General features: G+C 53.6%; 3 protein-coding genes across 5 annotated transcripts in view; 1 reads left to right on the forward strand and 2 right to left on the reverse strand.

Annotated features, from left to right (window-relative positions):
• Nucleotides 1-9,039, reverse strand: part of CAPN11 (calpain 11) — a 13,748-nt gene extending 4,709 nt beyond the window's left edge. Inside the window, exons 1-10 of the mRNA XM_066359314.1 lie at nt 8,812-9,039; nt 8,393-8,462; nt 6,533-6,651; nt 5,445-5,578; nt 5,079-5,247; nt 2,284-2,367; nt 2,101-2,186; nt 1,795-1,869; nt 1,483-1,643; nt 1,101-1,267 (exon numbers count right to left, since the gene is read on the reverse strand). Of these exons, the coding sequence (XP_066215411.1) occupies nt 1,101-1,267; nt 1,483-1,643; nt 1,795-1,869; nt 2,101-2,186; nt 2,284-2,367; nt 5,079-5,247; nt 5,445-5,578; nt 6,533-6,651; nt 8,393-8,462; nt 8,812-9,039 (1,293 nt within the window). The remainder of the gene's footprint in view (nt 1-1,100; nt 1,268-1,482; nt 1,644-1,794; nt 1,870-2,100; nt 2,187-2,283; nt 2,368-5,078; nt 5,248-5,444; nt 5,579-6,532; nt 6,652-8,392; nt 8,463-8,811) is intronic.
• An 11,894-nt stretch (nt 9,040-20,933) lies between these two features.
• On the reverse strand, nt 20,934-45,693 carry TMEM63B (transmembrane protein 63B). 3 transcript variants are annotated; one of them, XM_066359318.1, is made up of 24 exons: nt 45,430-45,693; nt 39,008-39,190; nt 38,679-38,758; nt 38,401-38,439; nt 37,353-37,443; nt 35,729-35,766; nt 34,500-34,642; nt 34,347-34,398; nt 33,741-33,849; nt 32,928-32,998; nt 29,108-29,188; nt 28,539-28,662; nt 27,840-27,973; nt 27,561-27,698; nt 27,267-27,420; nt 26,227-26,333; nt 25,955-26,041; nt 25,692-25,757; nt 24,388-24,550; nt 23,725-23,830; nt 22,484-22,651; nt 22,132-22,247; nt 21,873-21,953; nt 20,935-21,626 (listed from the first exon to the last, which is right to left on the reverse strand). In XM_066359318.1, exons 2-24 carry the CDS (start codon nt 39,164-39,166, stop codon nt 21,435-21,437), a joined length of 2,499 nt encoding a protein of 832 aa, XP_066215415.1. In that variant the 5' UTR covers nt 39,167-39,190; nt 45,430-45,693; the 3' UTR covers nt 20,935-21,434. The 3 variants fall into 3 exon arrangements, with proteins under 3 accessions (XP_066215416.1, XP_066215415.1, XP_066215413.1); XM_066359316.1 differs by lacking the exon at nt 45,430-45,693 and adding an exon at nt 44,826-44,941; XM_066359319.1 differs by lacking the exons at nt 38,401-38,439; nt 45,430-45,693 and adding an exon at nt 44,826-44,941 and having other exon boundaries at nt 20,934-21,626.
• On the forward strand, nt 45,036-58,738 carry MRPL14 (mitochondrial ribosomal protein L14). The gene is made up of 3 exons (XM_066359320.1): nt 45,036-45,168; nt 55,945-56,035; nt 58,245-58,738. Exons 2-3 carry the CDS (start codon nt 55,965-55,967, stop codon nt 58,609-58,611), a joined length of 438 nt encoding a protein of 145 aa, XP_066215417.1. The 5' UTR covers nt 45,036-45,168; nt 55,945-55,964; the 3' UTR covers nt 58,612-58,738.
• The last annotated feature ends 9,900 nt before the right edge of the window (nt 58,739-68,638 follow it).

Raw genomic sequence — 68,638 nt, forward strand, 5'->3', positions numbered from 1 at the left:
CAGACTCCCGCATGTGCCCGACCGGTATCCACCCGGCACGCCCACCAGGGGGCGATGCTCTGCCCATCCTGGGCGTCGCCATGTTGCGACCAGAGCCACTCTAGCGCCTGAGGCAGAGGCGACAGAGCCATCCCCAGTGCCCGGGCCATCTTTGCTCCAATGGAGCCTTGGCTGCGGGAGGGGAAGAGAGAGACAGAGAGGAAAGCGCGGCGGAGGGGTGGAGAAGCAAATGGGCGCTTCTCCTGTGTGCCCTGGCCGGGAATCGAACCCGGGTCCTCCGCACGCTAGGCCGACGCTCTACCGCTGAGCCAACCGGCCAGGGCGAACACCAATAAATTTGTAGGAAGGTGAGTTAAACCAAGACAAGTAGGTTGCTGTCCTGCAGGGATGACCAGAGTCTTTAATGTGCTGATTGCATTGTAGACTGGGGGTGGGGTGGGCGATAGATAGCTTTTCCTGGAAGGAATACGTCTAACCTTGGAAATGACTTGACTTGAGCTGGTTCTGTTAACCTGGTAGACTCACAGCCTAGGAGCAGGACCTGGCTGATGTCTGTTTTTTTTCACTATGGAACCACTAGAGACTGGACTGGCGCCTGGCATACAGTAGGTGTTTCATAAATACTTGGTGACTATGCAAGAGAATGAACAAATGGCCATTTCTAGGCTTTTGCAAAGCGTGGTTTGGGAAACACTTGTCAGGGACTTCTCTTGGTCACTGGAGTCAGTGTTCCTGGTGGGACATCTCGGGGAGGCTTGTGGGGGCCTGTGCAGAAGTCACAAAGTGTCTGGGAATCAGGAGACAGGTTCTGTTGCTGACCCTTGGATGTGTGAGCTTGGGAGAGAGACCTCACCTCTCTGGTCCTCAATCTCCTACCTCTTTCTACAAGGCGTTACTAGTCAGAAGGCCTTTGGAAGGATGCCTGGCACAAGGGAGCACTACCCTTACTGTTTCAGAGTTTAAAAATCTGTTCATAGGAAACTGCTGGCCCCGCCCCAAAAGGACAATGCACCGCTCAAGAAAGAGCCGGGCTGTGGAGCCTGGTGCGGGGGGTGGGAGGTGGGGGGCGAGAATGGCTGGGCGGCCAGGGGGTCACCCACCGTGTAGATGATGAAGCCGATGGTCTGCAGCTGGGCTCCCTGCGGCCGCGCCTGCCGCCAGTTCTTCTGCATCAGAGCCACCATGCAGGTGCAGACCTCGTTGTCCTCTGTGTCATCGTCCACCTCGGGGAGACAGATCTTAAACTGGGGGTTGGTCCAGAATGTGTCTGTGGAGGAAGCAGGTCGATGGCTCTGCCCTTCCCAAGGCGCCTGGACTTCCCAGCCACGTGCCCGCCCCTCCTCAGCAGAGCCCGTGGGATCTGAGGGACCCCTGACCTCGCTGTGGGCCCTGGCCCCTGTCACCCTGGGCCCCCCGGGCTGGGCAGCGTGGTGAGTGGGCGGCCCCTCCCTGGCTCCCTGCACCCTGAGGCCCCTCGCCCACCTAGGTGGTTCCTGCAGCCGCCCGCAGTGCTGCCCCTTCGCCAGCTGCCCTCATAGAAGGCGGTGTGCCAGTAGCTCCCATGGTCCCCGGAGAGCGCGTCCGGAGTGAGGCTGCAGATCTCCAGCATTGTGAAGTTCTTCAGGAAATCTTGGTAGGACATCCTGAGGCGGAGGCAGCGGGTGCTGGAGCCCATCAGCTAGGACCCCCTTTCCCGGGAGCCGCCACCTCCGCCACACCGCTGGGAAGGTGGGGAGGGAGGGAAGTAGACGGGTGGGGCTTGGGAGGGGAGGAAGCCCACCAAGCCCCTCTGACCAGAACTCCCCGTCCTCCATCCTGTGCAGCAGCTGCTTCCGGGTGTCTGGTGACACCTCGTCCCACTCCCTGGCGCTGGAACAGAGGCAAGCAGCGAAGGAGGTAGGGGGCAGGAGGAAACTCCTTGTCCCTCAGGACATGCCCTCACCCCTGAATGCCCACTGGGGGGCCCTGAGTTATATGGAGAAGAGAACCTAGAGGGGAGGGATGTGCCTTGAGGTAGATGCCCGTGGGTCCCTCTGTGACACGGCTTTGCTATGGGCCTGTGTGCTCTGCACCTGAGTGAGCACGGTCAAGGGCGCCTACTTGTCACTCCAGGCTCCGTTCCACTCAATTCGGCCCCAGGGATTCCGGACCCGGATCAGGGATTCCACCTTGCCTTGGTACAGGATCTAGGTGGGGAGTGGGAAGAGGTCAGAGTCACAAGGGAATGCAAAGGTTCTCTTTCTTCACATGCCCCCCGGGGTTGGGTGCAGCTGTCACACTCACGTCCTGAAGGCCGGTCACTGAGTAAGCATGTCCTCTCACCAGCATCATTGAAGTCACAGATTCTAAGTCACTCTCACTGGTGATCTATAGAACGGAGAGGAAGGAAACGGATTCAGGATCTGATCAAATGGATTGGGGCACTGAAGACAAGGATTATTTCTTTAAGATTAAACTTTGTATTTTTAACCTGACCTGTGGTGGCGCAGCGGGTAAAGCATCGACCTGGAATGCTGAGGTTGCCAGTTTGAAACCCTGGGCTTGCCCAGTCAAGGCACATACAAGAAGCAACTAATAGGGGTTCCTAACAGATAAAACGACTACTCAGCTGCCATCCTGAAGCTGCCATCAGGGCAGGCCCTGAGGAGGAGGAAGGGCTCTAAAACAGAATCTTCTCACCCCCACTACAAGGTTGTAGTTAATTGTTTGCTATTCTCTCTCTTAACGGCTTACTGGCCTTCATTTTGAAATGTAGCAAAAAGTTGACCTTTGCAGGAAGGTCAGAAAAAGTTTATGTTGGGGCAGGACCTGACACTTCGGGGAGTTTAAATCACAATGGTTGTTTGTAAAAACCTAGCCACAGGCCCAGGGGCGCCAGGACCCCACTGTTCCTGGGAGATTCCTGACCACAGCTGTCCTGAAAATTTAGCAAGGATACCAGATAGGACCACTCTGGCTAGGCCTGTGCTACATCAGGAAACAAACTTGCAAAGGAGGTGTTTCTGCAGCTGAACCCTCCTCCTCCTGCTCATTGTCAAGTCAGTGACCAAGGCCACAAACCAAGATATGGTAATCTGAGCATGTCCAGGTGCGCCCAACCCATCCCAGCAAATGCCTGCAGCAACCACTATATCTAACTCTCCCTCCCACTTGCACCCAGATGCTTTTAAAATATTTTTTTTTTCCCGGAACACACTAGCCTCGTGTTTTCGGTTCGGCTCGTGGTTTCTGCCTTTCAGTTCCCTTCTCCCTTTCTGTCTATCCTCTCTCCAAAATCAATAAATAAAATCTTAAAATGCAGTTGTAAGACATAATACAGAGAGATCCATTACTCATAGCCAGTCTGCCCTGGTTGTAGCATCTTGCAAAGCTATATAGCATAATATCAAAGCCAGGATGGTGGTCTGGGTGCAATTTATCAATTTATAGAGATTCCCCTACCTTCACTAGCACTCACGCATGTGTTCTAAATCGTTTTGTCACATGCACAGTTTTGGGTATCCACCACCTGTCATGATTCAGATTTCCATCACCACAAACACCCTTTTGTCCTTTTATGACCTCTCTTTACTACTCTCCTCCCTAACCTCTGACATCCACTAATCTGTTCGCCATTTCTTTCACTTTGTCATTTCATGATTGTCGTATAGATAGAATCATACAGCATGGACCCTTTTGGGATCGGCTTTTTTTATTCAGCATATACTTCCCTTGAGCTTAACCTAAGTTGTTGCACATGCCAGTAGTTCATTACTTTTCATTACTGGGCAGTGCTCTGTGCTGTGTGCACCACAGTTTAACTAGCTACCCTTTGAAGGATATCTAGGTTGCTTGCAGTTTTTAAAAAAAATTTAATGTTTGTTTTATTGATTTTAGAGAGAGAGGAAGGGAGAGAGAGAGAGAGAGAAAAGAGACAGGAACATCAATCTGTTCCTGTGTGTGCCTTGACTGGGGATCACATTCAGCAACTTCTGTGTTTTGGGACGATGCTCAAACCAACTGAGCTATCTGACCAGGGCTTAAATTTTTTGTTTTGTTTTGTTTTGTATTTTTCTGAAGCTGGAAACGGGGAGAGACAGTCAGACAGACTCCTGCATGCGCCCGACCGGGATCCACCCGGCACGCCCACCAGGGGCGATGCTCTGCCCATCCTGGGCGTCGCTATGTTGCGACCAAAGCCACTCTAGCGCCTGAGGCAGAGGCCACAGAGCCATCCCCAGCGCCCGGGCCATCTTTGCTCCAATGGAGCCTTAGCTGCGGGAGGGGAAGAGAGAGACAGAGAGGAAGGAGAGGGGGAGGGGTGGAGAAGCAGATGGGCGCCTCTCCTGTGTGCCCTGGCCGGGAATCGAACCCGGAACTTCTGCACGCCAGGCCGACGCTCTACCACTGAGCCAACCAGCCAGGGCCCAGGGCTTAAATTTTTATTTATTGATTTTAGAGGGAAAAGAAGGGACGGAGGGAGGGAGAGAGAGAGAAACACGGGATTTTCCCCCCACCTATTTATGCATTCATTGGTTGAGTCTTGTATGTGCCCTGACTGGGGATCAGACCTGCAACCTTGGTGTATCGCTCTAGCCAACTAAGCTACCTGGCCAGGGCTGCAGTTTCTGCCTATTATGAAAATAGCAGCTATAAACATTTGTGTGTATAGCTTTTGTGTGGGCATGTCTTTATTTCTCTGGGGTAAATGCTCAAGAATGCAATTGCTGGGTCATACAGTAGTTCTCTAGGTTTATTTATTTATATTTGTCGGGTAGCTATTACATACCAAGTGTCATCCTAAGTCTCAGGATCAGGCAGTGACTGAGACAAATAAGGTCACTGCCTTCATGGAATGTAAAGACTGTCTGGACAAGATAAGCTCTTCATAAATACATAGATAAGGAAACATTTCATATTATAATTTCAAAGCAGAGAGTGAATGGGGGTTGGAGTGGCTAATTTAAACTGAGAAAGGGGTATCTGAACTGAAATGTGAATAAGAAAGAGCTAGCTATGCAGGTATCTGGGGAAAGGAACTTCTAGGTGAAAGTAACAGCAGGAGTAAAGGTCCTGAGGCAGGACCATGCATGGCTTACTTCGATGGAGCAGCCCATGAGAGAAGATCGATCTAGAGCCTTCCTAAGCATTCTCAGCAGGTTCTTGGGGGGCCTGCCGAGCTGGAAGCTCTGGGTCACACCCCCCGTGAAGTCCTCAAAGCCTTCCACCGTGTTGCCGCCTGACAGTGCTTCATAGGACCCGCTCAGTCTGCGGGCACAGAGAGGGCACTGTGTGGGCTCTGGGACAGAGACGTGAGCTGGACATCAGAGGGCATGGCGAGGGAAGGCAAGGACGCCCTGCCACGCCCTGCCTTTTCCCTTGATTCCAGGTACCGCTATAGCAGCCAAGTGGTGGGCCAGCTTTGGAGGCAAGCCCAATTCCTTGGCTCAGGGCACTGCACTCACTTGGCATACGCCTTCTCCAGAAGGGCACTCCAGAACTCAGTGTGCTTTCTTGAGTGCACAAACACCAGCTTGCCCTTCTTTGTAGGTAGCCGGTCATCCACCACCACGTTCACCCACTGTCCAAACTGCCAAATCTGTGGGCAGCAAGGTGGGCTTCAGCAGGCCACGGGCATCTGGTATCTGTCTGCCCCTCCCACCTTCCACCAGAAGCACACTAACACACACACACACACACACACACACACACACACACACACACACACACACACACAGTCTCGTGTGAGACCTCTGGTGCACGAGCGCCCCCTGGTGGCCAGGTCCAGTGACATACCAGTGTCAAAGAGCCAGCTCCCTCAGAATGGCTCAATGGTTAAGAGCAAGACCAGGAAAAGCATGCACTTCACCACCAGCCTCATTTCCAGGTCCTGTCTTGGCCTCCAAGGGGACCCAACATTTTGACCTTGGTTGGACTTTAGGATTCCTGAAGCTTAAAAACTCTTGTGATTCTCAGAACTATTTTATGTCATGGGAAATTTATCCACATGTTGCTAAAACATCAAGAGCAGGTTCCAAAAGTTATGTGACAAAGACTTCCCAATATTATACATACACACATATATGTGTGTGCGTGTATCTATGGAGAGAGAGAGAAAAGAAGAAGAAGAAGAAGAAGAAGAAGAAGAAGAAGAAGAAGAAGAAGAAGAGGAGGAGGAGGAGGAGGAGGAGGAGGAGGAAGAGGAGGAGGAGGAGGAGGAGAAGAAGAAGAAGAAGAAGAAGAAGAGGAGGAGGAGGAGGAGGAAGGGGAAGGGGAAGGGGAAGGGGAAGGGGAAGGGAAAGAGGAAGAAGAAGAAGAACCACAAACTGGTAATTATTTTTTGGAGGGGAGTTAAAAAATTAGCTTACATGATTTCTCTAGTGAGCAGATACTTCTATGATAATTAAGCAAAACCCCACCCGAACAATGGCATTTTTCAAAAAGAAAAAAGGTGACCTTTAAAGCACATAGTGACTCTCTTCCGCCCTCATACTCCCCCGACCCACCACGCACACATGCACAAAGCAGCTGTAGCGCTCCAATCAGCCTTCACCTCAAAATGGAAGATGCCAGCATAGTTCTTCCTGAAGCTCTGCCCCTTGGGTACCACACGGTACAGCAGTTCGGGGCACGTGGTAAGTGAGCCGATAGCAGCCAGCAGCCAGCAGTCCCCTGGAAAGACAGGCAGGGGCTTCCATCCTGAGCACTCCCCCATGTGTGAGGGTCCCAAACTCCAAGCCATGGAGGAGCAGCAACGGCTTCTGTGGCTCCTGCGGCTCCTGCTGGGCGGGCCTCCGGCTAAGGAAGCTAGCGGGAGCCGCAGGACAGAGGGAACAGGCTCTGGGGGAAGTAAACTACTCTACCTTCTCCTTTACCTGAGGGACTTACAAATCAGAGCCAGGTGCTTATGTTTTGGGATTCGGTGAGGAGGAATTTTTGGCCTTGGTGTTGCTCCTCCCTCCGGGACCCGCTTCCTTTGGGAGAGAACCAATCATCTCCCCTCCGTTGAACAAATCCAATCACCTTCCCCTCCTATCCCCACCTCTAACCCACGAGTACCCTGCTGTAGTGACCCAGACGTCTCTCCCTGATGTCACCCACATAATATTGGGAATTCAAGTGGCTCAGTGTGTACCCAGGGTCTCTGGCTAGGCACTGGGCACAGGGGCAGTATGCCAGCCTGAGGTCACCTGTTGCCATCTCTATTCTGGGATCTCGGACCCCGAGGACTGGAGTTGTGAGACAAGTGGTGCTCCCTATGGGTACCCTGGGCCAGGTTGAGGCTGAGGTCACAGGGAAAGCTTCTGTGATTACCAATGGCCTCCTGGCTCCCAGAGGAACCCAGGAGGGAGGCGGAGGGGGGAAAGGGAAGGTTAAGGACACTTCAATACACCATTGCCGATTTTTCTTCTCTGATAGCCCTGGCCTGGTCCAGCCCAGTGAGCAGCAGCAGCAGTTGGGGGGCTGAGCTCTCCTTGGCCTCTGTCCTGCACACCCCCTGCTCTTTTCTGTACCACAGATCAGAATTCAGTCACAGAGAAAACCCCAGCCTGGACTCATCCCTGAAGATGCAGTGAGAGGTTTGGAGGAAGTTGCGGAATAGGACCAGGTTTATGGAGGAAGATGTCTCTCAGGACTGTCCCTGGGAGCCTGTGGGAGGGACATTGAGGGGACCCAGTGCCCCTTTACGGGACACCCCAGACTGAGCAAGTTCTTTGACTCTCCTGCCCTCAGGACGTGGCGCCTTCTTCCTCTGCCCCTGAGTGTGGGCCAGATTTCATGCTTGCTTCTCACAGGTAGAATGTGGCCGGAGATGGTAGAGCATCATGGCTTCCTCCTTGGTCTCTCTCTTGGACCACTCACTCTGGAGGAAGCTAGCTACCCCATGGTATGGGCACTCAGACCTCCGCCATATGAGGACACCGTCTCGGAAGTGGACCCTCCAGCTCCCATCACACCTTCAGGTGACCGGTGACCATAGCCCTGACCGGCACGGTGACTGCAGCCTCGTGCGAGACCCGAGCCAGGCCCACCGGGCTCTGCTGCTTTGGAAGTCCTGCCCCACGGAAACTATCAGACGACAGCACACTTGTTGCTGCTTTAAGTCACGGAGCCGTGGGGTAATATGTTGTGTAGCGGTCGGTAACTAATACAGCACCCCAGCTTACTACCAGCACCCAGACGGCTGCGGGTCGGGGACAATCTGGGTTCAGGGAGGAGCAGGAAGACCTGCCTGACACCCTTGCTACCATCTCCTCAGAAGAGGGGTGACAGGGAAACAGAAGAGGTCCCCTGGACCGAAGGAGTCCCGTGCCCCAGCCTCAGAAGGCACTTTGGCACACCCCACCTGAGCCCCCTCCCTAATTCACCCCACCTCGCCTCCAGGGAGACCGGCCTTCCTGGCCCCACTCACCGAGCACCCCCTGGCAGATGTCCGTGGGGCTGACCCCATTCTTAATGAAGTGAGGATTGCTTGTGATCTCCTGCAGTGAAGGAATCAAGTTTTCAGGGAGACCAGGACACCCTCCTCCCATCTCCCCTCCCCCTTTTCCTCAGGGTTCTAGGGGAGATCACGATGGGGGAGAGGGAGGGTGATGGACCAGCTTGGTACAGCTGTAGGTTATCATAGCAAAGGTTGGTGCGTGACTCTCCCAGGGGTTATGGGAGGTCTTGCATAAGCATGTCTAGAACTGTCCCCGACCCTGCTGGAGGCGGAGCGCGGGGCCGGGGCCAGGGCGGGGCTGTGGGGGACTGGAGGTTATCAAAGTGACTGGAGCATTGCTACACTTCGCGCCACCCCCGGGGGTCCATGCCTCCCCTCCCGGTGCCCACAGTAGGCCGCTGCCAGCAGATGTTCTGAACACTCTTGGAGTTGGGACCCAGTTCCTTGAAGCCCAGTGAGGTGGGTTCGGCAGGGAATATGGGGTCCTCGAAGAGTATCCCCTTCCTCAGACAGAGCTCTTGCAGCTCCTCGAAGCTCTGGTTCCTGTAGTTCTGGGCGTTGTGGTGTTGACCCATGCCCTGGGCCTTGAGGCGGCTGTGGCTTATGTGAGCTGCCATTCCCTTGTGGATGAACGTGGACTCCGCTTAATAATAAAAAGACAAATAACTGCATTAAAAATGGAAAAAGGATCTGGAAAGATAATTTTCTGAAGAAGATATACAAATGACCAATAATCTCGTGAAAAAATGCTCAACATCTTTAGTTACCAGACAAATGTAAACCAATGATATACCACTTCACACCCACTAGGATGGCTGTAATCAAAGTCTGAGAATAACAAGTGTTGACGAGGATGTGGAGAAACTGGAATACTCATACACTGTTAGTGGGGATGTAAATGGGTGCGGCCACTTTGGAGAACAGTCTGCTGGTTCTTCAAACAGATAAACGTAGAATTACTATATGATCCAGAAATTCCACCCATATATACCCAAGAGAAATGAAAATGCTCATTTGAGGCCCTGGCTGGTTGATTCAGTGGAGAGAGTGTCTTGCTGAAGAAAGACTTGGGGTCTTGTCCTTTGCTTCTTCCATAGAGCCTTTGGCTTGTGATGACAAGATATTAGGAATCCTCCTCCAGTTAGAAAAATAACTAGCGGCCCTGGCTGGTTGGCTCAGTGGTAGAGCATCAGCCTGGCATGTGGAAGTCCTGGATTCGATTCCCGGTCAGGGCACACAGGAGAAGCGTCCGTCTGCTTCTTCACCCTTTTCTCTCTCTTTCCTCTCTATCTCTCTCTTCCTTTCCTGCAGCCAAGGCTCCATTGGAGCAAAGTTGGCCCGGGTGCTGAGGATGGCTCTATGGCCTCTGCCTCAGGTGATAGGATGGCTCCAGTTGCAATGGAGCAACTCCTCAGATGGGCAGAGCATCACCCTCTGGTGGGCATGCTGGGTGGATCCCAGTCGGGCACATGCAGGAGTCTGTCTGTCCTTCCCTCCCCCCACTGCCTGGTTCTAACTTCAGAAAAATACAAAATAAAGGAAAATAACTAGCATTTCCATGGCATTTATAAAAACAGTGAGCCCCCTTCAGATGAAGAGGGTCCGGAGAGGAGGGTGAGAGCATCCCTGGGGGGTATGAGAACTGAGAACTTGTTTGTTTCATTGTCTGGTCCTTACCAGCGCAGCTGGCAGGGCAGAAATGACTGTTCTGTCCTACCCAGGAGCGACCCAGGGCCCGCCCAGAGAAGTGAGGTCCGTGGCTATCGACTGGGGATGGCCATGTCCCTAGGGAATGCTTGGGAGTGTCTAATGATATTCTTGGTTGTCATAACTGGGGAGTGGAGTGGGGTGGCTCGGGCATCCCATGGGCAGACATCCTCCAGTGCGTGGGACAACCCCCACCAGGAACAATTATCCTGCCACGAACGTCGAGCTTGAGAATGCTGGAGCCAAGGGCACTCACCTAGTGAGGAGAGCTGCTCTGCGCTGTCCCCCGGAGTGACTGTGCAGAGCTGTCCTGGGGGACCGAGAGGACGTCAGAGGGCAGGCGAGGTGGTGCAGGTTCAATGTCACTTCCCTCACCACCCTGGAGTCCTCGACCTCCTGTCATCACCCAGATCAGGAAGCCGTTGCTTACCCTCTGGGCTGCAAACCTGGCTTCAGATCCTGTATACCCAGTCCCCGGGTCATTCAGCCGGCTGGCAGGGAGGGCACACACACACACACACACACACACACACACACTCACACACACACACACACACGCACACACTCACACACACACACACGCACTCACACGCACACACTCACACACACACACGCACTCACACACACACATGCACACACACACACGCACACACTCACACACACACACACGCACTCACACACACACACACGCGCACACACACACACACGCACTCACACACACACGCACACGCACACACACGCACACACTCACACACACACACGCACACGCACACACACACACACACACACGCACACACTTCACTGTAGTCATCTGAGGAGCCCTGAGGAGCCACTGCGCCACCTCACCCGCAGGTGTTGTCAAGTACCAAAAGCTACAGAATCAATATTAATATTTTAAGAGGCTTAAAGAACATTTTATTAATTTAGGTTAAGGTGTGCAGAGAAATTTTGTGAATAATCTCTGTACTGTGTGATTGGCATAAAACCAGGATGGCATTGTATTGTAAATACAAAGGGAAGGAAAACATGGATTCCCTGACATTCCACCACACCTGTGGGGAAAGGGTGAATGGCTAGCCAGGTGCAGGAAGAGAAAAGCCAAAATAAACCTTTTCTTATAGTAGTGAGCCATTTGCGGGCATTTGTCCCCACGGAAACTACCTCTCCCATGTGAATGCATGTGGTTAATGTGTGTGACTCTGGACAGAGAGATGGTGGATAAACACTAGAAAATATAGGAATGCCTTTTAATATGTAAAGAGACATCTTTCTACCATTGTGTTGACTTGTAAATTTTGTTTTCTCCAAAATGATGTATGGCTTGCAAATTGAATGTGGTCCTATCATGTTAAAGGGCATATGACTATAACCAATAGTGGTAAAGGGCACTTAATTGCAATTTTTGCTTCTATACTTCCTGCTTGCAAAACTATAAAACTAGGTAGAACAAAGGGCCAGCGCGCTCTCCCTCAGATTTCTGTCGGAGTTGCCCCCGCTTGGCCAAGCTAAACAATAAAGCTTTGGTGTGGATTCGACGGATTTTGTTTGTGTCTTCAATGTTTCGAGTCCCTCCGGATTAGGCGTAACATCATCAATAAAATGTCTCTAGAAAGGGTGACAGGCCCGAGCCTGTCATGTCTTGAGGGCTAGGTAAGGGCATGGACAACTGAGAAGGACAGACAGACCGGACAGGCGGTGGGCAGGACAGGCCGATGGCCAGAGCATGAATGCCTGGGAAGTTTTCTGTCCTAGTGCATGTCCTGCCTCCCCGTCAGACTGGGAGTCGTCTCTGAGAGTGGGGGTGGCCGCTGTGCCCCGCCCCCACCGGGAGTCATCTCTGAGAGTGGGGGTGGCCACTGTACCCCGCCCCCACCGGCCAGGGCCTGTAGATTTGTGGACAGCTGAATATCCACAGCTGGAAGGAAGTGAACATGTTATCTGGACTTCACAGTTAGGAGCTTCTGAAGAGCCAGGACTGAGTGAGGGTCTTCTCCTAGTGCTAGGCCTGTACTTCCAGGGCGCAGGCAGAGCCGAGGACCCGGGAGGCCAGGAGGCTGGGGCTAGGGTGCCCTCCTAGGCTGGCTGAAGCGTCCTCCTTCACCGGCTGAGGTCGGTTGCCCTCTGACCACTTAACTCCTACCCCACTGAATGACTCAGCTCTGCCCGCCCCTTCCTTCCGCCCAGCGCTGTGCCCGCCCCCCTGCCCCATGCCTCCAGTCCTGAGGTCTGGTCCCCTCTGCCTTCCTGAGCCTGCTCCTGCGGCCCTCTCAGGATCTAGACTTTCTGCCCCGAGGGACCTGCTTTTCTAGGCCGGGGAGAAGTTCTCTCTGTTCCCCCGAGCTTTATTTCTCTCACTGGGGCTTCCCTCACCCAAGCCTGTCCCCCAGGCAGCTGTGACAGTGGGTGACGGTCCCTCTTCTCTCTCCAGCGTCAACCTCTCAGTGGAGATGAGGAGGACCCTTGCCATCTGAACACCAGCAGCCTGTTTTTTTCCAGACCGTCTGCTGGGAGCATCCAGTCTGCGCGGAAGAGTCACCCTCAAGGGGCCATAGGCACTTTCTGGGGGTGGGGGAGGCCCTAGTCTGCAGAGGTACAGGGGTGGGACAAGTCCGATTCAGCGCCTACCTGAGGAGTACTGCATTTTGGTGGCTGGTATGGCGCTTGACAGTTGAAGGTTCTGGGAGGGGGAAGGGAGGAAGGCCCCCCACCCCCGCCCCCACCCAGAGCTCTCCAATTGCAGCAGGGTTCCTAGGTCAGTGTCATGTTTTAACAGCTCGTTCTCTTCTCTGTTCCTTCCCACTGTCTCCCACAGGCTGGTGCTGCCATTAATGTAGCCCTTTCAGTCGTCCAGTCCCCACCCACCAGCCCGAGAGCCGTCCACCTGCAGAGATGGAGGGCTCAGCACCCCGACTGCAGGCGGCCTCCGCCAGGTAGGTTGTCCTCGCCATACAGGGTGGGGCAGAAGTTGTTCATCTAGAAAATAATGGCATAAATAATAAAGTAATAATACAAGAATCAACTCTGGCCCTGGCTGGATAGCTAGAACATCGTCCCGAAGTTGTGGGTGCGATTCCCGGTCAGGGCACATACAAGAATCTTAAATGCATAAATAAGTGGAACAACAAATCTATGTTTCTTTCTCTTTCTCTAACATCATTTAATAAAAATTAAAAATAAAAAGAATAGGCAACTTCCCTAGCCTCCATGTTTCTTTCCTCGGGGACAGGGAACCTTGCCGGGCGGGGTGTGCGCTCTGTACTCAATAAAGCTGTTTACTTATTCCAAAAAAAAAAAAGAATAAACGGTATTTTGTGTACTCACAACTGTAAACCTACTTCTGCCTTGCCCTGTATATCCAATCAGGACAAGTCCTAGGCCCTCTCCTTCAGCCCCAGGCTTCCGAGAAGGGTGGTCCCTGACATCCCAGCCTGACTTCTTATCCTGAAAGCCTCCTCATTTGCAGAAGCCACTTTTCTGCTCACACAGCGTTCTGTGTCTGTGTCTTCACATGGCATTCTCTGTGTCTCTCTCCTCTTCTCACAAAGGCACTGGTTGTATTGGATTAGGGACCTACCCTATTCCTCCATGACCTCATCTTAACTCATTACTTCTCCAATGACTCATTTCCAATCAAAATCACTTCTTTTTCTTTTTCTTTTTTTTTTCGAGAGAAGCATTAACACATTATTACGCTTTAGTTGTGCACCCATTGATTGCTTCTCATATGTGTCTTGATTGGGGCTCAAAGCTTGAACCAGCAACTTTGGGGCTGAGCAGATGCCCTTGGGATAGATAGAACCAGTGACCCTGGGATCGAGCCAGAGACCCCAGCACTCTGGGATGATGCTCTGTCCACTGCACCGCTGGCCAGGGCTCAACATATCCTTTTATTGGAGGAAAAAACCGCCACCTATAACACTCTCCTTGGCACGGTTAGGCCACTGGCCTGACTGTCATGTCTCTTCATGGGAAAGAGTGAACTCTGAGCTGGGAATTCTGCCCTGTAGTACAGTTTTTAAAAAATTTATTGATTGATATTTTTTTTAAAGAGAAAGGATGAGAAAGAGAAATATCAATTTGTTGTTCCACTTATTTATGCATCCATTGCATATATGCACTTATTCATGCGCGTAGTACAGTTTTATAGTACAGAACGCAGGACCACAAGGATGGGGACTGTTGAGGGTGCCCGGTTCCGCTCAGTCCTGCCGGGGACTGTTGAGGGTGCCCGGTTCTGCTCAGTCCTGCCGGGCGTGCATCAGGTGCAGGGCAGATGCTCAGGTGACTGAATGGAATCACTTGTTCCAAGTGGACCTTGGGCCAGTCCTTCCTGTCCCCCCATACTGGGTCTCAATTTCCTCATCTATGAGCATATTAATTACAGTTTATTAAATTCTTAATATATGCCAAACAGTAGACCAAGAATGTTTCATTTTTTTAATCCTTAAAACAGCTTAAGAGCATGGTATCATTATTCCCATTTTATAGATGAAGAAAGTGAGGTCCAGTCTGACAAAGTGGTGGTGCAGTAGATAGAACGTCGGCCTGGGATGCTGAGAACTCAGTTTCCAAACCCCAAGGTTGCTGGCTTGAGCGCAGTTTTATTCAGCTTGAGTACAGGCTCACAATCTTTTTTTTTTTGGTATTTTTCTGAAGTTGGAAATGAGGAGGCAGTCAGACAGACTCCCGCATGCGCCCGACCGGGATCCACCCGGCATGCCCGCCAGGGGGCGATGCTCTGCCCATCTGGGGCGTCGCTCTGTTGCAACCAGAGCCATTCTAGCACCTGAGGCAGAGGCCACAGAGCCATCCTCAGCGCCAGGCCAACTTTGCTCCAATGGAGCCTTGGCTGCAGGAGGGGAAGAGAAAGACAGAGAGGAAGGAGAGGGGGAGGGGTGGAGAAGCAGATGGGCGCTTCTCCTGTGTGCCCTGGTCAGGAATTGAACCCGGGACTCCTGCCTGCCAGGCCGACGCTCTACCACTGAGACAACCAGCCAGGGCCCGGGCTCACAGTCTTGAGCATGAGTTTGCTGGCTTGAGCATGGAATCATAGACATGATCCCATGGTCGCTGGCTTGAAGCCCAAGGTCTCTGGATTGAGCAAAGTGTCACTGGCTCAGCTGGAGCCCCCCAGTCAAGGCACCTATGAGAAAGCAATCAATGAACAACTAAAGTGCTGCAACTATGAGTTGATGCTTCTCATCTCATCTCTCTCCCTTCCTGTCTGTCTGTCTGTCTCTCTCTCTCTGTCTCAAAAAAAAAAAAAGTGAGGTCCAGAGGTGACATAATAAAAAATATATATTTGGTGTTGCCCTGGCTCCTGACACAGAGCTCCTAAATCCCTTAGAATTTCTTGAGTGAAAGGAACATCTTTTGTTCTAATGAGGTGACACTTGGAGGCCTTCTGGATGGCCTCAAGCTGGGGACTGTCACCAGAAAGACCAAGCCATAGTTAAAAACTTATAACGTGGCACTAGCAGGTTGGCTCAGTGGTAGAGCGTTGGCCCAGAGGGTGGATGTCCCAGGTTTGATTCTTAATCAGGCCACTCAGGAGAAGTACCCATCTGCTTCTCCATCCCTTCCCTTCTCATTTATCTTTCTCTCTCTCTCTCACTTGCAGCCATGGCTCGATTGGAGTGAGTTGGCCCTGGACACTGAGATGGCTCCATGGCCTCTGCCTCAGGTGCTAAGAAGAGGTCGGTTGCTGAGCAATGGAGCAGATGGGCAGAGCATCACCCCCTAGTGGGCTTTCTGGGTGGACCCCGGTTGGGGTGCATGCGGGAGTCTGTCTTTCTGCCTTCCTTCCTCTCACTGAATAATAGTAATAATAATAATAATAATAATAATAATAATAATAATAATAATAAAAGCTTATAACGTTCAGCCTAACCTCCATCTTCCAGACAAAGGGAGAGGGGCTGGGGATTGAATGAATAACTTATCAAGCCTAAACAAGGTGGAAGGAAGAATAAGCATCCAGTGAAGAGTAGTTACATACAGGAAGAAGAAGAAAAAGGAGTGGAGGCAACAGAGATAGAAGCTAAACCCAGGACCTGAGTCATCCGTGTCCAGCGTTTCTATGGTGTAGATGCTACCGGCCCGTTCGTCACGTCGTAGCCATCACAGTCTTCAGATCAGCCATGGGAGAAAGGGACTACAGTTACGTAACTTTTATTACAGTATGTTGTTATCATTGTTCTATTTTATTTTCAGTTATTGTTGTTCATCTCTGACGGCGCCTGATTTATAAGTTAAACTTTATAATGTATAGGAAAAAACATAGCATAGACAGGGTTCAGTAGTGTCTTCAGTTTCAGACATCCGCTGAGGTCTTGGAATGAATTCCCCATGGATGAGGGGCCACTGTCGTAGAATACAGTAAATAAGTGACAATGCCATTGTCACCAGAAACTAGTATTTTCTTTGTAAGGGAAAAATACACATAAAATCAAGTAAATAAAAAAACAAATAAACCCAAAACCCAAACTATTGTACCTGTGTGGTGAAACCTCCATAAAACCCCCTAAAATCCCAGGTTCAGAGAGCTTCTGGGTTGGGGAACACGTTCACCTGCTGGAAGGCGGAGCATCACAACTCCACAGGGACAGAAGCTCGGCGGTCCCCTCTGGACCTCACCGCTTACCGTGTGTACTTCCTCATCTGGCTCTTCGTCTGTGCCCTTTCTTGTATCCTTATACGATAAACTGCTAAATGTAATTGTGTCCCTGAGTTCGGTGAGCCGTTATAGCATGTGACTGAACCTGAGAGAGGGATTGTGAGGACCCCTGCTTATGGCAGGTCAGTCAGAAGTACCGGTGAAAAGCCACGACTTGCGATTGGTTCTGAAGGGGGGGCCGACTTGTGGGGCTGAGCCCTTAGCCCGTGGGATCTGATGCTGTCTCCAGGCAGACAGTGTCAGGACTGACTTGTGGGGCTGAGCCCTTGGCCCGCGGGATCTGATGCTGTCTCCAGGCAGTCAGTGTCAGGACTGACTTGTGGGGCTGAGCCCTTGGCCCGTGGGATCTGATGCTGTCTCCAGGCAGTCAGTGTCAGGACTGACTTGTGGGGCTGAGCCCTTGGCCCGTGGGATCTGATGCTGTCTCCAGGCAGACAGTGTCAGGACTGACTTGTGGGGCTGAGCCCTTAGCCCGTGGGATCTGATGCTGTCTCCAGGCAGACAGTGTCAGGACTGACTTGTGGGGCTGAGCCCTTGGCCCGCGGGATCTGATGCTGTCTCCAGGCAGTCAGTGTCAGGACTGAGCTGAGTGGTAGGACACCCAGCCGGTGCAAGGAGAGTTGGAGAATGGGTTGGTGTCAGAAGCATTTTGTGTGTAAAGGGCAAGAGCTCTCCTTTTTGAGAGGTAGGTGACAACTTGCCCAGGGTCACACAGCTGGTAAGTGGCCGAGGCTGGATTTGAACCTAGAGCCTCAGCTCTCTCTGGCCGCAGCTGTAAAAGAGAGGGAGTGAGGTGCCCTGTGGGTCTGCCTGTGGCCTCCCTCTTCCTTCAGCGACTCCACCATTGCGCCTCGTGGCCCCTTTGCAGCACCCAGGCTGGAGCTGGGCACGCAATCCCTGCTTGGGAAATGTGCGTCGTGTCACCGTGCTGTAATTCTCCCCGTGACTGGGTTCTGCCCACGAGGAGGAGCCGGGGCAGGGGTTGGGGAAAGCAGGCGTTCCCCTCTATTACAGCCTCCCACACCCACCGGGACAAGGCTCTCCCAGAACCATCACCTGCCGTGTGGAGATTACCTGGCGTTTCACAACTGGAAACACTCGAAATTGGTTCAGCTCAGGCCCTTCTAGAAGACTGTACGGTGGAGTTGGGGGACACCCTCCCATGAGGGAAAGGGAGACATGCCAGGCAGTGAGGGGTCTAGGCTGACTAGCAGCCCAGGCTGAGGTCTGTCCAGGCCATGCTGTGCAATGGGGCTTGCCAGGCAAGTGACAGTGACGTACGTGTCAGCCCATCTGTATAGAAGCAGGCTTCCGGAGCCCCAAGCGGCCTTCATGAGCCAAGGTGCTAGGTTCAGAAGCATTCCTGATTGCTTCTTAAAGCCTGTCCTCTGGCTGGGTCTCTGCCCCCCCCCCCCCACTTGGCCTGGCGGCTTCTGCAGCCCTGGGACTTTGGGACTCATTTCAGAAATCTGCAGATCCGAGCTGCTCCAAGGCTGAGCCCAGGACCGCGGGCCCTCACCTGCACTGTTTGGCCCGCCCACAGCAGGCCAGCCAGCAGGAAACGCTGGCCCTCTAAGCCGTGCTTGCTGTGCAGGTGGCATCGCACACAGGCACTGTTCACTTCCTGCCCCTTGCTGGCACCTGGGCAATGTCATCAGGCTGTTTACTGTGTGTGCTGTACCCACTGTTTGTTGTTTCTGGTTGCCAGTCTGCCGGCCTTTGCAATACCTGTCTCTCCTCCTCTGAGCTCTGTCCTCCCTTCTGGGGGTTCCTTGACTCACTTGCTCCTTTTTTGGGTCCTGCTGGTAGGTGGTGATTGGGGAAGAGGGTCATCTAGGGCCTTAGGGGTCACCTGGTCACTCCCTGATTTTGCTTAAGGAACAGGTCCAGAGAGGGCAGGGGTCTTTCCCAAGGTTGCACAGCGAGTTAGTGACAGAACCAAGCTGGGGTCCGTCTCCTGGACCTGCTGCACACACAGCATGTACTCGTGTGTGTGGTGGGGACAGGGAGTGGCCACATGGCTCTGAGGGCTCCTGCCGGGTGGGCGGCAGCAGTCACAGGAAATTTCTTAGAGAAGGCGGATTTGAGTTGGGTCTCCGAGGATGAATAAGATTTGCTGGAAGGTGAGGAGGGGGCTTTTCAGGGAGGGCCTTGGGTACTCCTGCGGGGTAAGGAACAGCTCGCTGAGCTATTCACCTGTCAGGATCCCTCCCAGGCCAGAAACCTTGAGCAAACCCCAAACGCTCCCTGGGCCTGTGTCCTCATCCACAAAGAGAGGAAAAGCACACCCACCCTGTAGGCCAGGGGTCCCCAAACTACGGCCAGGGGTCCCCAAACTATGGCCCGTGGGCCACATGCGGCCCCCTGAGGCCATTTATCCAGTCCCCGCTGCACTTCCGGAAGGGGCACCTCTTTCATTGGTGGTCAGTGAGAGGAGCATAGTTCCCATTGAAATACTGGTCAGTTTGTTGATTTAAATTTACTTGTTCTTTATTTTAAATATTGTATTTGTTCCCATTTTGTTTTACCTTTTTTTTTTTTTTGCAGAGACAGAGAGAGTCAGACAGAGAGAGATGAGAAACATCAATTCTTTGTTGGGGCTCCTTAGTTGTTCATTGATTGATTTCTCATATGTGCCTTGACTGGGGGGCTACAGCAGACTGAGTGACCCCTTGCTCGAGCCAGCAAACTTGGGCTCAAGCTGGTGAGCCTTGCTCAAACCAGATGAGCCCATGCTCAAGCTGGTGACCTCGGGGTCTCGAACCTGGGTCTTCTATATCCCAGCCTGACACTCTATCCACTGCGCCACCGCCTGGTCAGGCCCATTTTGTTTTACTTTAAAATAAGGTATGTGCAGTGTGCATACGGATTTCTTCAGTTTTTTTTTTTTTTTTTTTGTATTTTTCTGAAGCTAGAAACGGGGGGAGACAGTCAGACAGACTCCCGCATGCGCCCGACCGGGATCCACCCGACACGCCCACCAGGGGCGACACTCTGCCCACCAGGGGGCGATGCTCTGCCCCTCTGGGGCGTCGCTCTGTCGCGACCAGAGCCACTCTAGCGCCTGGGGCAGAGGCCAAGGAGCCATCCCCAGCGCCCGGGCCATCTCTGCTCCAACGGAGCCTCGGCTGCGGGAGGGGAAGAGAGAGACAGAGAGGAAGGAGAGGGGGAGGGGTGGAGAAGCAGATGGGCGCTTCTCCTATGTGCCCTGGCCGGGAATCGAACCCGGGACTTCTGCATGCCAGGCCGACGCTCTACCACTGAGCCAACCGGCCAGGGCCTCATACTTTTTTTTTATAGTCCGGCCCTCCAACGGTCTGAGGGACAGTGAACTGGCCCCCTGTGTAAAAAGTTTGGGGACCCCTGCTGTAGGCACTACTGATGCTCATGGTATTAATTATAGCGCCAGGTGCCGGGCCAAGTGAACGCTCGACATCACACCTTTCGTAATCCTCACAGCAAACCCACTCCTGACTTGAACTAGCTCTCTGAGTAAAAGCATGTAATGGCCATTTAGCACAATCCCAGGCCACAATAACCACGCAATAAGTTGTAGTAACAATGACAGCACAATTTGGTTGACTACTGTGGCCCTATTTTCTTGCCTCTCTCCCTCCAGAGCAGCTTGCTGAGCCCCTTTCTGGAAGCTGCTGTCCTGGGATCTTCTTCCTCCAGGAAGCCTTCCTGGACCGGTGTGGAACTTGTGGCTTTTCATGACCTTTCTCCCCTGAATATCTGTCCTAGTTGTGTAGTTCTCGAAGATTCAGAATGTTGGCTTGTGGTCCAGTCCCTGAGCCTAAGGGATCCCACCATTTCCTTAGGGTAGGGGGTGGAGGCAGAGCTGGCAGATGCAGGGAGAGGGGGACAACATTTAGTACAGCAGGTCTCTCCTTTGAGATCCCCCTGAAGACTCCGAACAGGAAGTCTCCTGCCCAGGGTTACATGGGGACCCCAAACTGGTCCTCCAGACCCACAGAAGAGTAGCTGGACCCCAGCCGGTGTCCAGGGCAGCAGCACAAACCAGACACTTGCCTCGGAGCTTTTCTTTCCATTTTTATTTTAAAGGAAAAAAAAAAAAAAAAACAGTGCAAAACCCATTTTCCAGTGTCAGTCATGCCCACCCCCCGCCCCCAGGTCACCCCCCTGGCTCAGGTCTGACTCTTCCTCCCACTCGACACCCCCTCCTCTCTCATGCACCCGTAGGGGCTGGAGGCTCCGCTTTCCTGGAGTGCCAGATCTTAGGGGGTCTTGGGGGAGGAAAGAACTGGGGGCTGCCCTGATCCTCTTGCACCCCCCCAGGTCTCCAGCCACGGCACCAGCTCTCCATTTTGGCCCTCATTAACCCTTTCCTGACCACCCTACTAGCCTGGGGGGGGCACTGATCTGGGGGAACTGTGTCCACACCCCTCTGCCCCGGGGCCGGCTCGGGGCTCTCCTCACTGAGGTTGGGGGCTCCCTCCCCATCTCTGGTGAGGGAGAGCAGCAAAACCCCCAGGTTTAAATACCTTAATGAAAGCAGGGGATGGGGGAGGAAGGGGTTTTAGATCTAATAAATTATTAGCATTATTTTTAGTGTCCATGATGGGGAGGGGCGGGGCAGGGCGTGGCCTCCAGGGCCCCTCCCTCCCCTTACTGGTGAATCTCATTCTCTATGAGGCTGTCCTCGCAAGACTGGAAGTCTGTGTCCGTGAGGCCGTCAGGTGGCATCAGCAGCTCCTCGTCTTGGGACGAGGATGATGGGGGCTCGTCTCCTGAGCTTCCAGGACCCCCCTCCCCATCCCCGTCCCCCTCCGAGTCCTGCAGCACCTGAGCGATGTATTTCTGAAGGGAGGAAGGAGGGAGGAGGGAGGGAGAAAGTGAGGGAGGACCGCCGCCCCTTGCGGGGAGGGGTGATGGGCAGTGCCTTCTGCCCGGGGAGGTGGCCAGCACCCATGAAGTCGGGTCTCACCCTGCCCGTCCCCAGCAGTGGGTATGGGACAGGCTTCCCTTTCTGGAGGATAATGGGACGCCCAGCGTTAGGGCTGAATCTCAGAGGCACCTCCCTTGGCCAGGGAGTGGAGCACTTACTGCAGATTTGGGGACAGCGGCAACAGTGGGGGGCCGTCCATTGCTTCTGGAGTCCACGGTATCTGTCTCTGTGTGCTCAATCTTGAGGGGCCCAGAATGAGTCAGGGGTTGGGGGGTGCGCCCTTCACTCGGCTGCAGTCAGGACCCCACACCCTTTCGGCACCCAGCGGCCCTGCCCTCAGCTCCCAGCCATGCCCCTCACCCCTGCACACCCTTGAGCTTCTGCCCTCAGCCATGCCCCTGCCCCCTCGCCCCACACCTTGTAGTTGTGGGCACTGAGGTATTTGAAGTGTCCGAAGCAGACGTGGCAGAGACAGATGACAATGGTGATGACCAGGACCACAAATGTGAACATGGACGTTGGGGCTAGGAACCCTGTTATGAGGGGGGGTGTTAAGGAACGGGGCTGCTCTCTCTCTTCTGGGACCCCTTCCAGGAGCCCACCGCCCCATTCTGCTTCCTTCTGAATGCAGCCCCACTCCCAGGTACTGCAGTGCTCGCAGGCCATGTCTGCGGCCCCCACGATCCCGGATCTGCCTGGGGCCCACTCGGCCTCGCCTCTGGAGTCCCTGCCGCCCCCAGCCCAGCTCCCTAGGGGGAGGGGCCCTCACCTGTGCGCATGGTGGAGAAAAAGAGCAGCCAGAAGAGGCAGAGGATGGGTGCGGCCACCACCTGGTTCACGGCCCCCGAGTGGATCTTCTTGTCCAGCTTGGCCGGCAGGTAGGCGTAGTAGAGATTGTACCTGTCTACCAGGTGCTTCAGCAGCATGTACATGAGCCCTGGGGGAAGCCACAGGGGCCCTGCCCTTGGAACCAGAGCCATCGGAGCTCGGCGTGTCCGTCACAGGTTGTCCTGGTCCTTCCAAGATCACTGAAGGGCTGGCCTCCCTTCTCCTGCCTCAACCCCACAGGCTCGTGTCTCCACAGGAACCCCTTTCAGCAGCCCCTCACTAGCATACTACTAGAAATCCATTCATTCGGGCCAGCAAGCATCCTGTTAAAATCTATAGCCCCTCACTAGCATACTACTAGAAATCCATTCATTTGGGCCAGCAAGCATCCTGTTAAAATCTATAGCCCCTCACTAGCATACTATTAGAAAGCCATTCATTTGGGCCAACAAGCATTCTGTTAAAATCTATACAATTTCTTTTTTTTACACTTGCTCCCAAGCCGACGAATATAAATTAGGTGGTAAGTTCTATTTTCCTGGAAACTGAGGGGATGGAAGCTTTTGAATGAGGACAAGGAGGTTAGTTTGGGAGTTGGGAGCCTTCAATAATGAGGGAGAGTAGGTAAAGAGTTAGGATGTTAGCAGGGGCAAAGTAGAGGCCACTAGTGGAGGCAGTAGTTGAAGAGAAATTTTGCTCAAGTTCAGAAGAGGGACTTGCTTAAGTCACACAGCTCAGCTCTATAGCAGGGCACTTTCTTGACCGGCAAGGACCCAACCCCACCCTGGAACTGAAGGTCTTTCCTGAGATTATAGGCTGTGTACAAGTGTGCCCATGGATCCTGTGTAGATGTGTTTGTGTGAACACCTCAGTGCGTATGTGACGTGTCTCCCAGTGTATCTAGTTGTGTGAAGGCCTTGGTATGGGCAAGCATGGTCATGCTGGGTGACTCTGCCCAGGTGTCCAGCACCCCAGGTGGGCCAGCCTGAGCTGGGATGGCTTTTCCCCTCCTCCCCCCCAGGCCGGGTCCCAGACTGAGCCAGGAACCGGGCGGGAGGCCCGAGGGGCCGGTCTCCCAGCCAGGGCCCTGTCCACTCAGGGTGGCCTGCCTTACTAGAGTGGAGCGGGTGAGGTCCCGGGTCCCCCCGAGCAGGGCCCAGGTCCCGGCGCGGCGGCGCCTACCGAAGGGCACGATGATGGGGCAGGTGATACTGTAGGTCATGACCACCGTGAAGACGCACATCATCCAGGCGTAGGCTGCGCCAAACTGGAACTCGTAGGCCTGATGCTGGGGGGGAGATGGGCAGGGTGGTGGCTCAGGGAGGGGAGGGGCAGGCCGGAGGGGCACAGGGCAGGCAGGAGGGGAGAGGGGGCCGGGAAAGCAGCGGCGGGGAAAAGGAATCCCATGTCCAGGGTACAGCAAGGCAAAGCAGACGGAGGGAAGAGCTGTGGCTGAGAAGGAGGTGAGGGTGTGGAGTGACAGGGCATGGGGAAGGGCCTTCACGGATCAGGGGCTGAAGGGGGGTGCTTGGGGATGGGATGCCCAGAGCCCTTGTGTGGGGTTAGGACCCAGGGACCCTCTGTGTAGGGACCTGGATCTCCCCCAACTCCCAGCACAGAAGACTAAGCTGTCAGAACTTGCCAGGGCCTTCAGGGTTATCTCTGTCAACTCATTATAGTACATACTGGAAAACTGAGGCCCAGGCGGGAAGGGGATATAGCCCAGGGCCACGGAACTGGGCTGCCCCAGCATTTATAAGCCCCGCGCCCTAGCACGCTGCCGCCGTTTCCGGTTGGGCCCACCAGGGGGCGCTGTGCAGGCCGCTGCAGCCCCAGCGGCCGTACCCGCTTCACGTTGCGCCTCTCGGCGGCGGAGCGCGCCAGGCAGAGCCGGATCATGTACATAAGCAGGCCCGGGATGCGCAGCAGGTCCATGGCGTTGCCGATAAAGGCCGAGGCAATGACGTAGTTCACGAAGAAGGCGCCGTTGTCGGGCAGGAACACGCACCTACGGGCACCAGGTGCTCCAGCACTGCACCCCTGGGAGACCTGGTGGCCGCCTGCTCACTGCCAGCGCAGCAGGCACCACACCTTCTCCCCCAACGTGCCTTGTGAACACCCACGTGTCCCCAGCTCAGCCCTCAAGCACCTGGGTGCCCCAGCGTCCCGAGTGTTAGCCCCAAAAGCAGACGCCAGTGTCAACAGACACCTCCAACACCCTCAATGTGCATGGTCATAACCTCCGAGTGAGCCCAGAGGCACCCTGAGTGCTTGTGCCCCAAAGACCCACGGAGAGTGTTTGCGACCCCTAAGGCCACCGGTAGTCAGGGTAGGACTGCCTGAGATCTCCACAGACCCCCCATGAGACCTCCAAAGATCCCCGGGAGTGTGAGCCACTGACTCGACCCCGTTACCCCAGAGTATGAGCCTGTCACCTCCAGATATCCTCCCCTAGAGATCTTCAGGGGGAAGAGCTCAGGATGCTCGTGACACCCCAACTGGGAACCCAAGATTACTACAGATGGCCCAGAGCAAGACCTCGAGAGCTTGCACCCACATTGCAGCCACGGTACGCGTTCCTAAGACCCCCTCATGAGGATTCCTGGAGAAGGTGTCTCAGAAAGAACACCACAGCCAGTCCTCTGAATAGGAGCATGAAATTTCAGAGGTGTTCCCTGCACTTGTGCCCCATGAGTACCCCAAAGTGTGAGCCCCAGAGTCCCCTGTAGATCCTCAAAAGTGTGGGCTCCAGCAACCCTCAGGGATACTTCTAGGAACCCCCAAGTCACTACACAGTATGACCAAAACCCCACTACATATATCTCTTCAAACCTCCCACGTGACGCTCGACTCTCAGAGTTCATCCCAGAATACAAGCCCGGAGCCTTCTAAGAAATCCTGAGTGGGGGCCTCAAAGACACCTTGAAGGGGACCTTGGCGTGAGCCCCAACACGACTGGAGGGACATCTCTCAATACACCTGAGACACCTGCGAGTCCTCTGGGTGATCCTGCCGGCCTGCGGCTGCCCCTGCTCCTCCCCTCCACAGGGGTAGGGAGCTTTCCTGTTCCCTCCCGCGGGGAAGGAAGCGCCTCTCAGGCACACCCACCCTCCATCCAGTCTCCTTCCCTGGGGACCCCTGTCACTCACTCAAACCGAATGGCTGCCTCAGCCAAGAATTTCTTGTCAAAGAGCCAGCGGAAGAAGAGGTCCAGGCTGGAGAGGGGGAGAGGTGTGGTGGGGGCTGGAGTACGGATGGGGAGTCCCAGACAAGAGCCTCTGAGGATGCCCCCTACACGTGGGGTCCCTGGCTCGGTGGGGGGGGGGGGGAGGGAGGAGCCTGAGCTGCTTCCTCTCCCCATTCTGCGATTCCCCTGCCCCACCCCAGCTCCCACCCCTTCCTCTGGACCCACCTGCTCAGTCCCAGCGAGGGCAGGAGCAGCACCATGAAAATGAGGAAGGTGTAGCACTTGTGCATGGTGGTCCTGTTCTCCCCGGAGCTGGGCAGGCGACACAGGGGCAGAGGTCAGGCAGCCAGCCCTCACGCTGCTCCCCCAGGCTTCCCAGGGTGAGGAGGCTGGCACCACCGCTTTCCTGCCAGCTCTGGGACCCGCAAAGCAAGGACCCACCCGGCCCAGGGCTGCCCAGTGGCAGGGGTATACCTCTGGGGGCCGGGGTGTCTCACCGTGTCCAGTGGGCTTCAAAGAAGGCCGAGTAGTAGACGATGGTGGGGAGCAGGGCGGAGAAGCACCACAGCAGCAGGGTGGGGAAGAACTGGGTGATGATGGGGTTCTGCAGTGGGGCGCGGGGGTGGGGAGGAGTCAGAGGAGCACAGGCTAGTGGCCCTGCTTGCTGTGCTTCCCGCCCCTCCCCCACGGAGCCCTGGGCCCCACGGCTCTCAGGGCCCCACGTCAGGAGCTCAGAACATCTAGAGGCTGAGAAGAGGGTGGGGAGCAAGACTTGTGTACAACCCAGGATGAAAAATATTAATTAGCATTTTCTGAGCACCTACTATGTGCCAAGCACTGACCATGTACTTTATATGTATTCCTCACATTAACATTACCCCATTTTACAGATGACCAAACTGAGGAACCCCGCCCCCCCCCACAAAAAACCTATTTGCTAGCTTTACCCAACTAGTGCACAGTGGGGTAGGGATTTGAACCTACACAGTCTGGCTCTTATCTACTGTGCTATTATCAGTCAGTGATTTTCAAATTATCTTCCTTTAAATTGCGCGGCAGGAGGGGTGAGGGGACACCAGGTGAGGTGGCCCCACTGCACTGCCGTCTGTACAACCCTGCTTTTCCACATTGGGTCTCATGTCAGGTTCCTTCTGAAAGAGGCTCTAAGCTTAGAGGCCAAGGACCTGGCCTGAACCTTCCATTCTGCCACTGGGGAGAATAAGGGGTGAGGGGAAGGGACTTATCCAAGGTCACACGATCAGTTAGGACTGGGCCTGGGTTCTCTTTCTTTCCCGGATGTCTCTCTAGGCGCGTGTCCATGCAGGGGTGGCTTCTCCCCCGGGGGGAGGTGGTGAGGAAGCCAAGGGGAGCCCACAGGGTTTGCAGCCCACAACCCTGGTCGTGCGGGAGCTTCTTGGTGGGGCAGGGCTGGGCGGGAGGCACCCCGGTTCCCCATCCCACCCCCAGGACGGGTTTGGGGCCTGATTTCTGTGTCCCGAGACACGGAATGGAGGGGTGGGGTGGGACGTGGCCTCACGTTGAGGTACTCCACGGGCTTGGTGACGTTGAACTTGTCCATGGTGGTGATGATGATGGCCGGGGTGGTGAGGAAGAAGAGGAGGATGAAGAGGACGACATTGATGACCAGGCAGCGCAGCCACCAGATGAAGCCGCGGATGGAGAGGTGCTCCCTGGGAAAGGCAGGGGAGGTGGTCACTCCAGGGACCGAACACCCGATTGGTTCTCAGTGACAGCTAGGACCTCCCACCTGCCCCCGCCCCCTCCCCCACAGGAGGCCCCCCGGGCCCCCCGAAGCCTGCCCTTTGCTCACCAATAGATGTTCTGGGGGTCGGGGGCATAGGACACAGTCCAGTTGGAGATGTGCAGGGACTCACTGCAGGACGAGGAGCGTGGCTCCCCGCGACAGGTGCAGCCCTGGCATTTACACACGTTGAAGTCCTTCAGTATACTGTGGGGATGGACACCAGTGGCCACATCACCAGCTGATGGGGACTCCGCTGCCAACAGCTAGCCATGAGCGCGGGGACCTGGGAGTCCCAGCTGGGCCAGGGGACTGGGGCCGGGGTGGGCGAGCTGGGAGGAGGCTCACATGGCGGTGATGGTCTCGTTGTGGAAGGTGACAAAGGCCATGCCAAGAGGCTTCTCGTTCACCTTCTCCTTCTCCCGTTTGTAGTCCTCCTTCAGCTTCTGCTCCAGCTTCGTGTAGTACTCGATGGCCTCCACCTGCCAGGGAGGGCGGGCAGGCTCTGGGCAGGGGCTGGGCTGGTGCCCACAGCGCTGGCCAGGACTGCCCCAGCGCTTCCTGCAGGCCGGCCACTGCTCTGAGCTCTCTCTGTCCCTCACAACAATCCTATGAGGTAGGTGTAACTAACCCCATCTTACAGATGAGGAAACTGAGGCCAGCGCGGTCAAGAAATCTGCCTAAAGCCAGAGCCACTAAACAGAGCATAACACTGTCCTCTTGGCCGACCTCTTCTGATTCAGGGTTAGAAAATGTGGTCCCTGGAGGGACAGGGGACGACCTCACAGCGGGAACAGGTGGAGCATGCCCAGAGGGAGGCGCGCTGCTCCTGTCTGGGCCCCGGCCCCGGCCCCGGCCCTGCCTCCTCTGGGAGTCTGTGTACCTCGCCGCGTCGGTGTGCAGGGGCCGTCTGTGTGCGCATGCGCGCACGTTCCCAGGGCTGTGGGACATGCGCCGTGGGGAGCTGCCTTCTCTGCCGTGACCCGGCTCCTTCCAATGCCTCCCGTACCATGGAGGCCCTGAGCTCTGGGCCAGCCCGCCACGTACCTGCTCACAGCCTCGCACCACACAGCAGCAGAGGTGGCCACAGGGCTTGGGGTTGATCATGGTGGGGACATTCTCTTTGCTCTGGAGGTTTGTGAAGTACAGCTTCCCCCGCTCAGCCTTCTTCCTGCAGAAGAACCAGGTGCCCAGTCAGACACGGACCGGCAGGGGCCAGCGCAGGGCTCATTCAGTCCAGTCTCCAAGGACAGGGCTCTCTTGCTCTTGGGTTTGGTTAGGATGCATGGTCCAAACATGTCCCCACCCCAGGGTCTCCCTACCCATCCCGTGAAGGCCAGAGATTCTCCCTCACTTCCTCACACTGGGGTAGGAGAGTCTGTCCTCAGTGGGGTGAGGACATGAGCCCCTTCCCTTCTGCAGCCAGCTCTAGCCTCCAGGCCGGTTCTCTCCAGAGCTGAGCTGATAAGCACTCCAGGGGCTGAATTAAAATCCAATGCCTTGGGAAATGCCTGGAAGGGAATCCAGGCTCCTCGATGGCAGCCAAGGTGCCCCCCACAATGGGCGGGGGGCCCCCACGCGTCACTCCCTGCACCTCCGGTCCCTGGCCCCATTACCTCTCTGCGTCGAGGAACATAAGGCGAGCCACGTTGTAACACGGGCGGGCTTCCAGAACCGTGCAGTTGGGGTAGGCCTCCCTGAAATAAAGTCCACCGTCACCTTCTGCAGGGACCCTGCCCACCGGCCCCCAATTTACAGGCGCGACGCCACCACCTTCAAGACACACATCCCCAGTTGAAGTTCCCTCTTTCGTAGTCTACAGATATAAAAGTGCCCCAAGAATAAAACTGCTTATCTGAAGAGGGCAGCGTGCACCCAGAGGCGTAGGGGCCTGGGGGGCCGATGACCCCAAACGTGAGCGCGCACGCATGGAGACACGCCCATTGTCCGAGGCTGTGAACTTGACATTGAGGGAAACTCTTTCTCCTCATGGGCTATTCCCTTTACTCCTGTTCTCAGAAGATCTGGTACGTAGCCCTTACCATGGATTGACCCCAACTAACCTACAGCCCAGTCTACAGAAGGACCAGCCAAAGATTAATCCTGAACCTGACTTGAGTTTGACCTCTAACCCTGGACAGAGACTGATGCTTTACCTTGACCCAGACTGATCCATAACCCAGACCCACGACTGACCCTCTCACCCTGACCAGGACTGACTCCAGCCTTCACTGGACACTGGCCCGAGAGGGCCGTTCCTGACGCTCAGCACCGGGCACCTGGCAGGGCTCGAGGGACCCCTGCTGGCCGAGGGCAGCAGCAGCGCCGTTCCGTTCCGGGCACACACGGCTCCCTGAGCCTCACCCCTCCTTTAGACTGGGCCCCACTACAAAAATGCTATGCAAGTCTCATGTCACCGCACTTATATGTGGAATCTAATGAACGAAATAAACAAACAACACAGAAACAGACTCACAGAGAGAACAGACCGGCAGCTGTCAGAGGGGAGGGGCGGGGGACTGGGTGTGAAAGGTGAAGGGGTTGAGCAGAGGAGAAAAGCTCACAGACCCACACACCTTCTGTATGTGACCACGGGAGGGGCAGTGGGTGGGGGGAGGGGGGTAGATGGTGACGGAAGGAGACAGGACTCGGGGTGGGGAACACGTGGTACAGCGTACAGACGAGGCATTAGGAGATGGTGCACCGGAACCTATGTGACTTTGTTGGCTAAGGTCAATCTAATAAATTCAAATAAAACCTCTTTTTTTTTTTTTTTAATGAAGGATCACTAAGTGTTAAAAATGCCTGAGAGGCCTGACCTGTGGTGGCGCAGTGGATAAAGCGTCGACCTGGAAATGCTGAGGTCGCCGGTTCGAAACCCTGGGCTTGCCTGGTCAAGGCACATATGGGAGTTGATGCTTCCAGCTCCTCCCCCCTGTCTCTCTCTGTCTCTCTCTCCTCTCTCTCTCCCTCTCTGTCTCTCTCTCTCCCTTTCTCTCTCCTCTCTAAAATGAATAAAAAAAAAAGTGCCTGAGATAGTTTTAAAGTAACAGGACGGACCACACAAACCCATGAGAATTTGGAAAATGGAACCTGGGACAGGGTTCTTGAAAAGCACTTGAGACCTTTCCTCTGACAATGTTGTTTTCAAATTATTTTAGGGTTCCTCTTTGTAAGGGCCTCACCTCTGTGGCAGGGTGAGCCCTCATTCTCCCCCGACTAATCTCTAATCCCTTAATCCCCGCCACACAGGTTCCCTGAGTTTGCATACAGGATAGTCCCTAACTCTGCTGGGTCAGTCCTCCAATCTAGACAGACCCCCCAGACCTGGACCATTACCCATGCCCAATATTTTCAACTAGACTAGGAGCCCCATGAGGACAAGGCCATTCTTTGCCTATCATCATATATCCATACTTGAGCCAACAGCTTGCACATAGTAGGTGCTCAATAAACATGTATGTGCTGAATGACTGGATCAATGAAACGGCAATTCCATAATATTCACTCCATTGATTCCCCAAACTCCAATTCAGACCACAGGCTCCCCACTCCTGCTTTTAGGTTAATCACAGACTGTTTCCTAAACAGAACCACAGACTGACCCCTTGGTTGAACAACTTGGACCGCGAGCTCCCCACGCACAGCCACCAGGTATGGTTCTTCGTGTCTGGTATGACACACACGGCATGGGCACAGAATGTGTGCAGAATGAACAGACGCCTGGCTAGAGGGGTTTACTCCCTCACTGCACTTGGGTTTCTGCTCAGAGTCGCTCTGTCCTAGTCCCCCCGCCCAGCCTGTCAACCCCCCTCCTGACTCCTTCATTCTGCCCTCTTCCTGCTGGTTCTCCTCTTGGCACCTGCCCTCACTGGACACAGTGTCTCCCTCAGCCCACTGTGTCAGCAGATGAGGGCAGGGGCTTCTCCTTCCTGTCCTCTGCTGTTTCCCCAGCTCCTACTCTAGTGTAGCCCAGAGCAGCTCGACAGATACTTGTTACTAACGGACTCGCCGGGACAAGCTGACAGCGGTTCCAGTTGAACGGCAGGCAATATGAAGATGTCACCTAACTCTCAGCATATCCTGTCCTTAATCCTGACCCAGATGGCCACAGTTGGACCTCCAGACAGGACCCCATATCATTTTCTCATACTGACCAAGTTTGACCTAATGTTGACTGCTGTTCTGTTAATTGTATGAGGGCAGGGCCCGTTTCTCATTTATTTATGCCCGGGGTATAGAAGGTGACTAATAAACGCCTATTGAACGAATGAGTGTTTATCTACCAACACTGATCACGAACCAGTCACTCTCCTGTAACACAGAAGCATGGAATCTGACGCTGACCAGACACTGACTGACAGCTGCCCTGACCCGGAGCAATGCCTGATCTCCGATCCTGCTGACCAACAGTGTACCTAGACCTCCCGAAATCCTGATCCTGACCATCAATGCCACTTATCAAGACCGCTGGCCAACTCCTAATTCTATTTATTTATTTATTGTAAAGAGAGAGGAAGGGAAAGAGGGGGAGAATGTGAAAGAGAGGAAGTAAGGGAGGAAAAACAGAGAGAGAGAGAGAAAACACATTGATTTGTTGTTCTACTTATTTATGCATTCAGTGGTTGATTCTTATATGTGCCCTGAATGGGGATCGAACTCGCAACCTTAGCGTATCAGGATGACACTCAAACTGGCTGAGCTATCCTAATTCTGTTCACAGACTGACTTCTGACCAATTTTTGACCAGACGCTGGACCAGCTCCTAAAGCTGTGCTCCATACCGTGAACCCCCTGAGAGTTCAACGATCTTTTCCCCACGTTTATAGTCCCAGGGCCCACCTCAGTGACTGTGCCTTAGCACTTGAGAAGGGCTGCTGATTGGGCGAATGAATGCACGTCAGGATCCCTAATCCTGCACACAGAGCGTCCTGGGCACCTGGGACCCCTGGCTGTGTCTGTCCCCGCCCCGCTAAGGCAGGCTTCAGGCGTTGAAAAGAGCCTCAGAGAACACATAGCCCGGGCCCTCCTGGGCTCCCCGATGATCCACTGAAAGTCAAGGGGCTTCTCCCTGCCGGCCTACATACAAACTCCAGAATGTCACATATCATTTTGAGGCAGCTACACACTATGGACCCTCGGGCAACAACCCATGAATCAGTTCAAGCCGGAGACGATGGGGGGCAGAGGGTGTGTGTGGAACAGACTGGACTCACTTCTCAAGTATTTCAAGTATTTCTCTCGTGTCCCTGGAGGGGCCTACCACCCAGCCCAGGGGCCAGAGCGCCCTAGAGCCAGAGCATTCTTCAGTCTGACCACGCTCACTGCGGCCCAGACCTCTGCGTGGCGACACGGGGGCGAATGAGGGGGGTGTTGGGAGGTGAAAGGCAGAGGAGGGTCTGCAGGCCTGGGGCTGGGGCAGGAGTGGCTACTCACTCAAAATGCTTCTTGATCTTCTCTGACTCTGCGTATTTGGAGATGCCGTTGATGAAGAGAGTCCGCTTCACCTGGAGTGAGAGGCAGGTGAGGGGTCCTGGAGGATGTGGGGGCGGGGACCGGGGGAGCAGAGAGGAGCGGACCGGGTGGGAGAGGCCTTAGCTGATTTCTAATGGGCACCAGGCCGTGAGCCTAATGGAAGATCCGTCTGGGCCCTTGCTCCCTGAGGGGCAGAGGGGAGGAGAGAGGAGAAAGGCACTACCAGGTGTCCCCAAACTGCGGCCCCCTGAGGCCATTTATCCAGCCCCCACTGCACTTCTGGAAGGGGCACCTCTTTCATTGGTGGTCAGTGAGAGGACCACTGTATTTGGCAGCCCTCCAATGGTCTGAGGGACAGTGAACTGGCCCCCTGTGTAAAAAGTTTGGAGACCCCTGCTAGTCTCAGGTCCTCGGGCCATGAAGACCCAGGACAGCGGCTGGCATGGAGTGTGCGTGTCCACTGCTAGTTTAGCGAGTAAGTGTAGAAGGGGAGGGAACTTCTCTACCAGGTCATCAACCACAGCTGTTTCCCCGTGTGCCGGGCACAGCATGGGGCGCGTCCACGCGTGGCTTCACTTCGCCTTCCCGCCCACCTCGGGAGAGGAAACCGCAGACTCACAGGACGGGGGCTCCTGGGCTGCTGAGCCAGGATTCAAACCCAGCTGGCCTCACTCTGGGGCCGACATACCCGAGCTGAGGCCAGAGAGGCCGGCTCCGCCCGCAGAGCTGAGGCCAGAGAGGCCGGCTCCGCCCGCCCGGGCTCCGCCCACTCACCAGGTCGTCCTCCTTGTAGCGCATTTTGGACGTGTGCCTGCGCATGCTGTAGACGGTGAGCAGCAGGTACAGGAAGGCGAAAGAGGTGTGCAGCCAGAGCAGGTTGTTCCTGGCAGAGAGAGGGCGTGGGAGCCACGGGGGCTAGGCACATGCTCAGACACCCCCAAACTCCCAGTGTTAATGAAACCCTTGGACAGGGCCCCTCTACTGCCACCAGTCTTCTGGAACAGGGACACCCCAGAGGGCAGCCCCACACTGCTCATCCTCTAGACCCCAAGAGAGTTCCATCCCAGCTGAAATGTCCCAGAGGTCATCTCTTCAGGTCCTACCCCTGGTTACACTACCCTCCTCCTGACCCCGCCCCCCAGTCAGCCTCCGAGCCTGGCCCGCCCAAGGCTGCGTCCTTCTCTTCTGTGTCTGGCCATTCCTGGCAATCCACAGCGGGGTTCTTTCTATCTCTGTGGGGTTTACATCCCCAGCCCTCAGGGGCCCTCAGCCTCAGACTCAGCCACCTGTCCCCAAACACCCCCCGCTTTCCTTCCTGCCTTGTGAGGGCCTGGAACCGGACACACACCCTGCTCTCACTGATCAGCTTCTCAAACTCACCCTGATTTCAAGTTGGCAATGGTGGTTCTCCCGAAGCTGTAGGCATTGTTCTCTGGAGGGTGGGAAAAGGGAGAGGAGGACAGGGGGTCAGGGCCTGTCCCCCCCACCCCCCGTCCCCTCCTCTCTGCCCCACCCACCCTGGCCCTCACTGACCCAGCAGGTCCCCTGAGAAGTTGACGGGCAGCACGATGCCGACGGAGAGGACGCCCACGACGACCAGTAGCCCAATGATGTGCCGCTGGAAGGACAGGTAGTGCACCGCGTCGCCCCCACACTTGTCCCGGATCTCATCATCCCTGCGATGCAGCCGGGAGGAGCCGGGTGAGGACCAGGGCCGGGGACAGGGGCCGTGACTGCCTGCCCTCGCCCACCCCCGCCCCGCCTCCACAGCCCGGCCAGTCTGGCAGCAGCGTGGGGCTGAACTGGCGTCTCTCAGTCCCCTATTCTCTGGGAAGGGAGGGAGAAAAGGAGAGGGAGGGGGAAGGAAAAAGAAAGGATGCAGGGAGAAGGGGAGGAAAGAGGGGAGAATAGAGAGGAGAGGAATAACAGGGGAACAGGAAGGGAGGGAGGGAGGGAAGGGAAGGAAGGAAGGAAAGGAGGGAGGGAGGGAGGGAGGGAGGGAGGAAGGAAGGAAGGAAGGAAGGAAGGAAGGAAGGAAGGAAGGAAGGAAGGAAGGGAGGGAGGAAGGGAGGAAGGACGGACAGGGGAGGGAGGGAGGAGTAAAAGGAGGAGGAGCACTGTAGAGAGAAAAGAGAAGTGAATGGAGGGAGAAAGGAAAGGAGGAAGATGGGAAAGGAAGGCTGAGGCAAGAGGAGGAGACATGGTGACAGGAAGAAACAGGAGCAGGATGTTGGACGGGGGTTCAGGAAGCAGCAGTGCCTTATGGGCCCAGTGCAAGCCAGTCCATGGACCCTCGGGGAGGGACCCTGGGGGCCGTGGGCGGTGGCGGTGCTGACCTGTCCAGCTTCCTGCCTCTCTCAGCGCTCACTGCCTGCCTGCCGCACGCGGCCTCGATCTCCTGACTTCTGCCTGCTGGATACGGGCTCCTGCCTGCTGCTGGCTGGCTGCTCCCAGCCTGCCTGTGTCCCCACCCGCTGGCTGCATGGAGGCTCGGAGGTGGGGGCCCCAGCACCGGCTCCCACAGGGCGGAGCGGGGCCTCCCAGGCAGGGGGGCACTCGGGAGACCACGGTGGGGGGTCAGGTGAAGCCAGCTCAGGGGACAGCCGAGGCCAGAACGCCAGTGTCCCGGCCTCCTGCAGCAGAGAGGAAGGTGCTGGGCTGGCTAGGCCCTCAGAGCGGCTGGCCCCTGGATTTTGTGGGGAGATGACAGGTTCTGAAGTTTCTTTGTTTCTTTCTTTAGAGCCTGAAGACCATTCACTTACTTTATCCTGAAGATGGCTGTCAGCCAGGAACAGAAACCCTGGGGGGACAGAGGGCCATCAGCTACAGCCCCAGCCCACCGGCCTGAACCTCCCCTTCCCCACGTCCTGCTCACCCTGGCGCCGCTTCCACGACCCCCTAAGGAAACCAGCTCAGCCCAGAGGGAGAGAGGGCGGTGCTGGTCTTCCAAGAGGAAAAGGACCAAGGCCAACGTGGGTAACCTGTGCACTCTCTTGCCCGGAGCCACGGACCTCTGCAAATGCCCACCGGGCAGCAGTACCGGAGCGAGTGCTGCAGGTGTGTGGCCAGGGCAGGGACGGGTGGGATGGGGTTCTGAGAAGAGTAGCTAGTAAGAAGTTTGCAACATGGCTGCACAAAGCAGACGGCTGGGCCGCACGGCCTGAGGTCCTGCCCCTTGCCCGCTAGCACACCTGCGAGGGACAAACCCCGGTCCCTACGGCTGTCATCTCCCACCCGCAAGCCCCCAGGCCTGCCTTCAAGCAGAGACCACACTCAGAGCAGGGGCGTCCAGCGGAGGGCTGGGCAGGGAGAACCCTCCCCCACCTTCGTACCAGGAAAAGGTCCAGGCTTAACACAGGATGGGAGAGAATGGTACCCTCTGATGCCGGACTCTGCTACTTGCTGCCAAAATCAGCCGAGTCTGGGGACCATCTGGATACCTCTGGCTAGCACTGGCGACACTGCTGCTTAACCACTTACCAACACGAGCCCAGTTCAGGAAGCTGGCAGGCTTCTTCCGCTAGTTATCTCAGCAGCTGCTGCCCCTTGGGCCCCAGCCTAAGCTAGACTGACCAGGAACACCCTAGCAGAGGTCCCCAAACTTTTTACACAGGGGGCCAGTTCACTGTCCCTCAGACTGTTGGAGGGCCGCCACATACAGTGCTCCTCTCACTGACCACCAATGAAAGAGTTGCCCCTTCTGGAAGTGCGGCGGGGGGCCGGATAAATGGCTTTAGGGGGCCGCATGCGGCCCGCGGGGGCTGTAGTTTGGGGACGCCTGCCCTAGGGCCTAAAGATTTGAGTTCTGACTAGGACACCCTCCCTCCCACCCACCCCCGGCAGAATGAGGAGGCCAGGCAGGTAACGCCAGAGTATCGGGTCTGACGTGAAGGGGGGTCTGGGGACTGCTGCAAGTCATCGAGTACAATCCTTATCTTTAGGGACCACTGCCACTTGGCTCCGACCCAGAGGCAGGTCAGCCAGCCCCTCCCACCCAGCCAGGGGCTGCCAGCCTGCAACCTCCCAGCAACACAATGGATTCTGTAGGTTTTGCTACGCGGCATGGAAGGCTCATTATGACTTCTAAGACCATGTCTAAGGAGAAAGGTGTCCTTAGACTTAATCAGCAGAGGCAGGCACAGAACTGTGCTGTGAAACAGTCTGAAATCATGGGTGTTAGGTTTGTGCCAGTTTGGAGGCTGATGTGGAGGACAGAGCAGGGAGTTCTGGGTCTGGGTGCTTATCCTGTGGCTCTCAGAGAAGCACTGAGAAGAAGGCCACACTCCCTAGGTCCCTAAATGGGACCCCTGGAAGCCAGAGGCTGCTGAGCCCACCTGCCCCGGAGGACCAGGGCGTGGCTAAGAAGCAGGGGGAGAGGGCACTCACGTTGTCTCTTTGGTCAAAGTCCACGGAGCTGGAGACAGACGTGAGACGCTCATACCGGTCATGACTGTCCCCGTGCATAGCTGAGGCCACACTGGGGGTGAGGAGACGAGAGATCAGAGAGCCTGGTGAGTCTGCGCCCTTGGGGAGAGCAGTGGTGGAGGGGGTGGGCTCCCCCTCTAGTTTCAGGGGTGAGACAAGGCACAGAGAGTGCGGTGGCTGAAGCAGGGAGAAATGACTGCCCTCTCCCTGCTTCCTCTAAATCGGCCTCTTCCCTTCAATGGGGTCTAGGGCCACGGATACAGGCAGTAGGCCAAGGGAGAAGGGTGTCTTCATTATCGCCCCCTGGAGGTTGAAGTAAGAATGTGAACAGCCTTGCAGTTCAGGAGCTGACAGAGCGAATATTATGCACAGGGCAGAGGGGGTGGGGTGGGGTGGGGGTGGTGGTGGTGAAGGAAAGGATAAACTAGGAGAGCCCCAGAAGGGTGGATAAGGGGGGCTTGGAGATGTCTCCCAGGTGGGCCCCTACCCGCCCTCTTCCCTGAGCCCGGCAGCTGCCGAAATTGCAACACCAGTCCTATAGACAGAGACCGTGATGTGACACAAAGGGCCAGACTTGGGGCTCTGTGGGCAGGCCCCCTCCCAAGCCGCCAGAAGAAGTGATCAGAGAACCCTGGAATGTGAAGAACTAGCTGTTAGGGAAGGCACTGGTGACACCCAATCTTGTCTCTGCGACCAACAGGGTGAGTGCACTGAGTTTCCGGGAGGACGACCCCTCCACTCCAGCCAAACACGGCCACGTAGGCTGGGCGCAGCGGGAGGGGCGTCTCCCAGGCAGAGAGCCAGAGGGATGGGTGGGGGGGGGGCGAGGCAAAGACAAATTGAGGAGCCCCCTGCTCTGCAAAGCGCACCGCCTGCCTTAATTCGAAATAGGAGCCTGCAGAAGAGAAAACTGCAGAGAAAAACCAGCACCGGGCAGGAAGAGAAGAGAAGCGAGAGAAGAAAGGAGGAAGCCGGTTTAGTGGGGGTGAGGGGCTGGTGCCCCACGTACTATTCCTGCTCCACTCGGTCCCTCTCCTGCCGCCGAAGCCTGAGGACAGAGAACAGACAGAGTTAGCAGGAGGGGGGGGGGGTGGGTCGCTGGAGACTGGCAGGGGATCACGGCCCAACTGGGGGCCCTCATACTCCCCATGCCTGCTCTGGGGCTGGTCCCTCTTTGTGCCCCCAACAAAGGGGGATGACAGAGGGCTGGCTCTTTCCTCTACCTGAGGAGTGTGGAACAAGGTGTGTGTGCATGTACAGGGGTGGGGACGAGTCCCCAAGCTTTACCTGTCTGCATCTGTCACCAAGGCCAGCCGCCCATAGTCCCAGGCCACCTTCCGGAGGATGGAGAACAGGAACAGCAATGCCTGAGAGGAGAGGGAGTGGTTGGCAGGCGGAGAGGCCCCCCACCCGCCGGACTGGCCAGGAGCAGGGGCAGAGGGGCCCTGGTGTGGGCGAGTGGTTAGAGGCTAGGCTTGGGCTGTGTGATGGGGGGTAGCTCCTGTAGTTAAGCCTGGGGAGTCAGGGTCAGGTGGGAGAGGGATTAGAGCTGAAGGTGTTCGCAAGCTGTATACAGAGTGTGGGTGGCAGGGTGTGGGTGGCAGGTGGGCACTCACAAGGAAGCACATGAAGTCCAGAGCCAGCACAGTGGGGACACCCCCGAAGGGCAGGCCCTGCAAGACGGTGCTGCGGATGCGGGCGCTGTAGCAGTAGTCCTTGGGGTTGCTGTTGTTGACAGCCGTGGTGCCCAGTGTGGCCAGCAGGAAGGGCAGCATGGCTGCTACTGCCGCATGGTCCTCCTGGGCAGAGGGCAGAGTGGTCAGCGGGGCTTGGCTCCTGCCCCTCCCACGGCTCTGGCACGGGGGCGTGGGGAGGGGGAAGTGCCGGCAGATCCCGGGGCTGCCTGGGTGGGTGGAAGCTCTGGCCTCCGGAGATAAGGGCCTGGGAGGGAGGGTTGGTTGAGTCACATAGATTCACCTTGACTGGCTCTCAGGCTGTGAGGCTGTGACCCCACCCTGGGTCTGAGAAACTCGGCCCAGATCTGGACTGGGGAGACTGGTTTTTCTGAGCTGGAAGTTGTCTGTGCGTCTCTAACATCTGTGGCTCACCGCCTCCATACACAAGCAAACACTCCGCAGACACACCGCGTTTCTGTCCCTCCCTGTCCCAGGCAGGGGGCAGAGCTGAGCTTGAGGGAGGACGGGGTGTGGTCCTATCTATGCCTGAAGATCCAAGGCTAACAGGAGGGGTCTCTAGACCAAGGAAGAATTGGTCAGGGGCCAGCTACCTCACCCTGATCTTCTCTTTCTACCCCTCTTAGAAAAACGGCGTGCTTTCATTTATTTAGAGTTTTCAACTGTTAATCACCTTCCCGATATAATTGGTTTCAAAATAAGATATTCAGCTTCGGAGCTGGCCTCTCTGTCCCCAGAGTAGGGGGTCTGAGAATAGGGTGAGTGGGAAGTCAGTTAAAAGTAGGACCTCTGGATGTGTGTTACTTGCCTGGCCCCAGCCACTGGTGCTCACTTTCACTCTTTTTCCCCTGCCGAGGCAGCAGCTACAACTCTCTCTCCTCTGACTTCCTTGCCTCTCGCCAATTATCTCTGCACAGGAGTCACCTGAGTGGTGTGAGGACTACAACTCCCAGAGTGCCCAACTCCTGCCTTGGGAGCAGGGCAGGATGGGAATGCTGTGCCTCCAGGCGAGATTTTCCATTGGCAAAGGCAGGGAGAGTGGGCGGGGGCCTCTTAGCCTGCCCAAACCCCCTCCTGCCAGGGTACTGCCCTCCAGTCCACTTCCCAGCCCCCGCTGGGCTGTCCAGCCGTGGTTGGTCCGAAAGTCCAGGTGGATGGGGTGGGGAGGAGGAGGGCAGGGGCAGGCAGCCCAGATGCCTGGGTTCTGGAAGTGCCTGGGGATGAAGCAAAGCAGGGCTCTGGGGAGGCTCCCAGGGCAGAAAAGTGTGGCTGAGGCATCACTGCCCCACCCCCGTTTTAATGGAGGGCCCCTGGGGGCCCCTTCTGCTGACAACACTGAAGCTCTGTGTTGGGGGGAGGGTCTCCAGGGAAGAAAGGAAAGCAGACAAAGAGAACAACAAACCCAGAATTGGTGACAGCAACTCTGGGAAGTATCCCCCAGCCCCCTGGGGTGACTCAGAGGGTATTTCCTGCCCACTAACCCCTGACCCCCCCCCCCCTCCGCCCCAACACTTCAACTGCAGGGCAAGAGGCACCGGCTCTTAGATCAAGATGGAAGCTGGGATTGCTTATGTGTTCCACTTGGTCCCAAGGAGCCTAAAAACCTGTTTTAGGAAGGTTAAGGCAGTAACTGCCCTGTGTTATGCCTTTCTCTTCCTTTCCAGCCCATGTTGCCTTAAAAAACAACAACCACCACAACCCACTAATGTAGTAGTCATAGCAGTACCATTTATCGAGTACCTACTGTTTCAACAATACATACATGATTTCACTTAATCCTTGACAATCCTGAGTTGGATGTCATGTTATTTTGAGATGAGGGTAGAGGGGCTCAAAAACTCCCAAAGTCATACGACTAATAAAGTGATGGACCCAGGATTCAAACCTAGTTCAACTTTCTAAAGCTAGGCGGCTTTCTCAGGGCACCACGACGCTTTTCTGGTGTGCCTAGAATAGGACTCTGCAGACCATGGAAACTTTGGATATGCTTGTTAAACGTCCGCTGGCTGGAGAACACTGGAGCACTGAGTGCATGTTTGTATTTAGGTTTGTAAGCATATGTTGATGTGTGTATTTGAGAGTGTGTGTGTGGGGGGGAAGCCGGTGACTGCGTGGCAGTCCACAGAAATGAAGTGAGTGTTGGTCTCTAAGTGCGGGTGTGCACAGAGGTTTGCCTGGGAGCCTGGGTGTGTAAACACAAGGTGCTCAGAACTCCGGAGTACCCCAGGGGAGGTTAAAGGTAGGTACAGGTATCTTGGGTCTGTGCTATTTAAGGGGTGTGTACATTAGTCTCCTCTTAACTCCCAGCTCCAATGCACCAGAAATCAAGACGGCTCATTCCCACTCCTTGCCTGTTTTTCTCCCCAACTCCAAGGCTCCACCAGGACAGAATGGAATGCGTATAAATCCCTGGAGCATCAACCCCCTTTCCATCCTCTCCACTTGCAAGGAAGGTGTGGATCATTCTGGGGACTTCTACAGTAACGGAACCCAATAGGATGGGTGAGGAGAGTCCAGGTAGATGCTTGGTAACCGAAATCACCATGTCCTTCTGGGGACTCCGTCTTTATGGTCACAAAGCACTCTCCCCTCCAACACTGCACTGTTCTTCCCACCTGCACTGTGAGGAAAGTAGGGCCGGCTTGGTCAGATCACTATCCCCATTTTCAGGAACCAGGGAGGAGGAGGTCACAGGGCAGGTAAAGGGTGGAGTCAGGTTTGGTGGCTCTGCTTGCTGACAGGGTTACTCCAAGCTCTTAGCTGTGGGGGTGGGATTGCTGGGCTGAATTTCACCAAGGGCAGCTGTTCCTTCATTAAGAGCAGCTGAGAGGGACGAAAATGGGGCCAAAATTTTTTTAGGGGGAGGGTTAGGTGGTAGGGGAGGGGGGCAGTTCCTCTACTCCATGGGGTTGTCAGAGTCAGCTGTATCTGGGAATTTCTCTAGTGTGACACTGAGGCTTTTAGCTGGAAGTGTCTATAGAGAGTGATGGAAGATTTTTATTTCTAGCTAAATTAGGTTGTTATTTACCATTAAGAAGAGTGTGCATGGTAGGGATGGGGGAGTTATATGTTATAAGTTTTTTCTTACAGGGTTACTTGGAAAGATTTAATTTAGGGCTTGGGATCATAGGAAGGCAATGTGGTCTAATGGGAGGAGATGAAGATGGAAGCTAATTCTTCTACTATGTAACCTGGGCCTCAGTCTTCTAATCTGTAACAATGACTATCCTTGCTCTGCCCCTGCCAACTTCAGAGGGATGGGGAAAACTGTATCCACGAGTGAGGATAAAACTAAAAGGAAAAGAACGCATTTATCAAATACTTTAACTCTTATTCTGTGGCAGGCACTGTTCTAAGCGCTTCATAAATATTGACTCATTTACTCCACATTACCACTCAAGGAGGACAGTGAAGTACAGAGGGTACATAACCTCCCCAGCGTCACACAGCCAGTCCGTGGTAGAGCTGGGCATGGACGCAGGCAAGCTGATTGGAGGCTATGCTCTTACCCACTGCTCTTTGCTGCCTGTACCAACAGAGGATCCACTTCTCCAGGTAGCTGAGGGCTGCCAGCTACCAATCTGGAGAAATACCACACCCTATTTTTCTACCTGCTTGCCTTCCCTCTTGCTTGTATCTCCCAGACCCTCCACTTGGGTCTTGGGTTTGTGATTTTAGGCTCTGAGGCGTGTGTCAAGAACAAGGCTCAGAGCCTGGTGGTTAAGAGTACAGACTCTAGGATGAGACAGATCGGGCTTGATCTGGGCAAATTACTTCACCATGTTGGGCCTCAGTTCCTTTATCTGTAAACTGGGATAATAACTTAGTCATGTGGTTGTTTTAAGGATTAAACAAGATGACTTATGTAAAGCTCTTAATACAGTTCAAGGTACATAATGGGTTCTAAAAAATCAGCTACTGTTTATTAATGAGGAGTGGAATAAAAGGGGCTGGTTTGGTGGAAGAAAACTGTTAAATAAAATAAAAGAAAACATAGAATTCAATATGATAGAGCCCCTCAGTCAGGATGGGCTTCTTGTTATACTATATTTGAGACTACCATTGAGAGTCAGGGAATGTTCCCAAACTCTTCAATCATACCCGCTCCATCTGTAGCAGGCTGGGAGGTGGCAGGACCAGAGGGGGATGCTTTGCTAGAATGGGTCAGAAGTTCAGAGAAGAGAACCCATTATTGATCAACTACCAGGCAGGGTGCCAGGCTCTACCTGTGTCGTCTACTTTGATCCCTATGATAAATCTTGAAAGGAAGCGATAGTAAATACACTTTTTAATTGAAACTAAGGTTCAGACAGGTTAGGTAACTTGTCAAGGTCACACAGCTAAAGAATGGCAGAGCTAGAATTTGAACGGAGGTCTCCAAGACTGTTATAATTGGAGGAAACCTGTAGGATGTCCAAATGGGGGTTCTTCGCTACCTACCACCTACCTTCTGCCTTGCCACATCCCCACCCACCCACCCACCCACCACCCAAGGGCCAAGACTGAGTTGGGAAAGCCAACAGCAGGCCTCAGCATGTGCCACCTGGGGCATGCCAGGGCTTGGACCCTCTGGTGCCCTAGAGGATAGTCATGCTGCCAGCACATCCCCACTGGAAGCCTGACAGACACTCCCACTCCTCTACTCACAAGTGCCTGGGAGGCAGGGCTGGGGGCCCCTCCTCAGTAGAGGTTGGGCACAGCCTCACAGCCTTATTCTTCTTAGGCTGCTGCAGACCTGGGGTGAGGCTAGAGAGTGGTATTGGGCAGAGAACCCTAGCCCAACCCTCGCCCCCTTCTCCCCGGGGAACAGCAGTGCTCAGCGGGTAGACCTCCGCCCAGGGGACCCAGGCAGGTGGCAGCACGGAGCCCCAAGGGCAGCAGGACCCTCTGACCTCTCCTCTCCACTTCCCAAGCGTCCTTCTCTTCTGGGACACATGGCGCCAAGGCTTTGGGACTGTCCTCCTTAGGTGGTCAGAAGGCCAGGAGGGACAAAGCGCGTCCCCTCCCCCCAACTGGGCCTTTGCCCCACTCGCGTTTCCGCGCTGAATCCTTTCCCCACCGCACCCTCCAACGCAGGCCCGGGCGGCTCATGAATGAACTGCACTGTGTGGGGCGCAAGGAGAGGACACGCTCCTGGGGCCAGCCGCCTTTCCAGCCCGCCGACCTGTCCTCAGCCCCGCCGAGGGCAAGGGCCGGCCTCTTGCCAGCACCCGCGAAACCTGCCTTAGCCCGAGCTTGAACCCCTGCCCCGGGGCCAGCTTCGGGGGTACTCGGCCCCTGGAGCAGGAGAAAAAATAAACCGAGGCCATCGTACTTGGCCACCCTAGAATGCAAAACTCGGGGGCGGGGGCGGCAGGTTCCCCACAGCGGCGGCGGGTGGACCGGGCGCAGCTGGAAGCCCGAAGGGCCGCGGAGAGGTGGCGCACCTGGACCCGGCAGGTGGGAGAAGAGTGGCTCTAAGGGGGCGAGGGTCCCACCCCTCGGGATCTCCGGAGGGGTGGGGACAGAAGGCGGTGCACATCTGGACACCTGGCAGGGGTCGGAGGGCTCACATTTGGCCCACGATGGTGTGGGGTTGGGGGCAGCGCGCGGCACCAGTAGGTCCCGCGGGCCCGGGCACCTCTGGGTCCCGCAGGAGGTTGAAGGGAGGGGACGCGCAGCTGAGTCTGTTTTTTTTCTTTGGGTGGTGTTGGGATCCTCAAAGAAGAGAGAGGGGACTGGGGAAGGGTCGCGTACTCACCCCCCGGCGCAGACTCGGCTCCGGCTCGGAGCCCCGGGTTGGGGCGGGGCGGGGCTGGGGGAGGGGGAGGGGAGTCGCTGGGCGGCTCGAGCTCCGGGCTCCTGCGGCGGCCGCGGCAGTGTCGGGGGAGGGAGAGCGGGAGGAGGGAGGGGAGGAGGGGGCGGGGCCGTGCAGGTCCCACCCCCCCACGCCAGGACACGCACGGCGCGCGCGCACTCTCAGATCACCGCCCGCCCGGCTGGGCCCGGCGCGCAGGCGCAGGGCGACAGGCCGCGTGGAGGCCGGGGGGAGGTGGCGCTTGCTGGTGGGGCCCGCGGCGGGGTATTCCCGGGAGGCGAGAGCGGTATGGAGTGGGGGCGGGGGCACCTTGGGCGGGGGCTCCCCGCTCCTAACTCATCGCTTCCCTTCTCCTTTTCTTGCCTGCTGTAGGGGAGGCGCCCTCTCCAGGGTGGGTGAGGAAAGGCCGGAGTGGGCGGGCAGTGGGACCTTAGGGCCACAGGGGCTGTGGGAGGGGTGGCCTCTGACCGGGGCCCTCCTCCTTCCCACTCCCCAACGCGGCGGACCTCCTGCGGCCTTTGCGCCCGCGCCCCGGGGCGGCGCTCACCTGCCTTCCTAGGGATTCGGGGCAGGCCTGGGTAGGGATGGGCTGCGGTCAGGCCTTCCGCGAGGTGTCCTCGCCAGTCACTCTAGCGCGGCTCCTCGAGTTTGTTTTCTTCTCTTGTCCTCTCTCCCCTTCCCAGTTTGGATCTGGAGATGACTTTGTGACTTGTTTTGTCGGTCGCTTCTGCGGTGTGGAGAATGAGTCCACTGCTTTCACTGTCGCGCAGATGAGTGCTTCCCCTGGCGCCAGGGGGTTCCCTGGTTTCTCATTTCACCAGAGGCTGCATCTGCTGGGATTAAGACTGGATAGATTAGATAGATCGTGTGTGTGTGTGTGTGTGTGTGTGTGCGCGCGCGCGCGTGAATATACACGTATAGGAGTATATCACCCACACAAATAGGCACAAAGTACCAACTTATTCATTTGATTTTGGGTTCCTAGAAGATTCTCTTCCCCTTAAGCTTGAAGGAGTTGGTATGGGGACAGAAAAAGTATTGCTTTTCACAGTGGACAGTAAATGGACTTTGCCACCCTAAGAGATGGAATGGACAATTGATAAAGAGGTTAACAAAAGGGCCTAGGACAGAGTCATTCTGGCTTATTGGGAAAAGCTGGGAGGTTGGGAGATGCTTAAACCTGGACTGCTGGACAGGGGAAGGGCACTGCACATTTGGGCATGCCTGGTCCTTATGGTATGTCGGTATCTCTGCGGGCTGCTGACTTTTTAAAGCATTCATTAGTAGCTTGCAGAATGAAGCTATAAGGTTTGCTTCATTGCAGTTCAAACTGAACTTCCATTCAGACTGAGTCCTATTGGTTAGTTGGAAATCAGTTGAATGGATCACAGCCATCATTAAAAAAAAAAGGAATAGACGATAGTAGAGTGCATTGTCCTTATCAAGGTTAAGTATTGTTTCTTGACATTTGCTGCAGGTATATACACATGTGTGAGTATGTAAGGAAATGTTTCTTTTTGTGTGACAGAAAAGTTTGAAACCTACTGGTCTCGTGTATCCTCCTGTTTGCCCTTTTGCCTTCCTCATTCTGAGTCTTCACTAATTTAAAACTGTCCTCAAGGATGCAGTTAGCATGCCAGGAATATACCGTGAAGAGCAGACTGGGTCTGTTTCTTCAGGGGGTGTACTGCCTGAGAAGAAAGACAGTTTAGTCTTCACTCATTGGAAATACATGCAACTGAAGAACAGAATTTTGTTAGGGGAGGAAGTAGGCTGGGGTACCCAGGAAGAGGAGAAAGGAAGATGGGGTAAAGGGTCTTTGGTAGACTGCTTGGCAGGAGCCGTCTTTGTATTATAGGTGTAGATTCCCAGAGTTGTTTTGGGTTGGAGAAGGTAGTTTAGCTGAGATGGTATCTACTCTAGTTTGGTTTTTTTTCCCCTCTTGGATGAATTGTTCATTTTACCTGTAGAGCTTCTTGGGTGTATATTTCCTCCAAAACTTTTTACATATGGAGTTGATTTTATGGTTGTAAAGCTGCTGTGCTCCATTGCCAAAGAGCACTAAATAGCACTGACGATGGATATCTGAAAGGGAAATGCAGGCCGTAGTTACCTGGTTTGGGATCTCTGAGGATCACTGAAGCCATTTATTATGTATGTATTATTATTTTTAATAATGCAGTTATGAATCTGAACATGTAGTGGATTCTGATCTATTTCTGCCAGTGCCTAATTAGGGTAACCACATGTTAACAGAGAAAACAGGAAACATTTCAGAAAGCCTGAAATGAGAACTGAATTAAGTGCACTGTGGACTCCATGAAGGAAGAGTGGCTAAAATGTTTTATTATTGCCCCTGAGTATGAAGGGTAAAAATCTTTTCTGGAGTCTAGTTTTCAGGAAGTACTCTCATGGGCAATGAACGTATCAATAATTATTTATGCTCTCCTCGGCAACTATTCCTGTCTTGTGGGTTATGGTACCTGGACCCACATTAGATGGATTTTCTTATTGTTTAGTCTTTATGTCTATGTGGGAGCTTCGGAGGGTCTCAAAAACCAGGTTATGGTTTAGTCTTCCTTCTTAAAGGCTGGTGGTTTGTTCTAGTTTGAAGCTTACCCTGGTGCAATTTTACATGTGTGCTAACAATAACAACCATCATGTAAGAAGGAACCATGATTCACATCCCAGAAATGTTGCTCTGGGTCAGGTAATATGTTCTCTTATTAAGAAAGTTACAGGTACTAGGAGGCCCTGGTTGGGTAGCTTAGTTGGTTAGAGCATCATCCCGATTCCCCAAGGTGGAAGGTTCGATCCCCAGTCAGGGCACGTACAAAAATCAACTAGTGAATGCATAAATAAGTGAAACAACAAATCAATGTTTTCTTACTCTTTCTTCCTCTCTACCCCTCTATCTTTTCTTCTCCCTCTCTCCCTTCCTTTTCTCTAAAAAACAATCAATAAAAATTAAGAAAAGTATGCTCTGGCTGAATAGCTCACTTGGTTAGCACATCGTCCTGATACACAAAGGTTGCCGGTCTGTTCCCTGGTCGAGGCACACACAGGAACAGATTGATGTTTCTGTCTCTCTTCCTCTCTCTCTAAAAAAATCAGTAAATTAAATAAAAAAAAAGAAATATACTAAGTTGCTTATTATTCATTAGTAAAACAACTTAGAATGGGAAGGTCTCCCTGTCAAAAACTTAAAAAACAATTATGCCCCTAGAAAAGAGAGGGAGCACTTTCCCATGTCTACCTGAAGCCGAGACACACTTAGGACTGAGGAGTCTTAAAGAGGCATCTCTAGTGCTGCCCTGGGAATCAGGGAATGCGGCTGTTCTCCTTGATGAGGATCTGGGAATCAAATAGCTTATCCTGCAGGCCTGGTTCCTACTGGTTAATTCAGGAAGGGATTCTCCACTTTAAAATGATCACATGTGTGATGAGTGAAGCTAAGGCACCATGTCTCTGCTCTTCCGGTTACCCTGGCTTGGCAGAGAGTAATTGAGGCCTGGAGAAGTTACTTTTAAGGTCACAGACTTAGCAGAAGAGGGGAGGGTCGGGAGGAGGAGATATGCTTTCTATCAGTAGCATTTCCTGTTTGAGTCAGGGACCCCTAGACTTTTCCTGTCCTCTACTGCCCATTTGCCCACCTGCCCACCTGACAGCTCCATAAATCTGGCCTCTTGCCGCTGGCCCACTCGAGGTGGTAATAGGCAGGAAATATGTACATGACTAGGTAGAACTGAATTTTGTGCACTTTCTCTGAGTTTGACCATACCGATCATTACAGACTTACTTCTGGACTAGAGATGCTTACCCACCTGTGAAGTGGGGACAGGTGGGGGAACAAAGCCAGAACAGATAAACTCTGTGCACTGAAAAACCAGCTTGAGTAATAAAGAATTATCTGCTATATTTAAGAACCAGAGCTTTGAATACTTTTGTGGCAAGGTGGGGAGAGGTGAATAAACAAAGGTAGGACAAGAGTCCTGGAAAAAAATTTCTTTTGTGAGTCAAATTGAGTAGAGGGGTCTTCAGTGGCAGCCCTGGCAGAACGAGTCCGTCATGCTGCTGAGGGATTCTTTGCTTATTGTTAGCGACACTGTGAAGACTTCTTCGGCAGGTGAATCAGGTCAGCTTCAGCTTTTGACCTAGGCTCTGCTGGGTGTAGTGCAGATATTTGTTGAAAAGACAGCTTTTTAATTCCTGAGTTTTTCAAGATTATGTGACAACCTTGATAGAGAAGAAAGACTCCTTGCCTTATATGGGTTTTCCCGTCTGTGAACTTTAGTAGTGGTTAAAGCAGCATCTTAGCGGAGTAGGTATTGTGCAGGGTGTAATAGAAACAACCTGGGGGGGGGGTGCATGAGGCGGTATGTAGATGGGATTATATTGAGTTGTACACTCGAAACCTGTGTAGTTTGGTGAACTATGTCAACCCAATAACTTTTTTTTAAAGAAAAGTACAAACTGGTCATTACAGAATAGTCATGAGCATATAATGTATAGCATAGGGAATATAATCAGTAATGTAATAACTACGTATGGTGTCAGATAGGTGCAAGTTTTATTGGGGTGATCACTTTGTAAGTTACATAAATGCCTAATCGCTGGGTTGTACACGTGGAACTAATAGTAGATAATATTGTACATTGAGTATAACTGAAGAATAAAAAAATATTTAAAAAAAGAAAAAAGACAGCCTTCTAACCTTGGGCAGGTCAACAAGTTGCTTAGCATTTCAGACTGCTTATCTAGTCTGCAAAATGGTACTTACACTCTTGAGCCCCCAAAGCCGTTCAAAATCCTTAGTTGATTCAATCCCCTGCAAATTGTTGATCTTTGTTAATTGCTCCTGAGTTTCCATTGGGTGCTCAGGAATGGAATCATCCAAGAAAGAGATCTGTGTGAAAATACTTTGAAAATTGTAACATGTTATACTTGTGTGAGGTTAAAAAAGATTCCTGAAAAAGGATTGTTGTTAACAACCAACCAGGAATGAGTTTTAAAGCAATAAATAAGTACTTGTTGGGCCAGAATGATTGGGGTGAAACCTGTAGCAGATGGCAGGGTCCTGGAATTTTTGTTTCTTGATTTCTAGAAGCTGCCAGGCCTCTGGTTTTTCCTGCTTTAACTAAGAAGGACTTTTACATCCTTAGGCTGTGGAGTTTGTCTTTTTTGTAGCTGCATGTTGCATTTGATTTCTCTTAGTGTTTCTCTTCTGTACTGTTACTTAGTAGCAGAATTTTCTTTAAGCACTCCTTTGTGATTGTGGAACTTTATATTTGTTTTGTCTCTTTTCTGTAGAGCTCATTCCTGTTAAAATGCCTTTGAAATGTATGCCTCACCCCAAAATGGACATTGTTCATGTGAAAACAGATCTGTGATACTAAATAAATGTCCACGATTCTCAGAACTCAGGTAATGGTCCTTTGCAGTTTTCCACAAAGCATCAGAGGTGTAGGCACTTTGTGTTTGTTTTTTCAGCTCAGTCTCTGTATATGAGAAAATGAGCTCTCAGTGCATAGGAGCACAGAACGACCACCAGTCCCCCAGCGTGGAGCCCTCTGGAGCTGGAGGATGAATTGCAGTTGCAGATTAATTTTATTCATCTAACAGATACTCGCTGAGCTGCGTTTGTGTGCCAGGCACTGAGTGTGCAGCACTGTAGAGGGCAGGCAGGCATGCCCCTGCCCTCCCTGAGCGCCCTTCCAATAGGACCTATAAGGTGATGCCAAGTGAAAAACTCACCGGTGTGTACCTGAAATGTACAATTTTCTCTGGCTTATACAGCTGAAGGCTATCTTAGAGTTAAACCTGGGTGGAAAAGAGCGTGGCTCTGGGATTATAAATGGTTTATTCTTACTTTCTTCCCTTCCCTTCCCTTCTTCCCTCCTTCCTCTTCCTTTTTCTTTTTTCTTCCTTCCCTTCCCTGTCTTCCCCTTCCCCTTCCCCTTCCCCTTTTATCCTTTTCCCTCCCTCCTCTCCCCTCCCCTCCCCTCCCCACCCCTCTCCCTCCTGGAGAGATTGTGATTCATAGTCTAAACCTGGCGGGCAGTACTCAGTGCTGACCAGAAAGTGGCATGAACAGCCATCTCTGGCACTGGAGTCTTCTGAGTGAAAGTTGTAGAGGAGGAAATAGTATTGGGGTTACTCTCCGTGCAAACATGAGACTCAGTGTTGAAACAAAGCGTTATATATAGACTGCATCTGAAGTGTCTACAGGATGGATTTATGTTAGGAAATAACGTCAAGGCCAGTCAAAGTTGCTTTGAAGTAAATTGCTGCCTCCACTATTCTTCCCTGATTCAAACCAGTTTTTTAGTAGTGAAATGAGGTGTTTTTCCACAGCAGGCAGTGTAGACACCAGGACTGGGGAATGATTCCAGGGGCCTGTAAACATAGCATGAGCTAATCCTCCCATGACTAGCACCGTGGTTCTCCTAAAGCGGTGTTTTTCAACCAGTGTGCCACTGCACACTAGTGTGCCGTGAGACATGGTCAGGTGTGCCGTGGGGAAATTAAACGTGGGTCCCCAAACTACGGCCCGCGGAGGCTATTTATCCGGCCCACGCCAGCTGCCTCCATCCAAACATAAACATTCCCCTCACAATTCCTCCAGCTATCAGCGACAGGAAGAGTGGAGGCACAGGGAACGTTCACTGATCAATCACCTTCTAGGATTCATCCCGACCACTAGCGATGAACCAATAGTAGGCCGCCTCTCATCCACACCCAGGAAGGTCCCGCTCGGGCTGCCGTGCACTTGTCATTGTGTGGCCGCAGTGAGTAGTTGAAGCTGCTACTCCTCCCCATGGTCCCGATTTCTAATCCTGGTCAGGACTGGAGGTAAATGTTGCCACCACTAGATGAAGCTTCAGCCTCAGCTGGTTATGTCTATCTTGATGGTGTATATAGATATTTGACCTTTTTCTTTTTAAAAGAGGCCCCCGCAGAGGGTGATAATACAATGCATCACAATGTTATCTAACTTTAAAGCTAAAGTTTGCTGATCTTCCTTTGGACAGTTTTTGGTTATCTGTTGCCAAGGAGTTCCCCATTCTGGCCAACAAAGCTATTTTGACATTGCTCCCGTTCTCAACCACATATCTATATGAGCTGAGCTTCTCAAGCTTGACTGCGATAAAAACTAAAAACAGAGAGAGACTGAGAACTGTTGAGGAAGAGCTTCGTGTGTGTCTTTCTACCATTCCTGCCAGGATATCCCTTTTGTGTTCATCAAAACAGGCCCAGGTTTCACACTAAGTGAGTATAAATACATTTAGAAACTATATTATTAACTATATGTATAATATGTACTGTGTTAGAGTGTCATTTTGGTAGGTGATGTGCCCCAGGATTTTGTAAATGTAAAAAATGTGCCACGGCTCAAAAAAGGTTGAAAATCACTGTCCTAAAGCATGCTTGCGTGTAATGTCCTGGTTCCAGTGGACAGATAAGAGCTCAGCTCTACAGTGTCTGGAGCCATGAGCGAGGATGTCTCTGCGTTGGCTACTTCATGTATTTTATCCAACAAGTGTTTGTTGCATGCACTACTACTGCATGAGGACCTGCTAAGATCTTTTACTGGGTTGAGAGTAGACTAGAGACTTCTTTTCCCCTCAGGAATCAGGGGTATATATACAATAACTGAGTAAGTTTGGTTCTTTCATGCTTTCAAGTTCATAGGAAGGCTTACTGTTGTCCTTTTGATGTCTTAAGTCCTTGGAATCCACGATCACCATAAGGTCCACCAAGAGCTGGTGCAAAGTGTGAATCAGGCCCTTTCTTGTGAAAGTGTCAGTGCTCCCTGGAGGCAGGAGCGTGTTACTCTTGTGCTTGAGGGCAGTACAAGTAATCCTCACAAGCTGAGTCTGTGTGAGTCCTGAATTCCTGCGATGAGTTCAGATGCCAGCTTATCAAGATTTCTGCTGTTTCCGAGTTTGAGATAGTGAGTAGCAAGATCTAGAAAGTTAAGGGATATCAAAGTATATATTTAAACTTATGTAATGTTTGAGTTTGGATCATGCAGTTTGGAGCAGGGGAGTTCCTTTGGCACGGAATGCCGGTGTCCTCGGTGCTCGCGAGGGGTACCGTCTGGTCCTGCAGTTTTTATACAAGGCTTAATGGAGGAGACGCACGTGGAGCTGGGTCAGACTGAGCTGGGCAGAGATGGGCGTAGACCGGGGGACTTGTGAGCAAAGCGAGTAGAGGAGGCCTGGGTTTGGGTTTGTGCGCAGACTGCCCTGAAGTAAGTTTAGGGTGCCCTGAATGGGGGAGGGTTTGTTATACCCCAGGCACTTGCGCAGTTCTCGGACTAACATAAGTGTTACCAAGGGAGCAGAGTGGTGTGGAGAGGCAGGTGTCTCTTTCGGGGGAGGAAGTGTGAGTGGTGCAGGCTAATCCTGAGGGCTCTTGGAGGAGCTGGTGAGCCCCCTGTGTCAGGGGAGGCAGAGCGGGGCCTGCCAACATCAGATGGATGAGCTTGGCTGAGATTGGGGGGAGCTGCGAACTGGACTGCAAGGGCTGCTTTTCAGAGCGATGTTGTTGTTTTAAGCCAATTTTTAGTTATTGCTCAGAGTAGGGAGCTCCTCTTGCCACGAACACTTCACATTGTCTTCAAAGCTGAAATTGGGTTACAGTGAATAATTGCTCCTGGTGTTCTCTCCGTGTCAGTCGATTCTGTGAGCGCCGAGTTGGGAATGAGGAAAGCGTGCATGCGATGTCACGATTCTTGACGAAACAAGGACTTACAGTTGGAGAAAATATATTTAAATTAAAGTTACCGTGTGAACTCTGTTGACTAAGAGCATGAGTTCAGGAAGCTGGCTACATGGCCCTCCTAGCTGTGTGACTTTGGCCGCATTACCTAACCTGTCTGAGCCTCATTTCCTCATGTACAAAATGGGGCTAATTATATGCCATTACAGAGAGTTTTGTGAAGCTCAAGTGAGATGATTGTATAAAGCCTTTAGTTTTGTGCCTGATACATTGTAACTACTCAATAAATTTTCATAAAGAAACAGAAAAAGACCAGATTGGGTAGAGTTCCTCCTTAGCCAGAGCTCGCTTGTGTCAAGTGAGTTTTGTGCAGTCGAGGGAGGCTGTAGGGTGTGGTGAAAAGAATCTTGGATGGAAGCTAGGTCCATTTCTGGTCTTGGTTCTGGTTCTGGTCCTGCCCTTGGCTAGCTGTGGGGCTTTACATAAGTCACTTCATCTCTTTGTGTCTTTGTTTCCTAATCGATGAAATGAGATGTGACTAGATGGGGATGAAGACAGTAGTGATGGTGAATACAGCTAACAGGTACGGAGGGCCAGGCACTGCTCTGTGTTTTAAATGGGTTATCCCTCATGACCACCTTGTGCGAGGTGGGAAACCTCGTGTTGTAGGTGGAGAAACCAAAGCTCATGTGGTTTCTTCTCTAGGGTTACCTAGCTCTAAAGGTAAAGCTAACCTCTTCTAACAGTCTTCAGTTCTGTGTGTCAGATGTTAGTGGTTCTGTCAGTTAGTTGATTTCTGAAAACACTGCAGAGTTAACTGGTGATGTGAGGCTAAATTATAGTTAAAAAGCATTTTTTTAAGCAAGGAGGGGACAGATAGGGACAGACAGACAGGAAGGGAGAGAGATGAGAAGCATCAATTCTTCGTTGAGGTACCTTTGTTGTTCACTGATTGCCTTCTCATATGTGCCTTGACCGGGGGTGGGGGGTCTCCAGCTGAGCCACTGACCCCTTGTTCAAGCCAGTGACCTTGGGCTCAAGCCACTGAGTGACCTTGTACTCCAAGCTAGCGACCTTTGGGCTCTAGCCAGCGACCATGGGGTCATGTCTGTGATCCCATGCTCAAGCCAGCAACCCCACACTCAAGCTGATGAGCCTGCACTGAAGCCGGATGATCTGGTGCCGAAGCCAGCGACCTTGAGGGTTAGAACCTGCGTCCTCTGCGTCCCAGGCTGATGCTCTATCCACTGCACCGCTGCCTGGTCAGGCTAAAAAAGCCATTTTTGAAGCGTCTAGAATAGATAGTCCTGTGGAAGTAAATAGTGGTTCACCTCCCACTCAACTTGTGAAATAAAATTTTATCTGAGATGCTTTGAATGCAGGCAAGGCAAAGCTGTATGTAAAACTACAGTGGGAGAGGCCTTTCTCAGCAGCGCTCTCGAGAGAGGCCCTCTGCAGCCAAAAGTTTGGAGGGAAGGACAGGCTGATTCACAGCTGGCAACACCAGCTGGTTGTAGGTTTTTCTGAAACGTGCTCTAACTGATGCCCAGGTGTTGCAGGAAGCTGGGATTGTCCTGTTGGTTCTGGGGAGCCGCTGGGTCGAGGTTCTGCAAGCTGCTGGAGTCCTCAGTGTTGGGTCAGGGTCTGCTCTTCTACCTCCAGCTTGCCCTCCCAGGCCCCACTTTTCCCTGTGGTGTGGGGTCGGTGGTTTTCTGTGTCCCAGTGTTGTTTGGGAGACTGACCCAAACGGAGACCTTGGTCCATGACTTGGCGAGGGCACCCCTTGGCTGTACTTGGCTTGCCTTGAGCTGTCCAGGTGTTTCGGCGTTTCCATTTGGGGGAAAGGTGATGTGACAGACGACCTGGGCAGTTGCTCAGATGGTCTGCTTCCTTTCAGGGAGTGAAAGCCCTGGTTGCGGGAGGCGCGAGTGTCCACCGGGCAACGGGGTGCGGCTTTCCTCCTGGAGGACTTGGAAGGTGGTCGCTGCTGGGTGTGACCAGAGGGCGGACGCTTTCCTCCCGCCCGAGGATGTGATGTGACGACGGAGACGTTCTCTGTGCTTTGTATTACTCCTTACAGCGAGAACGGTGTTGGGTCATGCCAGCGCTCCGACCCCCGTCAGAATGTGAATCAGCAGAACTGGAGCTGCTGTTTCGGCTCGTCTGCATCTCTTTTAACCGCTCAGATTTATATTTAGTGACTAATGATTTCTGCTGGAAGTGCCATCTCCCACACAAGTCCCCAACAGTCTTTTATTAAAAAACAAAAAACAAAACACTGGCTCTGAGTAAGGACACTGACTTAGAAATAAATCATTTCCCCTTTCTTGTCCTGCAGGATTTGCCCTCTGGGGATCCATGGCTTGCTTTCCTGGGCTGTGGTGTCCTTTCACCCACGCGAGCAGAGCACTCAGCCAGCGCTGTTTCAGGTAACTTCCCCCTTAAGTTCTTAAAGCTGCATCTTTAAGTAAGCCCCCCCTGCCCCCAGGGCTGGAGTGGAGGCTCAGGGAGGTGGGCTTGGGTCAGGGTCTGCTCTTCTACCTCCAGCTTGCCCTCCCAGGCCCCACTTTTCCCTGTGGTGTGGGGTCGGTGGTTTTCTGTGTCCCAGTGTTGTTTGGGAGACTGACCCAAATGGAGACCTTGGTCCATGACTTGGCGAGGGCACCCCTTGGCTGTACTTGGCTTGCCTTGAGCTTGCCTGGAGCTCACGGAATCCGACTGAGCTGGGGCCTGGTGGGGTCAGGTGAGGGGCACAGGTCAGGAGGTGATGTTGCTGTGAGAGGCGGGGAAGGGAATGGCAGGTGGTCGGAAATGAAACTTTTCGGTCCTTGCCAGACTTGTAGTGAATCTGACATCTCGTGACCCTATCATTCCCCCAGTGCATTAAAACCTTCTCTTTTAAAGACGGGATCATTTTTTTTAAAGGTACATGCTTAGTACCAAACACTCAAGCAAGAACGAGGCGTGACAGCCTCCTCTCTTTTTAGATGCTGGGCCAGGGGGCAGCCCAGGTTTCGTTTCTGCTGGCAGACGTGCCCTGAGGCCCCCTCCGTGCGCTCACTCCACAAGCGTTTGCTGAGCAGTCTGTCTGGGCTGGTCATAGAGAGATGAATAAGACTGGCTTCCTGCTCTGAAAGAGCTCTCACAGTGGGCCATGGGAGCAAACTTGGAAACAAATAACTCTAAGAAAATGTGGCGAGTATAATAATAGAGGTTTGTATGGTGCTGTGGAGGGCCCGAGGCCAGAGCGGCTGATGGAGGAGGAGGAGGGAAGGAAGGAGAGTGGAGGCAGCCTTCCCAGAAGGGAAGAGGGAGCCGGCCCTGCCCCGGCCTCCAGCGCGGCTGGCCGCTGTGGGTGCTTGGAGAGCCCCGGGCTTCCTCCCCTGGGCACAGAGGGGTGGGCGATGGTGGGCCTCAGAAGGCAGGCAGAGCGGGGCCAGGTGTTGCCACTGCAGACAGTGGGGAACCATGAGACACTTCTTTTTTTTCCCACTGAATACTTCTAAGCAGGGGAGTGGCCTCAGTTGTATATTCTAGAAAGAGCTCTTGGTTGGCAGAGCGAGACGCACAGGGAACCAGTTCGGAGACGAATGTAACGATCTTGGTAGACGAGAGCATGCTGCCACATTCAGGACGTGTTGACAGGGTGGAGGGAGAGGACAGAGGTGCTTGGGAGGTGGCAGCGGTAGGACTCGGCAGCAGTGGATGTCGGTGGAGAGAGAGGCTTGGGTGCTGAGGTTTCTGGAGACGCCATGACAGTATCTCGATGGGAAATGCAGCCGCAGGAGGAGGGTTGCAAGGGGCGGCAGCTAGGTCAGTATGGGACCTTCCGAGCTTGCAGTATCTGTAGGACACATTGTGAGTTTACGGTGGAAATACAGGACTAGAACACAGGAGACAGCGGGGCCGGAGGTATGACTGACCAGTGGGAAGCAGTGTGAAGGAGGTAAAATTGCCCAGACGAGGCACGTGGAACGAGGGGACAGGACCTGGGGTGGCCCCGAGGAACACCAGCACTCACAGCGCTAGCATCAGGGAAATAGAAATCCCAGCCATCAGATCACTTATAATAGCTTATCTACCTTTAATAGGTACCCGTTCAAAAGAACATTCCTTTCCAGTGGGGGGAAAAGGCATTAAAACAATAGGTTGTTACTGTGACTGACTTGCAGTTTCTGCTATGTTGTGTCAAGGGACTCCCTTAGCAAGCCTGCTCGCTCATGTCTTCTGGTTCCCAGAATCCTAGAGATGAGGAAATTCGGGAAATCAGGTTTTGCATGCTGGGCAGTGGGTGAGGCCTGACCCATAAGGTATTTCCCTTAATCATCAGAGTCCTTTTGGAAATCAAAGGCTTTAAATTAAGGCGGCCATGAAGTTTGTTGTAACAGAAAATCGGGTTCTCTTTAAAACCCATCCAAATCAAGATCCTGACCTGGCAGCAGCAGCTTCTGGCTGTGCGGACCCCGTCTGAGGTGCAGAGAAGTGCTCACAGCACCTGCCTTTCTGTCTGAGCCCTGGTTTGTATCCCTGCAGTGGGCTGTGGCTGACGGGTGCTCTCTCCCAGCCCCGCCCTCTCAGAGGCCTCCGCGCCCTGACTGGGAGGGATGGCAGACCTCCGACTGTCTTCTCTCCCGCCAGCTCCACCGGGACCCTCACTGCAATCCAGAAGATGACGCGGGTGCGTGTGGTGGACAACAGCGCCCTGGGGAACACCCCATACCATCGCCCCCCTCGTTGCATCCACGTCTATAACAAGAACGGGGTGGGCAAGGTGGGTGACCGGATACTGCTGGCCATCAAGGGGCAGAAGAAAAAGGCGCTCATTGTGGGGCATCGCATGCCTGGTCCTCGGATGACCCCCAGGTTTGACTCCAACAACGTGGTCCTCATTGAGGACAATGGGAACCCTGTGGGGACCCGAATTAAGACGCCCATCCCCAGCAGCCTACGCCGGAGGGAAGGCGAGTTTTCCAAGGTACTGGCCATCGCTCAGAACCTTGTGTGAGCAGAACCCAGGCCACCTTCAGTGGGCCCGTCAATGGGGCAGTCCCGAATACCGCGCCTTTGCCGACGGGGAGCCGGGGGTCCTGTGGCGGGGACAGTGTCCTCTGAGAAATAAATGCTTGCACGGATGTTTTCTTCCTGCGCTTTCTGGGACGTGGTGTTGACGTAAATGGCACTGGAGCAGTTATCAGGTGGCCAGCCCATGGCTGTCCACACATGATGGCAGCCTTCACATGGGGGCTGTGAGCTCCCCCAGGACTGGGAAGTGGAGCTACAGTGGTACCCATGTTAAATGCACAGAATCTGCCACTTCTAACCAGGCAGACCTCCCCTCCCCCCATTCAAGGTGTCCTCTCCCTGTGTCAGAGGGCGTCAGCTATAAATGGCCGTGAGGATTCCTGGGCTGGCATGAGGAAGAGCAGGGGACTTGGTTAGTGCAGTGGGACACTGCCATTAGGCTCTGACGGAACCCAGACAGGCATCCTTTCCCCACTGCATGGAGCGCCCGCTGCCCTGCCAGGGACTCAGCGCCTCTCTGTGCCTGCAGTGGGGGGCTTCCTCCCTTGACTGCTGGGAAGTGGACTCGCCCTTGTATTTGGCAGATGACCTGATCTTGGGCCTGTGTAGGTGATTCAATGACAATTTATCTTTCATTTATTAACTGGTCTCCTTGGGGTGGTTTGGGATCTCCCTTAGTTCCTCTGATAGAACCTCATCAACTCATTTATGAATTTATTCATTTAGTCATTCAAAATATCTTGGGCGCTTATCATTAAATGCTCCAGTGGCCTCTGAGAGGCAGAGTAGCATGATTAGGAATGCGTGCTCTGTAGCCAGACTGCCTGGGTTCTTATCCTGACTCCACCGCTTACCACTTAGTGACTTTGGGCAAGTCACCTCATTTCTTTGTCCCTCAGTTTCCTCACCTGCAAAATGGGGATGTAATAATGGTACCTACTTGACGGGGCTGGTGTGAGTTAGATGAGTTAGTATCCGTAAGTGCCTGGCAATATTAGGCACTGACAGGTAGTAGGTATTTTCTGTCATCATTACTGAACATGCAAGCACTGGGAAGCAGGTGATGGAAGCCTCTGTGGTCCCTGTTCTTGTGGTTCTTACAGAGTCCTGGGGGAAAGCGACACAGACACACAATTGTTGAAACCAGCGCCAATCCCCAGGTGTAACAGGTGCCTAGGAATGAGGGATTAGACTTTCTGAGTGGGATTGGAGGCAGCTTCCTGCGAAGTTGTGGCATCTGGCTTTGAGACCCGTCTTGGGCTGCAGCAGCTGCATTCTGCAGAACGCTCCGGCATTGTGGTAGAAGTCAGAACAGAAGTTCACCTGGGAGCAGGGAGGAGTGTGCGCTGGAAAAAGGACAAGAGAGAAGCTTGTAGGTGCTGAATTGTTCTAGATGTAGATCTGGGTGGGGGTTAGGTGAATGTATACATCTGTAGCTAATTATGAAGCTGTATACTTTAGGTACTTTATGCCGTAATAAAAATTAATGGGTAGGTATCAGCAAGGTGAGAGAGGAGGGGGAAATATTCCAGGCAGAGGGAAGAGCATGTGCGAAAACCCTGTGGTAGGAGGGAATGGGGTAACTACTAGGGGCCGAAGGAAAAGCCCGTGTGGCTGGAGCAGGGACAGCCTGCGTGAGCGCTGTGCAGGGGAGGCTGGAGGAGGAGCAGGCCCAGCCCTGCAGGGCCTCAGAAGCCCCCCGAAGGGGGTTTCCTTAGCAGGAAGGCATGGGGTACTGGTGTAGTGTATTTAGCAAGCAGGCAGGGATGGTGGGAGGGGAGACATGGTTAGATTTGCTCTGTGGAGAGGGGCTGAGGGAGACCAGAATGGATTGGCACAGGCTTTGCTGGAGACTGTGAGATGATGACACCTTGGACTAGGATGGTGGTGATGGAGGGGAGTAGAAGCCTTTAGGAGGTAGAGTTGACTGGGCTTGGTAATGTGCTAATATGGCAGGGGAGGGCCCAGAATGGGTCCTAAGTTTCCGGCTTCCATGCCTGTATGGTTGGTCCTGCCGAGCCCTGAGCTGGGGTGCCCTAGGAGAGGCCTGAGAGCGGGGGAGGAAGAGCCGCTGGGGACATGTGCATGGAGATGCCTTTGAAACACCCAACAGATGTCAAGTAGGTAGCTGGATATAAATAGTCTCTTAAACTGGAATAGCACTTGGTATGGATTTTGAAAGCAATTATGTGTATATGCAGATTCTTGGTGTTCTTCAGTCCTTAGGTTTGGCAGGCCCTGGTCCCGTGTTTTGGATGACACTGAGTTTCAGAGGTCACATGATTTCTGAGGGTCTTAACAGCTAATAGGCTGTAAGGCTGGTCTCAAAGCCAGATGCCACAACTTCCGACTCAGGCCTTCCCACAGCGTTATGGGGTCTTGCTTTTGATGAGCCCTGTCCATCTTGAGTTGATCCTCACAGGCTGTGATCTCAGAGGAGATGGCCCACTTCCCCCCAGTGGGTACACTTGGGAGCCTCTCCCTACTGAGCCTTGATTGCAAGGAAGCAAACAAAGGCTTTTAGTCTTCCCGGTTGAGGACTGCAGAGCTCCCTAGGGTCCCTCTGACTAAGCTCAACTCAGAGCACCGCTGGGTATTTTAACAGCTAATGTCCCTCTCCATCTGGCCTCTGGAAGGGCCAATAGGATCTGACATGGGCTGCTGCAGTGACGACTGTGGCCAAGGAGGAGGGATCACACCCAGACCAGGCCTGCGTGGCCAGCGGTGTGTCTTCCGCTGCAGCAGCTGGTACTCGGCAAGCTCTTCATTTTTCTCTTCTTTAGGCGGCTTCCCGAAGGCTGCAGGAGGAAGAGACCCCTGTCCTGAGATAATGGAAAGGCCGAATGGGTACTCTCCGCTTGGCACCACCTGCTCAGGGGCTGGGCCTTTGCTCTGACCAGGACAGCTTAACCTGAGCGGCCGTCCAGCTTCGCAGGTCACTGGTGCGCTGGGGTTGAGCGCACTGCTTCCTCTTCCCTCCATCCGCAGGAAGTGCGCTCATCCGTTCATGAGAGCTGCTTCTGCTCGGTGGCCTCCCCTCACCCGCCTCCCAGGTGTAGCGGTTCACCCGAGTCATCACACTGGCTGTCCTTGCTGTCCCCTCTTCTGGTCTTGCACGGAATCGACCACTCCTCCCAAGGTGCTCTCGCTGACCCCGGAAGGCCACGGTTTCTGCGGAGCCGCTGGCCGGAGCCCACACTCCGCCTCTGACGCAGGCCCTCGCCGCGCGCAGCCCAGAATAGCCTCGGCCTGCCGCGTTTCCACCTGCCCTATCACTTTGCAAGCTGGGATCTCATTTGCTGTCCACCCTCCACACCCGTCTCACAGCCAGTACTGCTTTCTTTGCTCATAAAATATTTATAATCACAGATTATGTTTCCCTAGAAGTATAAACTTGCTTTTGTTTTTTTCCCTTCTGTGCCCTGAAGAAGCTGCCCCTGACCGGCGGAAGGGCCTCATGTCTCTGGGTTCACAGACTTGATCACGGGGTCCGCGGAGCGCCCGGGCCGCCTGCCCGTGGTTGATTCCCCCCTGCTTCATTGCTGCCAGAGAAGTGTGGGGAAAAGGGACACCGGTCGGTGGTGTGGTTGGGGACCCGGGTTCCAGCCAGGCCTGTGCTGCTAACTCGATGGGTCGTTTTGGACAAGCCAGGGCGTCACGGGGCTGCATGGAGGCTGGGTGCTCAGGGGGCCCAGCAGTGGCGCTCTGGAGGCCAGGCGTGGCGTTGGCTGCCACCCTTGCTCCAGCCACCTTGAAAGGCATGCCCTTGGCTGCCGATGGGGACCTGGCCAAAGAATGTGCAGAGATCATCCTGTCACCATCAACACTCCTGGAAAAACTGAGAAGCCAGCCACCTCTGGCAGGGGAGGCCAGGCCACTTCCTGGATGACAGGCAGTTCCCTTCTGAAACTCGCAAGCTCAGCCTTGCTTTCAGGAGGGCGGCTGAGGGCAGTGAGAGAGCTCACTGTCAGGCCGACTCCATGCCTGCACCTGTGTCCCAGGGAGTCAGGGAGCCCCGCCCTCAGCAGGGGGCCAGTCCCCAGGCTGGTTGGGCAGTGGGGTGCTTCCGCGGGGCTCACCTGGGCACCGCCTCCTCTGCTGTCCAGCTCCACCCTCCATTGCCCTTCTGCGCTTCCCACGTTCTCTTGTGTTCTTTGAGAATGCTTGTTTTTGACGAAATTGCATGATATTAGAATACTTAACTGAAATCGGAACCTGTCCCAGCAGCTGTAGCCCTCTCCTTCCTCTGGACTGGTAATTCAATCTTTAACAGCACGTTTCGGGGCTTTGTTGTATTCTTTCCCACCTGGCGGATGCCTGTACATCACAGTTCAGTTCCCCTGGGCTTTTTAGACAATTGCTGAATTGTTTTGCCAAGTATTAGTATATAATTTTCCAGATGATTTGGGCTTCCTAGGCTCAAAGTGGCTATAAGTTTACTTCTCAACTCTCAGCATCAGGCCAGTTTCTTTAGGTTTAAGCCAGTGGTTTCCAGCCAGGATTCAGCAGCAGTAATAATCTGTTGTCATTTGCTTGATACTATGACGGGGCTACCGCATAAGACAGACCAGGTATCGAGTACGTCATTTAAAAAAGAAAGTGAATTTAAAATTATTTTATCTCAAGAATTTCACAAGAGCTCTCTGAATAATTCGGATGCCCGTGGATATTATGAAACCTTGATTGGCAGTTGATTTTAGGCCAAATGTTTACATGTCAAATAGGGTCAACTCTTAGTCAATTGGGACTAATTAGAGCCATCCAAGGTGATATGTACCACCTCTTGAGGGCAGGGAGGGGAGAGAGAGACCCTGAGAGATGGCTCTCCCAGTGCTGGCCTCTTCGAGGAATGCTGTCCCTGGCCCCCAGTGGACTTCCTGGGTAGGGAGCGGGCTGTGCCACCCTATCCCCAGGGGCTACCCCAGTGCCCTGGCTGGTTGGCATGCAGGGGCCAGGGAGCGGAGCTTTCATTTGTCCACTTACGTCACTGGCACGGTCCTTAGCCAACTGAGTTAACTTGTCATTTTGCTGCCAGTTCTGGTTAAAGGTTCGCTGGTGAAGAACAATGAAACCCTTGCTTGCCGTGAGGTTTTAGGGTTGTCTGTGAATTTTGCTTCTCCCGGCCGGTCCCCACAGTGTGCAGACAACTGAGAACTGGTTCTGCCCTTCTCTACTATCCTGACAGCCACTGCTATAGCTCCTGGGACCCATAGGTTTCCCTTTGAACTTCATTCGTTGCTTTCTGGTGGGTAATTGCTTGCAGAGAGACAGTGCCTCTATCTATGTTTTATTCTTCCTTTTGATACATAAAACACTTAATTTTCATCTTACCCCTTCCCTTTATGAAACTATGTATTTATGTTTTGTTTTGTTTTTTGTATTTTTCTGAAGCTGGAAACGGGGATAGACAGTCAGACAGACTCCCGCATGCGCCCGACCGGGATCCACCCGGCACGCCCACCAGGGGGCGACACTCTGCCCCTCCAGGGCGTCACTCTGTTGAGACCAGAGCCACTCTAGCACCTGGGGCAGAGGCCAAGGAGCCATCCCCAGCACCCAGGCCATCTTTGCTCCAATGGAGCCTCGCTGCGGGAGGGGAAGAGAGAGACAGAGAGGAAGGAGAGGGGGAGGGGTGAAGCAGATGGGCGTTTCTCCTGTGTGCCCTGGCCGGGAATCGAACCCGGGACTCCTGCACGCCAGGCTGACACTCTACCACTGAGCCAACCGGCCAGGGCCTGTATTTATGATTTTTAAGAGATGATGCAGAGCCTGACGAGGCGGTGGCGCAGTGGATAGAGCGTCGGACTGGGATGCGGAAGACCCAGGTTCGAGACCCCGAGGTCTCCAGCTTGAGCGCGGGCTCATCTGGTTTGAGCAAAAGCCCACCAGCTTGAACCCAAGGTCTCTGGCTCCAGCAAGGGGTTACTCAGTCTGCTGAAGGCCCGCGGTCAAGGCACATATGAGAAAGCAATCAATGAACAACTAAGGTGTTGCAATGCGCAATGAAAAACTAATGATTGATGCTTCTCTTCTCTCTCCTTTCCTGTCTGTCTGTCCCTGTCTATCCTTCTCTCTGACTCACTCTCTGTCTCTGTAAAAAATAAATAAATTAAAAAAGAGATGATGCGGAAATACTTAGGAGGGCATTGTCATGCTGTCTGCAAAAAAGTATCAACTAATAAATCTAAGTGAGTACAGGTGATTATACCATTCTTTCCACTTTTTTAAAGTGTGGCATTTTCAGAATAATGTTAGTAATAAAAGAATGAAAAAAGAATGATTGCTTTTAAAAAAAATTCTGATAATAAAACCAAATCCGTGTTTGAAATATGTGTGTGGTTCCCCCACCCCCACCCCACTGGCCCGCTGAGCTTGTAGCTTTGCCTTGACAGAGGGGGGGAGGGGGACAGTTCAGAGAGCAAGAGCCTGTCCATCCTGTGGCCACAGCCCCGCCCCCGCCCCTGCCCCCGCCCTGGGCTCTGCGCCGGTTATGTATTCTTTCCTTCCTTCCAGTTTAGGAACATGATGACTATCATATTTCTTTTAACTCCATGTTCTGAATGTCTGGCACATAGTAGGTATGCAGTAAATGTCAAGTTAATAAATTACTCCTGCTAAGTTCGTGCTGAGTCTTTAAGGGAAGGGAGATCGCTGTACTTCCTAAATAACCACTGTTAGGAGTGTGTGTTTTGACTTTTCCCTTCGGTGACACGTGGTTGGGAGTGCATAGGTGCCTTTCTCACAAAGGCCAAGGGCAAGTCAGAGCTCACCCACCTGTGGCTTGAGTTTATTTCAGTTCCAAACCGGTATGGTTCGGACCTCTCACCCTGACTGCAGACTCCCGGGCTGAGGAGGCCCCTGAAGTTCACAGAGGAGAGCAGGAGATTCAGGATGAGAACTCGAATTTTCTGGTTTCCAGTCTAGTTCTTTTCCGTATAACTCACATCATCACTGAGCACTGGTTTTTGTTGTTTGTTTGTTTGTTTGTTTTTACCACTGAGTTTAAAAATATGAACTTCCTGAAAAACACTTTGGATGGAGCCATGTGGACCCAGCCTGTGGGGGTGGGAAGCAGCACTGCTTGTGAGGAGTTGGGAGACCCTCAGCTGCCCAGAGGAGCCTGAGATTTCCAGAGGTGTGGTCGCACGGCGGTCTGGGGTGCAGCGGTGCAGGATGTCTGTGCTGCTGTGGTGTGAAGCCTCCTGGTGACCCCCTTGCTGCCCCACCGGGTCCCCGAGCTTCAGAGACCGCCTCACTGTTCTCTTCCTTCTGAGGAGCAGGGTGCCTCCTCAGTGGGGTCCTTGTGGTTTCTGAATACCACTGTGGGCAAACCCCTACCTCTACGAGTGCTTGCTTTCTGCACAATGGTCTCACCTGCCTTCTGCTAGGTTTCTCTAGCCTGGCAGTTCTGTGACTCCAGCCTTGGTGACACCTGTGGGTGGCAGGGAGGACCGATGTCTGCTTAGGTGGAAAACTGGGTAAGTCCGCAGCGGAGTTGGGCCCAGTGGTCTCTTCAGTGCTGTCCCGGCACTGTCCAGCGTAATGCTCTCACACCTCAGTGACTGGCAGGCCCGCTGGCCTGGGAGCGGGGACCGTCTTATTCTCTGTTGTCCCCTCATGCGTAGCAGATACACGAGAAAATATTGAGATCTCGAAAGTTAAAATGGGGATTCTCAATTTAGGATTCTGTACAAAGAAATATCTAGGATAGAAGTTGACAGAAATTAAGACAGAGTATTTTAAGAGCCAGTGCTAAACAGGGCCGCACACCTGTGTGTGGATCCTTTCCCGGTGGATTTCACCCACGCTGGCCAGACGCCCAGTGTTTCCTGCTCATAGGATCTCTTCCCGTGCCAGCACCAGGCTGATAACCCTGCTAAACTGGAGTTCACATTCCTGTCCCAAGAACCAATGTGTGCTTTCTTGGAGAGAACCCATGGGAGGTGTGGCTTTTGGCCGTACCTTTGATGTCTGTCCAGGACTAGCCAGGAGGAAAAAGGAACCCTTAACTGGAACTTGGTTATTCTCTGTCCCAAATATAAGCTACCGCACCTTCTCCTAAACTTGCTTTCAACCACAAGAATTTTAATGCCTTCAAATATTCAGGCAACAATAAAAGAAGATAGTTGCAGGTGGGTTATGAGGCAGTGTTTTTCTACAGGGGTTCAGAGGGCAGCAATCCCTTCAGACTGGGTGAATATGGGGTGGGCAGGACGGATAGGGTGAGCTTCAACGGCTCAATCCTTGGCTCACGGTCCTCGGGGTCCTAGGAAGCGATCAGCCGTCTTCGGGCCTAGGCAGGGGACAGAGGAAGGGGAGTAAGAGCAGACAGCAGATAGAAAGGTGCGTGTGATGAGAAGTGACAACGTGCCGGTGTCCCCACGAACTGGCTTCAGTGTTCTTCCATGCCCAGGCTGTGGCCGCCCCGTTGACAAAGCTTTCCCATCTTCCTCCGTCTTGTTTCCTCCATCCACCCTCCGCCATCCAGAAGGATGCTGGATAAACATGCTTACTAATGGACTAAAGTTGAATTTTTAAAAACTTCACCATGTTTAGGAGAAAAAAAAAAAGCTGTGCCATAAATAAGGCAGTGGTCCTCAACTGGGGACACTTGTCTGGAGACATCGCTGGTTGTTACCATGGCGGTGACATCTGGCGGATAGAGACCGGGGCTGCGGGGGAGACATGCTGGTTACAGAACAGTCCCCGCGACACAGAACCACCCAGTTCCAGGTGCTGATGGCGCCAAGGGAGAGAGACCTGCGGGTAAGGCCAGGTGGGGGACCTTTTGTGTGTCAGGGGACAGAGGACATCCAGGAATCAGGGTGAACTGTTCCTTCCTACATAATGGTGTAGAATTACAGGAATGAAATCCTCCCTGAAATCCGTGAAACTGCACTTGACCACTACTTATCTGCCTGTTGCCCTGACTTGAGCCTTAAAGGTGGAGCGAGTAATGGGGAGTTTACAAGGGCTGCCGCTTACTGAAAAGTTGCGAAATAGACCCGCAGAGTCAAGGCCACCAGAGGGCTGGAGCATTTGGCTCACAGAGTGCGGATGAGGGACCTAGGTCCACGTGACAGCTCCGGGCTAGGGGCCGAGGTCAAGGCTACCGGTGGGCCCAAGCCACTGGCTCATGGTTGGATCAATATGGCTTAGTCACCTTCCTCAGAGCTTTGGCATCTGCCCCTGTCCTCCTTCTCCATGACTGTCGTCACAGTGGTACCAACAGCCTTGCCACCGTACAGATCTTTGGAGTCAATTCAGGGTTTGTCCCGCCTTTCCTTATCCACCTGTAGTTTTCAGAAAGTGCTGCCCATTCTCCAAGGCTGGAAGTGGTCCTCCTCCTCCATCTCCTAACGTGGCCTCGTTACTGCCACCGTCCAGCTGCCCAGCAGAGGCCGCTCTTCATGTAGAAGTCAGAAGTCAGAAGTCACACCCCCTTCGGCCTGGGGTCTGTAGCCCACTGTTGTGGGGCAGAGAAGAGAAACCAATGTGCTGTGAGGTCTCACTGGGTGCCGGTGTTGTCCTAGGGCAGGGGTCCCCAAACTACGGCCCGCGGGCCACATGCGGCCCCCTGAGGCCATTTATCCAGCCCCTGCTGCACTTCCGGAAGGGGCACCTCTTTCATTGGTGGTCAGTGAGAGGAGCATAGTTCCCATTGAAATACTGGTCAGTTTGTTGATTTAAATTTACTTGTTCTTTATTTTAAATATTGTATTTGTTCCCGTTTTGTTTTTTTTACTTTAAAATAAGATCTGTGCAGTGTGCATAGGGATTTGTTCATAGTTTTTTTTTTATAGTCTGGCCCTCCAATGGTCTGAGGGACAGTGAACTGGCCCCCTGTGTAAAAAGTTTGGGGACCCCTGTCCTAGGGCTTTCCACACTCTGTCCCACGTGTCTTCAGGACGACCCTGAGATCGCTGTGCCTCGTGTATGAGAGAGACGCCCAGGCTGAGGGAGCTGGGGGAGGGGTGTAGGTGGCAGGCTGGGCTCTGCAGTCAGGCCCG

This window comes from Saccopteryx leptura, chromosome 1 (genome assembly GCF_036850995.1).
Source record: "Saccopteryx leptura isolate mSacLep1 chromosome 1, mSacLep1_pri_phased_curated, whole genome shotgun sequence".
Lineage (NCBI taxonomy): Eukaryota > Metazoa > Chordata > Mammalia > Chiroptera > Emballonuridae > Saccopteryx > Saccopteryx leptura.

Coding starts and splice junctions, on each gene's coding strand:
- TMEM63B (XM_066359318.1), bottom strand. CDS start 39,166: ATGCTGCCCTTCCTGCTGGCCACACTGGGCACCACGGCTGTCAACAAC. Junction 35,767..37,352: donor ACTTTGACCAAAGAGACAAC/GTGAGTGCCCTC, acceptor CTGTCCCCCCAG/GGTTTCTGTTCCTGGCTGAC. Junction 26,334..27,266: donor AGCCCGTGGAGTACCTCAAC/GTGAGGCCACGT, acceptor GCCCCACTGCAG/AACCCCATCATCACCCAGTT.
- MRPL14 (XM_066359320.1), top strand. CDS start 55,965: ATGGCTTGCTTTCCTGGGCTGTGGTGTCCTTTCACCCACGCGAGCAGA. Junction 56,036..58,244: donor CTCAGCCAGCGCTGTTTCAG/GTAACTTCCCCC, acceptor CTCTCCCGCCAG/CTCCACCGGGACCCTCACTG.